The sequence below is a fragment of the Engystomops pustulosus genome, chromosome 2 (assembly GCF_040894005.1).
Source record: "Engystomops pustulosus chromosome 2, aEngPut4.maternal, whole genome shotgun sequence".
NCBI lineage: Eukaryota > Metazoa > Chordata > Amphibia > Anura > Leptodactylidae > Engystomops > Engystomops pustulosus.
Genome location: NC_092412.1, coordinates 66,952,996 through 67,018,736, shown reverse-complemented (window position 1 = coordinate 67,018,736; position 65,741 = coordinate 66,952,996). Strand labels below are relative to the sequence as shown.

Genomic DNA, 65,741 nt, shown 5'->3' with positions numbered 1-65,741 from the left:
CTGTGCAAATCTGCATGCAAAAAAAAGAGGTCATGACGTTACAGTTATACTCCATGCACATAATTTCTGCCGTTTTAGTGTCTGGTAGCGTTGTATAATACTGTTGTTTTTTATATATTGTTCAGTATCCTTGCCACATCTTTAAATGGATACTACATTAGAATAAGACCAATTTCACACAGAAGTGTTCTGTGAAGTATTTTGCATCAATTCTTATGCAAAAACCTGGCTCCTTCTTATACAGAAGATGTACAGATTTTTCGATTATACTTTTGTATTTAGTGTTGATACTGTCAGCAGCTGTCAGCCTACACAGAATGCATTGGCTGATTATGTAATATCCTGTAATACATTAGTATTGTAGTATATTACACTGAAAAAGTGATCAAATGATCACTTGTTCATGTCCCACCCTGAGACAAAATAAAAGAGTCAAAAAAGTGCAAATAAAAAAATTATTTAAAAAAAGAGTAAAAGTCCCCATCCGATATAAAAATCAAATACAACATTAAACAGTGAAAATCACCACAGATTGGTATCTGCCCATAACAACCCGTACAAAAAAAAGAAAATTGTCACTGAACCCATATGGTGAATGCCGTGAAAAAAAAAGTAAAAAATAAATTCACAAAAATTCACATTTGACCACATAAAACCTGGATAAAAAGTGATCAAAAAGTAACATTTACCCCGAAATGAAACCAACAAAAAGTACAGATTGTCCCACAAAAAACAAGCCCTAAAACTGCTCTGTAAACAAAAAAATAAAAATGTTATGCCAATTAATAAGCGGTGACACAAAAACAAGCGAGTTTCTCACAAAATGACTTCAATGGGTATCACTGTAATCATGGTGACCCATAGAATAAAAATAACTTATTATTTTTATGATATAGTGAACGGCCAGAAAAAAAAGGTAAAACCCTAAACCAGAATGAATGTTTTTTTTTAACCACCAAGAAAGAGTTAATAAAATGTTATCAATTAGCAAGTGAATTCTCCTTAATAATGTACCTGAAAAGTGGATCTCAAACCGCAAAAAGAAATATCCAAATTACAAAAAAATAATCATTTTGACTAGAAAATGTGACAATGCAAATCTGCTCTGGATGGCGCCTCCTTCCGTTCTATCCCCAGCCGTGTGCCCATACAGCGGTTTACCAACACATATGGGGCATTGAGAAATTGGGTATCAAACTTTCTGGAGCTTTTCGGCATTTAATACATTGTGACTCCATTCTCTATTCATCACAGATAGGGCTAGTTTAAAATTAACAATTGTTAATTGTTAAGCATTGTTTTTCATTTTTCGTTTTATTTGGGGTTAATGAGTTGAAGTTGTTCATTGTTTCCATTTTGGGGTCTGTATGACCTTTCAATCACTTTCACCATTTTGCAAAAAATTTTAATAATAAAGTGGTAATGTGGATGCCACTTACCGTTTTTTATATTTTGATTGGGCATTTTAGGGTTCACTGATACCTATCAAGTTTATTGTTTACTTTATTTACTTTTATATCACTTCTAGCCAACAGGTTAAACAAAGCTCTGACAGACCTACAAGCGGGACACCGGGGGCTCTGAAGAAGTTGAGTAAAGGTTTATTTTTTTTAAAAAGCAGTTTGCACAGAAAAGAACATGCAGAGTCAGACAGAAAACTGGTGCAAGCTCCTTAGTAAATGTGCCCCATTGTGTACAGGATAAGAGAAGAGCCATAGTATGAAGGAGTAAAGGAGTTATGAAGTATACGGGCATGGGTACTTCTTTAGAAGTAAGGGTTGTCATAATGTATAGGAGCAGGAGCATTTAGTATTGCAAGAGTTTTCTACATGATCATAACTGATTAATAAGGGACAGTTTTATATCTAATCTCCTTTTGTTAATACTGTCCGAATATTATTTTAATTAAATTATTACAATTGTTGAGTATAAACAGGGACTTAATGGCAGAAGGAGCTGTAAATATGGCCCTGGGGGGAGGGGGGTTCTTAGCTATAAGAAGAGGGCACAATGCCAAGTGTAGGCTGTAGCAGAGGCATAAAGCTCAACACTACCCGCCTCTTTATGATGTTTCACCAGTGATAGATAAAGTTAAGTTTGCTGGGTGCCCAGAGAACACTACCTACAGGAATACATGGTGCCTATACAGGCAGTCCCCGGGTTATGTACAAGATAGGCTCTTTAGGTTTGTTCTTAAGTCGAATTTGTATGCAAGTCGGAACTGTATATTTTATAATTGTAGCCCAAGCCGAATTATTTGGGGTCTTTGTGACAATTGGATTTTAAAAATGTTGGGTTGACATAAGAACCAGGATTAACAATAAAGCTTCATTACAGACAGCTGTGATGTAACTGTTAGGGCTAAAGCACAATAAATTACCAATATCCAGTGGTTCGTTTGTAACTAGGGGTCATCTGTAAGTCAGGTGTTCTTAAGTAGGGGACCGCCTGGAATAAGATGTGATTCCAGAGACCTGCAAGAGCAAGTTCTTGTGCCACCTACCTGTAGGGTCACTGGTAAACAAGGATCCTACATGGAGCTATGAAGCACCATAGGGAGGACAATAACGTGTCACTGTTACTAGTTTCTTCTTTCGTGTATTATTGGTTCAGTTAACAAAGATGTAGTCTATATATGATTGTCTGAATATCACTATGTCCGTGATGGTCCTGGGTACGCATTTACAAACATGGTAGAAAGTTCCGTCTGTTTTCATTCTTCCTTCTGGTCACCTCCTATGTTTAGAGAAGGGCAAGTGTAGGGCTGCTATTTCCTCACATATAACTTAGCTTCCTGCTTTTCATGATTACAGCGAGGCATGCTTGGGTGTAAGGAGATTTTATTACTTTTAGTGAGGTGGGATGGGGCTGCCACAGTGAATGAATGAAGGATAAAATCCCAACTATTTTTAACTCCTTTCTAGTTGCTTATCTATGGTCACAATGCACGCTGCATGGCCAAGAATTGGATTAAAATTTGCAACTCTTTACTGAAGGAGACGATTCTTGTATGTACTTGTATCTCCTGCATGTTCATCCTAACAGGTGTAATTTATGGACATGTGAGCTAAAGTTTGACATACAGTACGCTGATAAATGAAAATGATTGTGCTTCTCTTATTTAAGTCGCCAATCATAAGAATACCGTGTATTTTGCACTGAAAATATGTATTAGTTAAGGTTAACATAGCGAAAAGCAGATTGTAGACCCACTGTGCTATCCAAATGGTGTGGCTTGGGCCAAACACTAAGGGAATTATCCTTGGACCTCTCCGGTTTTTAGCCTTTCACCCCCTACACGGGTATTAGGACTTCACTGCAGAGAGATCACGAGGCTGCTTCTTCTGATGGTCCTGATATGGGTAGCAGTTGGTTCAGTAGCCAAAGAGACACCACTGTTCAAGGCAGGCAGCAAAGTAGGAGAATGTAGTAAGAGGCAGAGGGTCGAGGCATGCAGCACAGATTCAGTAACTATCTGAGATCATGGTCAGAGAGGAGAGGAGACCTCATGTCAAAGCACACCTTCACTAGGAACTCACATGAACGTTGATGTTGAGGCACCTTTTATTATCAGAGCTGTCCATCAGAGGGGCATATTGGAAGAAGATACCCTGACCCTATAATTCTAGGAGTGGCACAGAACAGGTGGCGTGGCTGTGGTCACAAGCCGTCGCTGCTACAATGAGTCTAATGTGGTTTCTTATAGAGAAATGCATCTGCTAAACTTTACATTTTGAATGAAATGGCATTCTAACAAATTTAAAAATCCCCAAAACAGCCATTCTTGCCTGCATCATATAGAAAACTGTACATTTAAGTTTCAGAATTTATCATTTATGGGAACTGAGACACAGTTCGTGACTCTGGAACACATCTAGGATGCCCGATTTCCCTTTTGGCCAGTAAGTGGATATATACTCTTAGCAATGCTAATATATATACAAAAATGTGTTATGGAAAAGGGGCAATTAAAAAGGAGCAAGACTCCACACAATAATATAAAACGTGTAGTTTGTAACCATAGAAACACATAGATTTTGTACAGCAAGTTTTTTTATTTTTATCTATATATTTTTTAATTAAACCACACATTAATTGACTTGACAGAATTAAACCTCAATTATATACAATAAATGACTTTTATGATGTTAGAAGTGATAACTTAGTTATCATAATACAGGTGATCCCCTACTTAAGAACACCCAACTTACAGACGACCCCTAATTACAAACGAACCTCTGGATGTTGGTAATTTACTGCACTTTAGCTATACGCTATAATAATCAGCTGTAGGAGTTATAAGAGGTGTCTGCAATGAAGCTTTTTTGTTAATTCTGATTGTAATGACAACCCAACATTTTTAAAATCCAATTGTCACAGAGACCAAAAAAATTCTGTCTGGGGTTGCAATTATAAAGTATACGGTTCCGACTTGCATACAAGTTCAACTTAAGAACAAACCTTCAGAACCTACCTTGTACGTAACCCGGGGACTGCCTGTAATATAATAAATTACTTACCGTATGTATATATTTTAATTGCGGCATCATATTCTGTAGCACTTTACAGATGATGGGGTACAAATACAAAACAGTGACATATAATAGGAATGAGGGCCCTGCATGCAAGAGCTTACAATCTATGCGGAGGAAGGTGGGACTCAGAGTACATGTAGCATCTTCAGGCTGATTGTATGAGTGGCAGTCAGATGCTAGAGAACAGCTGCAGAGGTGTAACACAGCTTTCAGGGTTTCCTGACTCGTGCCAGTGGCTGCCAGGCGGACGGACAAAGCTGTCAGTGCTGCACACCGCACCCTCCCTAGACAATGTAATCAGTGGCAGGAAATACATGAGTACCCCCCATCACAGAGACCGTGTGACATGAAGGACAAGGAAATAATTACTTATGGATTTCCACTTCAGAGTAAAAAGACACATATACAAATGCAAAACTTAAAATAAGACCAATAATAACTTCAGGGTTTTTTTTTGAGTAGAAGATGACCACAAGATCAAATCTCTTCCCGCAGGGCCTCACCCTCAGTATTCTCACAATAATACTTGGAGAGTTACTATGTGACTCTGGGGCACAAGGAGAATAGAAAATGACAGTTACATAAAGTACATTATAGGCCTATGACAAGTCACCTCATTCACACAGACGCGTGCCCTGCGCATCCACATAAAACGTGAGCGTCTTTTTCAAATCCTCAAAAATTGATGGATTTCTAATCTACTTTCTGCCCTGTCCAGTTGGTTGTCTAGTAACATTTGAGAACAACGGACCAAATACAGATGTTATTTGTGTGCCACCAGTTTTTTTTTACAGATCCATGGTCTTCCATGGAGGTACTTGGTTTGCATGTGAGAAAAAAAAAAAAAAAAGTGCATGCTGCAATTTTTTTTTCACTGTCTGCACATCCGTGAAAAAAAGGATGTGTGAACAGAACCATAGGAATACCATCGGCAAATACAACGGATAGCATACCTACCTCACGCCTGTCTGAATGAGCCTAAAGCCGGTTTTCCTAGCAGCATAAGGCCCCTTTCACACTTGCGTTTTTCACGCGCGTTTTCTGCGCGTGCTTTTGACGCGCAGAACTTGCATTGCACTCTGACCCATTGTAGCCAATGGGTCTTTTCAGACTTGCAATTTTTTTCATGCACACACGCGCGTTTTTTTAACGCGCGTTTAAATCTCGGCATGCTCTACTTTTGCAAGTCACGCGCGTGAAAAACGCACCATACAAGTCTATGGAGATGCATCAAAAACGCATTGCACTCTGAGACACACATACAAGTCCAATGCGAGTCCAATGCGTTTTTCACGCAGCAATTGCCATAGAAAAGATAGAGCTCAGTCCTGAGTCCTTTCACTGAGACACTGAACAAACTCTGACTGAAAACTGATTGAACTGATTGATGCAAAATGTGCGTTTTTCACTGACCAAACCCTGATCGCACCCTGATCAGACTCTGACGCGATCTGCAACGCAAGTGTGAAAGGGGCCTTACAAGCTGAAACCATGTCAGCCATTGAATTAGAGCATGCAGGCAGTGAGACCCCCCATTTTGGGCTCGTATTACACGTATTGTAAATCCTAATAAGCTTTTCTTTAGGATTGTTTGATTTGTTGTTGGATCTTGTAGCTGATATTTCATGTACTTTGTTGGGAATCACAGTATTCCTCTTGGAAAACCCATGTGTGATAGCATAATTGAGAAAATAAGTGTATAGGTCAACTGCATGACTCTACAGCCTTTGCCCATGAAATGAACAGGCGAATAGCCATTGCTTTCTACTCTATGTTTACATGTGGACCATCGCATGATATGTTCCACTAAATTTAAAGATGTGATAAAAAAATAATGGATATGTTTCATCATTTTAGGTGCTTATAGGCTTCCTGACTAGACCACATAACTCGTCCTACTATATGCACTTTAGGAAGACAACTTCTTCATCTAAGGTAGGAAGGAAAGGGTTACACTTTTAACTACACTTTTGGTAAGTTGTTATCTTAACCTAGATCTAGGAAACAATTACAAGTTTATCATCACCATTGGCCAAAGTCCTTCTAGATAAGTGTTGTCCTGACCTTAAAAAAAAAAATTTACGTAAAATAAGCCGCCAGGTGGGTGAGTAAGGGGGAACATAGCATATTACATGCGGATTTGACAAGCAAAGTTTTTGTACAGTAAATCCACAGCATGATATAGTAGCAGTGTAGTTATGTGATTTGTAAAAAAATAAAATTAATCCACAGGGGGAACCTCTGATTTGAGAAAATCACAGCATAAAACGCAACATAAACCACATTATTTATGCACACAAAATGGCTGTGCAATTACCACTGTGGTAAATACTGCAGATACTGGGGCTCAATTAATAAGGGTCGCGACGCTCTTTTTCTTCGGACTGTGCGCCTTTTTCAGGGATTACACACCTTGCACAGGTATTTAACTAGTGTAAGTAAATGTGCCCCATTATGCTACATGTTCACATAACTCTACATAAGCTCACAATGGAACTATACATAAGGACTACAGATAAGCGGACCCATTCGAGTTCAGGTGCACCCTGCAAGATTTCAAACATGAATTGAGATGCAGTATACCACATTCAGAGGTATTAAAAATGTGTGTGCTTCATTATGGATAGGTGATTCCACATATAAAATCACAGTCGCTGTCACAACAAGGTATATCACAGGATACAAGAGTTCGCCCACTCCGGCCAAAGCGTTTCTAGTGTCGTCCGACGCTCTTAGTCATGGCTGTTGGTGTGAACACATGCAATGAATACCAGAACTCACGTTAGTTCCGCGAGTGAAAACAGAAAGTATGGCATGGATTTACAAAGCGTTCTACCAAATGGAGAAACGCAACAAAATGTTCATACATTAGGATAAACCGGTAAGCAAATAAAAATGTAGCAATACATAAGGCATAATAAATATATATTACTGATAAAAATCCAATGTAAATACCCTGTCATTCATTGTGAACGGTATAACATTGTACATGCATTATATACCTGATGTAATTGTACATTGAAATCAAAACAAAAACAGAAAAAAGCACGGCTATTTTCTAGAAAAGATACCGAGTAACAGCATTGGTTTTACATACATTTACGGTGTTTTTTTCTGAATGTATCACAATATGCGTGTCACCTAATGAATAAATGTGTGAGTACGGTGCCTTATACAAAAGCACTGCAAGTCATGCTAATTTTTATTATACCTCTGTAATGGAACATTAATTCATTCCTATAATTGAGACCTTAGAGAAATCTAGTTTGTAGGTAAAAAATCCAATAAGCCTCTCTGTCAAAGAGGAGTTTTTGGATGTCACCAGCTCTTTTATTAAATTGTATTTTTTCTATGGAACGAGCTCTGAGAGACTCTGTTTAACCCCCATGAATCTCATTGAAATGTTTAGATGCCCTTACATTGTCCTTTTTGATTCCGGGAGTCCTACCGTTTTTTTTTTAACTTTGTCCCCCAAGTTTTCCAGGAATCTGATCTTAAACTTTCTCTTAAACGCCTGTGATTTTAAACGTGGGATTACGTTTCCATAATAAAGCACAAGAATTTTTAATACCTCTGGATGTGACCCGCTGGATCTCATCTTGGGTTTAAAATTTGTTCCTACACATTTGGCCCGTGCGGAGTCCGTGACGTGCACCACCGGTACATAAATCAAGTGAGCTACAGATATATTTTTTTTCCTTTCTATTGCACCCTGTAAGACCCTGACAGATTGCTGGATTGGCTGTCCATCAGCCAATTCGGAATATTAATTCTCTGTTCCCTTGGCCAATCACAGCCATGGCTAGTTTTTAGGGGCATTCATTTGCCGGATTGGCTGTTCAGCCACCAAGCTGGCAATATATACGGGTCGCACCCCGAACGGGAAGTTCAGGTCCTCTCATCTTTAGTAAAGATGCCATATCTTTATTTACACTGTCAATAGAAAATGGAACCTTGCACAGCAGAATACTGCACCAAGTAGAGGTAATAGTCGACACACTCAAAACGAGCAAATCAAGAATCAGAGGAAAAAGTAGTGTGTCACTGACATGATTTGATTCAAAAAACATAACAAATTTTATTAATATTCAACACTGAACACAAACATGCATATAAAACCAATTAAAACTGTACCAAAGTACATACAATTGTCTACCATGTAATGCACTATGGTCGGTGCAAAAACAAGACACCTCCTGAATGGGTGGTATCCACCCAAAACCACCCCTAAACAATGAAAAGACACATATAAAGTGCAAGTGCATCTGTCAAGCTGCCATGGAAGTAAGGGTTAAGTGAATTAATGCCCACAATGTAAACATGGTAAAAAGTCGATAAAGGTAATGGAGGCAAACCCTAGTACATATGACAAGTGACCTGGCAAACAAACCAGAGAAATAGCAGCATGCAGGCGGGGTGGTGGAATGATCAGGAGGTGGAGGGCTCCCCTCACGTTACATCTCCAACTGGAGACTTCCTCAGGGGTATTTACACTACCATTGATTGTTTTATGCAAACGTAAAGACCATAAACTACAGTTAAACATAACACTTTACAAAATGTTGAAGAGACAAAACCATACAGATTACTCCCAGTGTTTGCTCAGTGGAGCTGGCTCTATCGCTGCCGCCTAAATTTATCCATCTAGGATCTCGGTTACAGGAAAAGTGAACAAACGCTGGTGCCAGTCAGTGAGGGGGATGCGGCTGGCATTTACAATTATTACGGCTGGTGAACAAATGAGTAGACCCTGCCAGGAGATTTCCAGCAGAGGGAGGAATAAGATGTAAGGTCTGAGAGCGAGGAAAGACATTTTTCCCATTACATATAGTACGTGCAGTCAGGAAAGGGTGTAAGGGATGGAGAGTACAATACAGTATCACCAGCGGGTAACCGGATTAATAACATTCTTTTGTCCTAACAAGCTTTTCATATCAACTCATATAAAGAGACTCCTCCCACCAAAATGTTTTTCCTCAAGCCCAGTTAGTAAAGGATATGATGTAACCAGTACTATATTTTAGGTTTTTATCGCTCCTTCATTCCCAAGATATAATATGGTGTAACGTTGGCCCACCTGACTGAAGTTATGGCATTACAATCTATCCAAAATGTGTAAGGGCATATGGATATGGTAATCTCCTGCTCCAGACCATTGTCATTATATATTCTAAGAGAATATGTACATGATAGAGAGAAATCCATAGATGCAACATCCACCTGTGAAAATGACTAGTGCCCATCCAAAAAAGAAAAAAGCTGCAGTAGGCGATGCAGGGAAACTAAAGAAAAATTTCCCTCTGCTATCAACATTCCTCCAGTTGTTTGGGGAAATCGGTCAGATCAAACACAATACCTCCTGGTGAGAAGAAAAGAGAAGTAGGGATCCATGATCTTCACTTCTCAGGAATGGAGATCCTCAGAGGTAAAAGATTGTGGATCCCTACTCAGCGTCTTCTCACCGAGAGGTATTGTGTTTGATCTGACCGATTTTCCCAAACAACTGTGGAGAAACTTTGGTATCAGAGGGAAATTTGTCTTTGGTGACACTTATGTACAGGACTGACATAATTTCTTCCCATCTAGCTCCGTTCCTTTTTAGTTCCAATTGTGTGTTGGCTTTTATATGTGCATTGTTAAGATCTAAGTGCGATAATTATTTGTAGATGCAGGGAAGCTACTCAATTGTCCACTTTCCTCTGCAAATCAGCTATTTGTCGGGGTGGTCAGGAGGGGCCAACAGAGAAAGGACTGTTATTAATAAAGTTTCATTAGAAGTGAAGGGTTAATGTAGGGATTTCACTATTGTTCTGTGCATTGTTCCCCATGTTCTTGCTGTGCAAGGTGATGCAGTTTCCTTAAAGCATCTGTACAATTGAAACTATGCCAAATGTATCTTAATAATTTAGTACTTATGCTTAATAAAAAGCAAATTTCATTAAATCTGGTTGAACTTAGGAGATTTGATTTCTTAATTTCTCTATTCAAGCAACCATCCAAAACGTGCTGCTACCATGTTTCTACTATATAGTCTGTAATTCCTTCACATGGCTGCCTGTACTGTACATGAGCTATGCTTAGTGTACAAGCCGGAAAGTTCCTGAAATATACATTGAGCATACCCATTGACATATACTGTTGGATGGAGGCATAGTTTTGCCTTAATCTACACAGTATACATTGTAAGCTGCGCCGTTCATTGCAATGTGTACACTCAGTGAGGTCACGGTCCATAGGGGAAACACCCTGAAAATACTCACTCTTCCTCATACTTTCAGGGAAAGGAAAGGATCAGAACAAGCTATTTCACTGTGTACAGCAGGATATGTTTGATCCATCCATTGTAATGGTACGTTGGGAATCCTCACAATCTACCCTGTGGTGCAATATAAATGGTCCCTGTGTAGCATAGTCACTCTTCTCCCTCTACCCAGTATTAAAGATAGCAACACAGAGGAATAGGGTGTAAATACACGGCAGAGTTTGGAGAGCGTGAAAATCTACATCTGCAGAGGAGATCATGCTCCCCTATTTCCAAGGTACATCGAAAAAGCAGCAGCCTGGAGCACATTATATAGCAAGATTACCTACTGTAGACAGGATACCAGCACTAATGATGATAGAAGCAGCAGCACCGGTCTTAGTTTTGTTGCCCCCATGATCCTGAAGACAAATTTCACTACTAAAATGAGGGGGAATGATCAGTGCATGTGGCAGGAGAAGAATCTGTTGAGGCAGCATCTGACTTAATAAAAGAAAAACACGTTTCTGTACAAAACAGGAGGAGATTTAATAATTTTTTTGAAAATATTGTTTTATGCTTTAAACAAAACAAAAATATACATCAATAATACACACCCAAACTATTGCATCTTCCTTATGCATTTCCTGTGCAGAATGTCCAGTTCTTGAGGACTACAAATCCCAGCATGCCCTTCATACCATATGGTTGTACATCAATTCTACAGGGGTTACATGCTTTCACAGTTTATGTATATTCATTTAAATTATTGCATCTTAAAAGGTAATCCACAGTATCTCCGATCTGGGCCATGCACTTACTGTATACATTGGGTGTCTTATGCCCCCATCTCCATTATGGTATGGATTTTGACAAATCCTAGGAAGCCCCAATTGTATAGTGTAGGTGCAAGGGCAATATAATCCTCTTCTGACGGCTTTGGGCTCATCCAGATTACATTCCTTATAAAATTCAATTCATCTGAATCTGGAAAGTTAAATCTGGCTGTTCCCAATATCACCAGAGGAGTCACTTATTATACAACCAAATATATTCTTTACTTTTCTGTACAAAACAAGAGATATCAGGAACATTTCAATGTATAGAAATCCACATTCATCACTACCTTACAGACGTCTATCATGCTCAACATTGAACGGAAGAGCTAATTGGTAACACTGATTCGCTTTCTCCTTCCTGATATAGTTACTTTCTAGTCAAAAAAATACAATTATCTACAAACCAAAGATTAAAAAATAAGATATAATAAAAAAAAAAGCAAATAAAACCACAGATTTGTCAAACAATCATGTATCCAGTCAAACACAGAAACACACAGCACAGCAGCTAAGGTCAGAAAGAAGAAGAGGGGCTCACACAGCACAGTGACACTGAAATACTGCATGGACAGAACAAATTACCATTCATCATTAAGGATCAAACTACTAGGACCACCACTGACCATGACAATGGTGGTCCCATATCCCTAGTATGAATATGATTCTCAATGGCGGGTCTCTACAGTCAGGTGCTGCTGATCAAACATTAAAGAAAATCTACCACCAGGATAAAGGACTGTAAACCAAGCACACCGGCCCCCTCTGACAGGACCTGCTCTTCTTTTAGCTTCTTATGTCCTAGTTCTTAAAAAAAAAAACTAATTTGCATAATTTATTAAGCCTTTTTTTTCTTAAAACAAGTGCATAAGAAGCTTAAAGAACGCCAGATCCGGCCAAAGGGGGCACACACCGGTATGTCAGTGTGCCTGGTTTACAATCCTTCATCCTCGTGGTAGATGTTCTTTAAAAGGAAATCTACCATCAAAATCCATCATGATAAACCTGGGCACTTACTCATACATCCAGGCACTATAACTGTGATAATCTTCTTATATTTGTTATCAACGGCCTCCTTCTAAAATCAAATTCATGAGCTAATGACCCTGGAAGGCATTACCAGAGCCCCTCCCTGATGTAGCTTCACAGACCGTGCAGGTACTTCCAAACCCTACAAACTCAGGCCGAGAGACAGTGGAAGTAGCCCTGCAGAGTGTAACAGCCTGCAAAGCTACAGCATGGAGGGGTTCTGGTAATGCCCTTCAGCCTCACAAGCTCTTATAGCTGATTTTAGAAGGAGGCCATGAATAAGAAATATAAGAAGATTACCACTGTCACAGTACCTGGATCTATGAGCAAGTTTTCTGGTTTATCATGCTGGATTTTGATGGTAGATTTCCTTTAATCCTATGTATAGGAGATAAAATTGTAAACTTGTTACAACCTTAAGCTTGCAGGGAAGGGAATATTACATACAATTTGTAGTAGAACTCAGTAACACTGAATGTACATAGAACACTATAGAGTCCTGGCAGTTGGTTAGTATTCACCAAAACATGAGCATACAAGGGATACATTTATAACAGGGAAGCATTTAGTACTCAGCCACTAATACCTCAGGAGGATCTGTCATTTATTGCATTATATCAGAATGTATCAGCAGTGACAGCTCTGGTCTGTGGGTAGATTATTCTGATTGTAGTGAACTAAATCCTCCACATTCTAAAGCTCATTGCCACAAACAATATATTGTATGTATAAGATTCCTGAACAAGACATTTAAAAAAATTGTGTGAGTGGATGCGAGTACATGGATTTTGGTAGCTTTCATTCATACAAACTAAAGACAAATCTGATGTGACTATAAACCGTCTACATGTACCACACTTCTTTACATGGCATCTCTATAAAAAAAACAGATAAAACAACACTCAATTTCTAAAACACACAGTTAAAATTTGGTCCCCAAGTTCAGGACTTTTGGAATCAAAGCCGAAGGGAAAGAGGGAGGGATATTATTTTATGTGTAAGGGGACCAAGTTTTAACATGTTTTTACCAAACTTTCCCCATCTATAGGCAAAACTACAGTTTATTAAAAGAATATTTAAGAACCTAGTTAAGTCCCGTTCACACCTGCACTGGACAGGAGTTGTAGTGTGGAAAGCATCAAAAATCCATGGAAATTAGATTCGTAAGACTTCTGTTTTTACTGCTTCGGTTAAGGTCTGAATGCAGGTGTAAAACAGGGCTTAAGCTGAATTACAGAGGTTAAAAGTAAAAAAATCATCATAATAAGAAAAATATTTGGTTACCAACAAAATAAGATGCATCGAACCCCTCAGTTATTCTGCCACCTAGTGGAGGCTTTTGAAATGGACTGATTACTGTACAGGGCAATTTTCCAGCTTACAGTTTTTTTTCACTCAAAACGTGTTAAAAAAAATCTAAAACCATACATTGCGCATTCTAAAAGAGGAATACAAGATACTACATTGCCTAGTAACATTCTCAATTCTACATACAAGTCTTTAAGAGGTAATGCAGTCTTTTTCATTTGATTATCCTCAATGTATGAGGTCTGACACCCTGCACCCTCCACACTTGCCAGTCGGCCGTAATTATGTAAGCTCTGCTTTGACAGGCAGTGACGTCACATTTGTCATAAAGCGGATGTCCCCTCCCCCAGTCCCAATTAAATAAATTGGGCTGAAGCGTAACATCAAGCATAGCTTCTGTTTAATGTGTGGAGGTGTGCTGGTACGAAGTGCAGAGACCACAGTATGTGTCCTTCACTGGCAAGATCCTAGGCAAACCCCTTAACATACAATGACCCTATAACTTGTATCTCAATTTTCCTAACACATTTTATCCATAAGGCAACTTTTATTGAAGCTTTATTGTTATTCAGTAAACAATCAAACATTGTAAACTAAGACATCTGACCTGAAAAGGCAGATTCAGCTATTGTAAGAAAATAACAATGGCTGGTTTACTACAAGCCATAAAGCAATGTGTATAGATGTAGTTTGGTTTCCCCCTGCTAACAGATCATGGGAAGACTCCACTCTCATATATGTGAAAAGTGATTGGTGTATACGGCACAAGGTGAACTATGTGCACCTCCAGAATGTGAACCTCTAGTGACCTACATCTCTATGACCCACACAAAGGGTGAAAATTAGCTAAATGGTGTTAAAGATGGGGGTGACAGTGAGTATAGATAGGTCACTGTACATAAAGTTTTTACTAAATTCCTCCTTGACAAACATGGAACAAAGATACAAAATACTGCAAGTCTACAACGTCTTCAGAAAGGAATTGCAAGACTAATAAATAAAGATACAGCAAGTGAGATATTCACAGATCCAGACTAATGTCACAAGAGACAAGTTCTCAGCCATATTACACACACTCAGGACCAGACAAGACCCAGGCACAAAACACAGAAAATCTCAATGAAAGGAGTAGAAAAGACGTAGAACACAGAAGGGAGTCGGTCCCACACAAGGGACAGAAGAGTCTCTTTGTAATGAGCTGGTGAATCCTTATCCTGATGAGATGATGGTGACAAGGTGCCCCATGGGCTGGAGTGGAGTTCATGTAAACAAGCACAAGTAGAGTGAAGGAGAGTCTACCTGCAGTCACAGGTTATTGGATCATCCATCTGGCAGGATATACCTTCACAGTCTCTTGCAGGTCCATGCAGTAACGCTGGGGCTTTGTGTATCCCATCAATGCACAAACCCTTAATAAAAAAATGAGTTATTTAATAAAAATAAAGGAAAACCAACACAAGTTTGTCTACTCCCTTCCTACTCTTTAGCAGCGGAAATCATATTCAAGCAATGTACAGGGGGAGATTTCACCCCTGCATGAACTGGCTCAGATTATTTTGGAACATCAGATCTTCATCCCGACCAAGTGCTAGCAAGAAAATGCTAACTGTTCCATCCCGTCTCAAAGTTCATACACAAGACATCTTCACTCAGGAACCAGCATCTGAGCAGTTTGTCAGACCAGCCACGGACTCCACAACCTGGATACCAGGTGTTCATCCTACTGAAAGACAACTCCTTCACAATTTAAGGCTTTCCTTGACTACGAATTCTGTTCACAGGTAAAGATAACCTGTCCAGCCCTAAAAGAGAAGAAGAAAACGTCCATCAGACGAGAGCTCTCACATCACAGGACTATTTTCCTTATTCACAGACCACCAATGGCTTTATTGCCCAAGTATTTGTATATATTAGTACATGTCCAGCCACATATAGAAAGAAAAATCTATTCTAATTATTCATAATCTGTCCACACAACACAATATAAATATACTGTGAAGATGTAGGCATATAATCAATGGGTTACTTGGATAATCCCCAGAGGTAAAAGACCCGCAGAAGAATCCATAGTTGCCAAAACCGATATTGGCCAGGAGACATCACTGAAGCCGTTGATTGGCAAAATAGGTACCCTGACACCCAGCACTAGCCGACAGGTGCCAGTCCACTAAGATGTTGGAACAGAGATCAGGGCAAGCACATTATTATTATTTTGTTTACATCTGCCACCCCCAGGGGGATTCCTTGAAAAAACCCTTTGACCCTGCAAACCTCTACACCTGAGGCATGTAGCAGAAATACTGTACAGTGGGAATATAATGGGTGCCATTCAGTTACCATGGTATTGTTGGGATCCGTAGAAGAGATAATGGAGGAAATTTAATAAGACTGGCATATTGAGCCCAAGTCTTAATCCCCACCACCCATAGATTTACTAAGAGAAAAAAGGTGTGCTCCGCAGATACTATAGTGAATACAGCCACCCCCTAGCACTGCCCACTTTTGGAAATGGTGGCGTTTGGGTCAGAAAACTGACATGTTTAGACCACCAGAAAAATGGTCGACAAGTCATAATACATGTCCCTCCATTAATCAGTCTGACCAAACAGAGAAAGCCAAAAAAACAAAACCTGCAAGAAAAAGACTATACATTTTATTTGTCCTTAAATTTTACCACATTTGGCCTTTTTTTTTTACAGCTTCCCAGTTTACTGCATGGAACACTAAATAACTCATAGGAAGTACAAAGTCCTAATACAGCTCTGTAAATGGGAGGGAAAAAATATGGCTTTAGAAGCTTAGGAATAAAAAAAAAAACAAACAAACAAAATAGGCCTGGACCTAAAGGGGTTAAGCAACTACAGTTATTAGGCAGGACCATTCACCAAATTTTAACTTCAAAGGGTTAAAAGAATATTTAATCTCTCACATCCCCCCTAAAGATACTGTATTACATGTCACACAAGGTATAGAGCAGGTATAGGGACAATTGCACTTCTACCCAAAACATATTTCTTGAGTTTTCCAGTAAACTTCAAAAACAAAACAAAACAAAAATGCACAGACATATATGCTCAATTTATAAAAAAAAAAAAATAATAATTATTATATATATATATATATATATATATATATATATATATATATATATATATATATATATATATATATATATATATATATATATATATCTCTCTCTACAAAAAAAATTTAATATATATATATATATATATATCTCTCTACATCATCTTACCAAATGCCCGGATGAGCTCAGCTTGCATGGCCCAGGTAAACTTCTTCACGAGGCAAAGTGTGGTGAGACCGGCAAACAAGATGTTGTACAGGAAGATTAGGTAGAAATTCCCCAGCCAGTTAAAACGTCCAAAGTCACCCAGAAGGTCAAACCTAGTGATACCTAAAAGGCCATCGTATAGAGAAAGAGTCATGTCAATATCAGCTATTACTTATACTATTGTGGACCCAATCTAGAATGTGCCCTACATAAGACTTACCCAATGTTCTGGAGAAAACCGGGAGAGCAGAGCTAAGGACGAGCAAGGACACGCAGTTTCCAATGATCTATAAGAGGAAGCAGAGGTTACTGCGAAACCAGTTTCAACTTCTATACAATTTTCACAAACTATACAATGGCGATAACGGATGAATGAAGAATTACATTGTTCCCAAATAAATTAAAAGCATGCCAATAAAAGATCCTACTGAGGGCCCAAGACTAACCTAGACAAGTAAAAAAAAAAACCCTTACACCTTTGTGCGGTCCTGATGCTCCAGTCTTCTCCCTGCTGTAACAGCCGGCAGAGATGTCACCACAGATGACGTCATAGTGTGTGACGGCCGGAAGAGCACATGGCCGCGCCTCTGCCGGCTGATGCAGCAAAAAGAAGACAGAAGAGGAGCCGTGGGGACCGGAGTATCATGGAGCTGCGCCGAGCATGGGACCGCCCAAAGGGGAGTATGCAAGTTTACTTTTTTATGTGCTGGGCAAACAGGGTGCTGGTCGGCTATATACTACAGGGGGCTGGCCGGCTATATACTACAGGGGGCTGGCCGTGTGTTAAAATAGGTTCGATGAATCCGGTGCCAGGATCAGCGCTTAGTGTTGCAGTTTGCCACCACAGAAACAAACATTTTATGCCATCTAGAATAAATCTCCACAAATACAAAAGTAAACAAAGTCTTACTTTGGTCATGGTTGTGTTCTGTTTCTGGGGCAGGAGTCGTGTAAAGAAGGGAGAGCTGTAAAACCCAACGACGGATGCTGCCATCAAGTAGCTGAAGTGTGGTTAAGGATTCACACAGATTCAGAAGTGGAGAATATGGATATATAGTTTTAAATATATGTACACATCTTCACACATTTTTTTTTTTTAAAGCAAAGGATACAATATGAGGATGACTTGCACAGCTGCTCCAAAAGGCCCAAAGACAGAGAAAGATACTTTTCCAAGCCGTGAATCCTGTGGAAGACAAATATCCATTAGTTCAGGTAATAAGAATCTGGATAATAAAAAAATTCCCATAACTGTGTAATATTAGTACCTGCATCCCTTTTGGCATGGCTGCATCATCGATCAGAAGTTCCAAGACATGGAAGCAGACGATCAGCACAGAGATGCCCTTGAGGAAAGTGAATAGAAAACATTAACCTTAATATACAAGCGATGCTCATGTGACATATATGGTAAGCAATCTGCAGGTAGTCTAGTCAAGGTCAATTCTGTGTCCTGCTATAAACTCACAAAAGTACAATGAAGTATTAAAAAGCACTATATTTAAGATGATAGATATGGGTTCTAATGCTTTTTAAAGGAAGTATAACATAATAGGCTGCATTAAAGCCAGACCTGCCTTGGCTTTATTCCTATTACATTGTGCAGAAGCATGGACTAATAGGTTGCCTGTATATAATGACTGCAATGCATTGGCATGGTGGGTATATCCTAGCATATTAGTGGATCAGAAAACCACATTGTGAAAGTCCAAAATATTTTTCAATGGTTTACTACAACAAAACAATGGTTTCATGAAGCTGGTTTCATCTTGCAATATGTTAAAAAAAAACACACACACAAACAATAACTTTGCAGTACTGGTAACAAATATTAGCTTATCAGGACATAATTGTAACGCTTTACTGTAAGTAACCTACCGTGAGAGCGAGGAGCAGTAACATGGCTAAGGGATAGACCAAATTACGCTGCCATGGAGAGGCTTTCCTTCTCATTTCTAAAATAAATGCCAACACAATTTCACATTAATAAAGTCATTTTAGTTTATGAAATAAGATGACCACATCATTTCCACATATAATCATTGCTCCCCATGGATGTTTTCCATTCAGCCACTAGATGGCAGCGTGTCACCGGACCACATGTAGTATGTAAGGTTCTACAACAGCCGTTCATGCTTTTTAAATACTATAAATTTACAAAGTCTAGTGACATGTAAAATACCATTCAGGAAAATATGAATAGATGGAGCACAAGTTTGTTTAGACTAAATAGTAGCATTTCATGTGTACATCTCTATATGTTTTTTTTGAGATATATACTAATGTTCAAAGCTCAAATGTACTTATACCGTCTCACCTAATGTAATTCTGTGACTCTTTATAGCCAATAGCCTTTTTTGCAGGGCCTCCATGTTTAGGTTCAGCCAGCAAGATGCCTTGGCTGCAAAATAAAAAGCATTTTAGTGAAGGGAGAGGAAATCCAAGCAGATGTCAACCAGTAATCACATTTCCACAGATCGGGTACTTACTCGAGATCTTACGGGATATGGCCGCTTCTTCAAATGCTGTGCAGCTCAGATGTTCCTCTAAGTTCTCCAACAGCTAGAAAGGTAAAGGGCTAGTGTGTAATAGCAGCAGGGGGCTAGATGATGTCCACCACTTGTCTCTCCCCAATTTATTGTGTCATTTCATAACAGGTAATTGCAAGAATAAAATATTGTGATGAAGATTAGGTATAGACTTACCCGAGGTTTGACAAGCAGCTTCCCAGTAACTGAGAACATCCGGGACAGCCCCAATGGAGTACAAACTGCAAGAAGAAAAAGGGAAGGATCAGCAAACACAGTCACACCATTCAATTTCTGGGAGGAAGTCCATGAATACAGAAAGATATGCCATCCTCATGTGACACTAATTTACTGACATTATATTAGCTACCATGCAAATGTAATAAAGGAGCCTTTGTGCAAAGAGATCTTACAGCCACAAAGGGACAAGCGAAATTGTCAATGGTGCCTTGTGCCATACAAGTATTTACTCCTTTCCCTAGCAAAAAGATGTACATTCACATTATACTTACATAATAGAAGCAGTACACCAAAAAGGGAGATGCCGGAGTACAGGTACGGGAGGTAGTATTCCCAGAGATCTGAAAGAAAAGACGAAAAGCCATCTCTATAGCTGACAACTTGGAGATTTCCAGCAAAAATAGAATTTCAATTTCCATTAGTCCACCATTACAGCCATCTAATATTGAGGTGGGGCAGTCCTGGGGGACAGGATGTGACGTGATGCTCATATAGCAGTAAACCAATTTCGGCAGGTTCTCTTTTTTGCCGCAGAGGTCTTTATTGACAAATATCATGGCAAGTGTGACGGCCCATTAGTGAATTGTTCTATTAGCATGTTTATACAATGACAAATTCACCATCAGGTTCTGACAAGCTTAGTCACAAGTGACAACTTATACGACTGCCACCCTGTCATTACAACAAAAGGAAACGTGGCAATCGAGTCAGTGAAAAAGGCCAAGCATATCCGGCTGTTTACTAATATCAAGCCTTTATAATGGAGGCCACATCTAGTTACAGTAATTATATCAGGAGACCTCTACATATGTTGAGTATGGCTGTGCACCATTGGGTGAGTATACAGTACAGTGGATGTTTGGCAAGATACTGGTGCTCATGTATAAGAGGAGGAAGAGAACATGTAACATTGCTACCAGACTTGATTCATGGAAACAGTGACAAATTAATAAGTTAACTAAAAGACGTACCATAAAGGGATTCCCTTCCAGCTGCATCATCGTCTACAATTGCAGAAGCCACCCATAGGATGCCGAAGACCAGGAGGGTGAGAAGCAGAAGAACTACTGAGGTCTCATATACTCTGGACATGACCCCCTGGAAGAGGAAAAATATATTGTTTAGAGGTGAAGATGCACATTACATTACTACTAGGAAGGAACTACAACTATAGAAGGAAACCAATGCCATCACATTCACTGTGAAGCCATACACTTATGAGAGACGAGAAACACATTTACCTTCTTTGATCCTGAAAATCCTTCTGCCTCGGTGAAGAAATATGCAAACGGCATCAGAAATACTAATGACAGATTTGAGAAGAGAAACACCAGGTTCCACAGACCTAGAACAGGAAAAGGAAGGGTTAGCTGGGGACGGACAGAACGTTACATGCTTAATGGATGAGATGATGAGCTTTTTAGGCCAACTAATCGTTTTGGGATTTGCTCTACATTTTTCTAAGTCTTTGCTGAGCAAATTTTACGGTCAAAGTATTTAACCCATTATTACATTTACATCTGTAACGAGGGCCAGAACTTTCCTTGAAGGTGGTGTAAGGTTTCCACATTCTAGGACAGGAGATGCAATGTGATTTGCTCAATTTAGGCCAAGTGCACACGTGGAGGATATTTTCTGCTGATGAATTGTACTGTTTGCATAAAAAAGATCAAGTCTGCAGTAAAATAGAAGATGGTGATCATAAAATACCCCCTGTGTGTCTAGAAATCTGTAAAACTACTCAACACATACAGCCCTTAGTGCCATTTTATTAGCGAGGAGAGACTTCAGTACATGTTATTGATGAGGAGGGGAAGCTGCTGGACATTTTAAGAAGTTTTCAGAAAATGACACTTTATATGGGTTGGGGTAGGATATGGGGCATTTGTGGGGGACACAGTGACCATGGTAAGGGTGTTACCTGACCCGAAAACAACACATTTTTGGCACAATAAAAAAAAAGGTCTGCTCTAGACCCTTGGGGCTTCTGTACTGCTGAATACTGCATTCAGTTCCTCAAAGTACAGCATTTAAATTATTTATGGTATGCAAATGGTGACGTAGATTGCAGGATACTCATCAACCTCTCCCCTCTATATGTATGCATTATTTACATTCCTCTGCCTTTCTTAAGAAGAGACAGTGGGTAGATTTATTTTTTATATTTTCTTCAAATAAAAGTTCCCAAGCCTTTTTGCCTGTACTCACCATGGATGAGGGATCCATTGAGCCACTGGATGTAGTAGTTGTGTGGCATAGAGAGTAGCACCTCATTACTGATGATGGAGAAGGGCAGCAGGAGCACGGCCCCCACGGACACAGCGAGGGTAAACGTGCACATCCAGAGCCTGTACAGAAACATGTAATGGGACCCATTACTGATGAGCTCAGGGAGAGGAGTAAACAAACATATATTATCATGTATAACAAAATCTATGCCACAGTGGTGTCCTCAGAGGAAGCAAAACCCAGTGGGATCCCATTATCTGCTTTTTGGTCCTGTGACTCTGTGTAGTGATAGCAACAACAATAACATAGTATTAACAACATGTGTTCAGATACATTATGGTGCGCACATGTTGTGATTTACATTCTGATTCCTGTATGAACTGCGGACATATGACGCTATTCATCGGCTGCAGAATTCAACCCTTTCAATTTGAAGAATGAGCTTTGACCCCCTGATGTGTCAAAAAAAACCCAAAAAACCAAAAAAAAAAACACATTAGAGAAACGCTACTGGTAATCTGAATTCTTACATTGTTTGATGGGAGGGAAGTGGCAATAGTATGAGCAGGTACACCCGGCAGTATCCTATACTGCTGAGCTGTATATGTGGAAGGATCGTGTATTAGAGAGGCATAAGGCTTCCTTACCTCACCACGTACAGGGAGCTTGAGCTCATTCTTTACCAGGAAGAACGTGAAATAGGATTGACATTGTGTGACTCATCTCTAATCCCTGCAGCACCCTGAATTACGGGTGCAGTAATGTAGCTCTCCCCGGTTATTTAGTGCAATTACTCTAAGAGCCTTGACACTATTATACAGAGAGATTCATTAGAAATGCAGGATAAAGAACCAAAGGGCGTCTTTCCTTCTCGCACACCTGTAGTTTGTACGGAATTTATTCCGTCATATTATTGTGTCAATCTACTGAATATAATACAATGAAAAAACACCACCTATTGTCTACCATTACAATCCTTTAAGCAGAGCTGGTAGCCTATGAAGTCAGAACGGATAAATACACCCAAGACACACCTAAATAAACTACAAAGCAAAAAATACATCTATTCTTAGGTTGTCAAAACGAAATTTTTTTTGTATTTGATAATAAAATATTTTTAATCTGAATCAGTATATATACAAGTTTTTGCTAAAAATCCTATTAAGGTGTCAGCCATCAGGCTCACATTGTCACACACAGTGTGTGGATGAGATTTGTCAGCGTAATTGATAAGACGCTACAGGATAGTTATTCCTTAATGTACAGGTTACACATTTCCCCAGCCTCGTGGCCAGTCCATAGGCAATGCTGCCAATATATATTGTATGGGAAGAGAATGCTAAATATTGCTGACAGCGCTATATGTTATGTAGAAGACGGCACGTGTGACCGCTATGGAGAGTGATGACTATTATGTACGCTCACCGAGCCATAGAAATGACAGGAAATGGAGCCAGATAGAACAGTCATATACTGGGTGTCATCTCCCTGGCCCCAGGGCACCTGGGATGAGGCTATTTTCGGTGTTACATCAGCAATGCATTGTAGTAGTTCAAGTCCAGCCAGTCTAAGCAGTTTTATGTAAATATGAGCTTGAGTGATGACCCAAACTGGATATCGATAAAGAAGTTGTTACCACATTTCTGGCAAATTAGAGGAAAGTTTAGTCATGACTATTGCTGCTGAATGCAATTACAGATGGGGCTAAAGGTTAACTACAGGCGGTCCCCTACTTAAGAACACTCGACTTACATACGACCCCTAGTTACAAACGGACCTCTGGATATTGGTAATTTACTGTACTTTAGTCCTAGGCTACAATGATCAGCTATAACAGTTATAACAAATGTGTCTGTAATGAAGCTTTAGTGTTAATCCTGATTCTTATGACAACCCAACATTTTTAAAATCCAATTGTCACAGAGACCAAAAAAGTTCTGGCTGGGATTACAATGATAAAACATACAGTTCCGACTTACATACAAATTCAACTTAAGAACAAACCTACAGACCCTATCTTGTATGTAAACCGGGGACTGCCTGTATTCTTCAATGGGATTAACAGGAATAAGAGAAAAAAAAAATATATAGATAGATCTATAGCTTGCTACCATGTCACTCTCCAGTTTTGAGCCCCATGGCCAACAATAAGTTTTGGGTCACCGAATGAATGGTCTCCTAGGACTCCACTTCCTGTCTTGTCCCCTATCGCTTATGTGTGACCTGAGTGTACCATCTTCCCCCACCCTGATGGTAAACGTACGTCTTCAGCATCATGATCCTTTGTTTTGGAAGGAAGATTAGCTGATACCATAGGAAAGTCTCTCTATTCAGAAAACATGCATGCTCGGTCATGTCTACCAGTGCATGGCGGCCTTGAGTCTGAAGAATATGAGCATCTTAAAAGATCCAAATGCACAGCACGACATGGATAGGACTAATCGTCTGCCTGGCCTTTTATTATCTGTACATGAGCCATAAGGGCGATTGTGTGCTTTTGAAGACATTTGCTGACGAAAGGAAGAAATCCTCAGCATTCATTCTCCTTCTTAGGCTACTTTTCAGGAGAAGGTTATGAAAGTGTAAGATATCTGCTTCATGTTAATAGAGACTTCAATGAAAGAATTCATGTCTGGACTTTGAGGCCAAGTGTAAAAATGTAAAAAAGTAAACATTGCAAACTAAACCTCCTATATGTGCTGGCAAATTACTTGTGTATGGGGAATTACATTCAGCATCTGTGTCATGGTTGTAGGGTTACAAAGTATAGACTTGTTAAAGTGTCTCCTCAAAGTTGGTTTTCAGTGTTAATGGAAATTATTGTAGACAAACTCTTACTACTATCACTACAGGTGGTGATTAATCATAATAATTTAGGCAGTACTGACTTGAGTAGGTGGTTTGAGTCATCAAATAAGCAAATGCAGCCAATGTGACAGATGGGTGTCTATAGGCCCACATGCCAACAGCTGACATAATGGCGTCACATAAGGATTGACTGTTATTCAGTAACATTCAGATACAACCTGCACACAGCCATAGCTATTATAGTGAAGTGGTGAGGGGGTAGCACCTCATTTCCATCTAGAGATCATAGAAAATGTTCTCTTGTGTAACTGCACTGAAATCAGTCTAAAAATAATATTTCAATATAACAGGCAGTCCTCTGGGGAAGCTCTCTGGATGCAATGATCAGCTTGTAAGGGGACTGTAAGGAAGTTTTGTTGATAATCCTTGTTCCCATGACAGCACAAAATTTTGTGAATCCAAATTGTCATCAGGACAAAAAAAAAAAAAAGTTTTCTAGCATTACAATGATAAAATACACTTGTTCCGACTTGCATACAAATTCAACCCAAGTACAAACCTAAATAATCTATATTGTACATAACCTGGACACTGTCTGTACTTTATAACAACCCCAACTCCCATAATACCCCTGTTCCTAAGGATTATGTGAACTAACCCCTTCAGTGACGTCACGCAAGACTGTTTTTAAAGCAAAATAATGGCAGTATTACATGTGTGTATAACATGTGGGTTTGTCATCTGCAAGACATAACTATAGACCAGAGCATCAAAACCAAACTCATTTTTTCCATTACTGCTCTCCAGCATTTGGTTCCCTGCAGCATAAAGATTGGGAGACAGAGGAAGAGATCAGGTTTCAAAGACATCTTAAAGAGCCAAGAGCTATGAAGTGCAGAGAAATGGAGAATCCAGACAAAGAGTCATGGATCAGGAAGAAAGAGGAGACACAAAGAAGTCCTGCGATTTACTAACAAATCCAGAAATAGCCACAAAGTGTGATGCTGTGTCAGTGATGGAAATGACTAAAGTACGGTAGACCCTAAATGTCAGAAAAAGCTACAGGGCTCTTCCAACTTCTTTCTACTTAGTCTCCATCTATGCAATTAGCATAGCGGACATACCTACACTGATCTGCATCAGCTACATGTTCTGGAACTAGAAAGTTAGTGCCAATGTTGCTATATAGAGCGTTCAGTAAGAACATACAGGGTTAATGCAGCTGGATCAGCTGGATAAGGCGTCTTAGAGAGGCCAACAACAGCACAGCAGCGAGATGAAAGTCTAAAGCCAGATGACTGGGCTCAGGTCCTCGGCCAGCGTGGCAGAGCAAAGGCCACAGGCACATAGAGAACAACAACTATGACAAGACAGCAGTGATCACATCTATGTCCTAGCAGGACCGTGCACACACAGGAATAAGCACAGTACAACCCCCTCACACGTATCCTTACAGATACAGGGAGCCCCCGACAACATGGGTAAAGGTGCAAATCAGGAATATTGATCCCTAGATCTTAACACTTCTGCCAGTCAGCAGACTCCGCATCACTTTATAGAAGATCAATACCCTGAAGCTTTCATGTCATAAAATGTCAGAGATTTACTAGGAAACTACATGATCTTCTTATCTGCTGTTATAAGCTTCTGGTTCACATCAAGACAATTTTTACGGGGTTATTAAAGTTTTAGTTACACGCTGTTCTGCAGCAGCCTGACCCCACAGACTAACTGTGAGATAAAAATAATATTTTAATCATTTGTATAACCTATTCAATTTAAAAGTTATGATAAAATGTGGCTTTGTCTTTGGCCAACAAGGAAGCCACCCCGGGCAGTCCGTGAAAAACGGACCGCGTGGCAGAAATTCACGGAGCAACCGCAGAGGGGGGACTCTGAGCATCGTAGTGATGCAAGCGCCACACTGCTGGGAAGTGAAGATGCCGTATATATCACTATAATGCATCCTCTTTAGGGTGCCTGAAAAATCGGACTGCGCTAGATGCATTTCATGGACTGACCACAGTCATGTCGCTGTCAGCCTTATAGTCCAGATGTCATTCCTAGGTAAAGCCAGGAATCCCAGCTGTATAGCATGAAAACACACAAGACACTAATCTGCATCAGCTCTCTCTTTCCTCTCATCATCCTCGCACATACAGCATTTAGAAATCACAATAGAAGCCAGAAAACAAGGGGTCTTTTTGCATATGCAGACACCACTTCTTGTGAAACCCAGTAAGCTGTACAGTAGGCAATAAAAGTCAATGGAAAGTTGGACAGCGGCTTCTATCCATGTTGTGTGTTACATGTATCCAAGCAGATCAGAGCCCTCTATCTATTGCGACACAGAGGATCAGCCGGGGGGAACTGAGGAGGGCAGAGTTTTGGCAGCACACTAGTCCTGGCCTCGATTTGGTTTATGCTCAGTAATTGCCCTCCAGCACCATCTATTTACTCCTCTCATGCACCAACAAGAACCCCTCCAACACGTGCTGCTCATAGGACGTGCCATTACTAGTGCAAATACATAGGTTACTAAATATTTACCCATCAGCTAAGGTGAGGCTTAGAGTCTGAGAAGCACAGTATATCCTAAACACACATAATAACTGTGTTATGCGCTATGGAGAGTTGTGCCAAAACACACAGAAGTGACACAGACACTGCAGCAGAAAGGGCAGACATTCATTAAACCACAGGTTGGTAAATATTCGAGTGGACAGCGCCTAGTAACCATTACAGGACATGTACTTTATTAGCTATAGAGAAGGATAGAGAACACTTACGCAATTCTGTTAACGGCAGCATCTTCGACGTCCACTGTAAGAGAGCAGATAGCATTGATTATCCGTAATGAAGCGCAGGCCGACATAGACGCAGCACAATTCTACTTTCTAGAAGGTCAGCGACCTCCATCTACACAATGAACTGATCGAGCAAAAACTAGACTTGATGTAAAATGACTCTCTGAACTAGATGAACCTGACATTTTAATTCACCGAGTGATCCGAACCCTTTGGAGGGAAAAGGTTTCCCAACTGGTATCCAGACATCTCTGAATAAAGTAGATGTTTTGTATATGATCATGCCGACATGTTGTTGTGCAATGTAATAGAAGTGACGCACCCGCAGTAGTTATGTGACACTCACAAGTTGTCTGATGGACCTGAAGCACTGTGGATCTATTATAAGAAGTGCTGAGCAAATAAGTAGACTGATCCAAGTAGAGCTCAGGACTACAGCAAACGGGAGAAAGGAGAACCTGGACTCTGAGGCAATAACATGACTGACTCATGGGCAGAGATTATTGTACATTCAGCAAGACTTATTTTAACCTCAAAGTCTATAATGCTTTACACTGCTCTCAATTCTGGCAGGGAACAGTCTCACGTGCCTTCAATTACTTCATTACTGAGATAGTTCACCCAACATTCCCCTTAGTCAAGTATATATTATAAGGCACGGTATAACAAGTAGGGGGAGAGTTGATACACACTCATGCATACATATGGAAATCCTTCTAATTTATGTACGGACATGGGTAACACTACGGATACAGAACACATATGCAATCGGACAAGCCCCTCCCTGTGGCGCTTAAATTACAATTATAAATGCAACTGAAATGCCATGTGTTGCAGCCCTAGAATGATGTCCTTCTACATTGAAAGAGTCAGCATTACACAGAAATAGATCTTTAAACGCTATATACAAGTGACCTGTAAGGAGTCATGGGGACGGAGGAGAGGCAGACAAGGATGTCCCCTGCTCCCTTAGTCGAGGTCCTATAGTCCAGGTACAGCACCACACGTCTGAATGACAGGTGCTTTAGGAAGCTTATGATAATGTACTAGTCTTCTAGGGAGGGGAGGGGGGGGGGGGGAGACTATATATTTCTCTAGAATGTAGAACATCATTGTGATCCTGTCATGGACAATGGGATGGTGACAGCTTGTGTGCCTAAATCCTTATGACAGGTTCCCCTTAAAGAAAATCATCACATGGATTTATTGTTTTTGACCCAAGGATACCTGGGCATGTGCCATTTAGCCTTTAGTGGCTTATTTTTTCGTGAAAATTGACTTTTAATATGCAAATGAGCCTCAGGTGCTCCAGTGTACATTACAGAAGCTACTTCTGGCTGCGCTGTCTGGCACCGGCTCTCTGGCAGGGGAAGGGAGGAGGTGGGAATAAGCACAGAAGGCAGGTATGAATAATAAGTGCCCGATGGAGCCAGGAGGGGCTTCTGGGATGTACACCAAAGCCCCTGAGGTGCATTTGCATATTTTAAAAAATAATTTGAGGGAAAAAAAGGCAAATAATAGCTAATTTAAGAACATATCTTGTTACAGGGGGCACACGACAACACGCGTGAGGTTGTTCTGTATCAAAATGCCCAAACGCTCTATATTATTGGATTATACTCCAATTGGAAACTAGCATACAGATGTTGGATTTGTTCACAAAGGACAATCATAACGGTAAACGGTAAAACCTCAAGGACCTCCTTACAGACACACAAGGAAAAATCTATTGCAATGATGCACAAATCATTTACATTGGGGAAAGTTTGGAATCCTGAATATTTATTAACAATGCTTTAACTTTTACATTTCTGGGAGAAAAAAAAAAGTATTTAACTGAATTGACACGACACCGTTACACTGTGGACTGTGACTCACCAGTGGTGAAATCAGCATGTTTCTTGAACTTGGTGATGACCATGTACGAGAGGAGGTAGAGCGAGGAGAAGAGCAGGCTGCAGATCTGCCAAGAGAACAGGAAAAGACTATTACACGATTTTCCTATTACAGAGGGTGTAAAATACTGTGCAAAACAGGATGTATAAGAACACACAGAAGTAAGCTAAACATAACTAATCAGGAAGATGGTTTCCTTCTATTTTTTGCTTTTATAGTAAAGTGAAGAAATCTATCCACCAAGAAAACAAACAGTAACATAATATCACAGAATGCTGTGCACAGGAACTAGGACATAAATATAACCAGCACAGCCATGCATTGCACACATACATAAGCAGCAGTGCTGTGTATTAAAGAAGGTGACAGTCTAGGGCTATTTTTAGGATGCAGTACAGAAAAGACAGAATCATATGTTCTCAGAGCCGTGTGGGGAATGATAAGCAATGCCAAGTGCACCCAAGCTTCAGCTCTTTCTCATCACACTACATATTCTCCTCTGCACGTCTTTGCTCTATTCAATTTCTATGAGTCATGAAGTGGTTTCTCTTCTATGTACATTTTACTGTTCCTTCAACACAAACGACAAGAGTAAAGGTATGCTTAGCTTACGTTCACTGCTGCGTCAGAGGCGTTGGGAGGCTTTGTTGCAGATTCCAATACAAAAATATGTTAGGAACTCAGACGTATATAGCCCTTTGTAATGTTCATGTCAGTTATGATGTTCGCATGCTCTTTTTTTAAAAAAAAAAATGTGCAAAAACAGGCTAAATTAAAAAAATTAAAAATCATGGACAGAACAGCACTGTGGTTGTAGCTTCCATAGAGCCCAAGGTAGTGGCATCTAAACAGACAATCCTCTCGCAGCCTCTCACCCTGACTCATCTCGGGCTAGAAGCGGTTCTCCAGCGCTCATTTGCATATGACTTTGGATGTGTATTTTTCATATGTAAATGGAAGAATTTACATAAAAGAGGTAGTGCTAAAAAAAAAAAAAAAATGTCATACCCTACCATAGTGGCATAAAAGCTAGTGATAGTGTCCCCTTGCATTTTCTAATCCTAATAGTAAAAATCACTTTCTATTAGGATGCAAATAAGGACACTAGTGCACCCTCTCCTATCCAAGTCTTGCCCTGAGCATTTATCATTCCATTATCATGCCAGCCATTTATGATCCCTAAGAATTCAAGGATTCACGATAATCCTGAAAATGAAGTGGGTGGCAATGCAGATCAAGATGGCTACCAGGTTTTATTATTTAGAATGCAGAAAATGAAGTTCAAAATATGTCTTATTGCTAGATTTTACTAAACACTCTCTCCTGGTGAGCAGGTCTTGTGGTACCCAGGAAACATGGTCTATGTATCAGCCACTTATCTCCAATCTGACCACAGCTCAGCAGGGCTGGATGTGTTGCATCTCATTGACGTACCTTGCGAGTTCCAGCGCAATCTTAGCTCCACAGTCCTGTACTATCAGAGTCATTTCAATGATTCTTACCATATCTGGAAGAATAACAATCTCCTCTTATCATAACATCCCATAGATTTTATGATGAGACACAACGTGATATATGAATTTCCCTTTGTACTGAACAGTGTGTGTAGATTACAGTATTATACAATAGTGAGGGTGTGTACATCTGATTGATTGGAAACCTTCCAAAAGGCACTTCCCTTTTCCTGATACAGCTGTAAAAACATGTTTCCCTAGGAAAAACCTGGAACAATATACATATATTTTATTACAAAGCCATTCTATAAATGCTTGCTTTGTCAGGAAAGACAACTTTAGTTCAGGGGTTTTACTTCATTTCTGCAATAATAAAACCACTTTACTTTTAATATACTCATTTTATTGTGTTTGTGATTGCAGGTCTTCTCTGTAACATTCTAACCATTTGTATTTGTAGTCATTTGTATTTCTATTTGGGTAACACCTACATCATTGCCTCAAACCTGTGGCTACTTCGCTACAGAAGAGCCTCATTGGAAAGACATAAAAGTTTCTTTTCTTAAATCTATTTTTTACATTATTAAACAAAGAAGCAAATCCCTGAAGGAGTACGCAAACGTTGCCCAATCTGATAACTTGGAATTCTTGTCATTGCATTCCTATGCCAGGATTAGGATACAGGGAGAAATACATCCGTCAGCTTATCCCGTATAGACCATGGAAACAAATGTTAACCAGACAGGATGGTATAATAATCACTACGTGCCTATATTAATATTCCTCTCTAGTAAGAAGGTTTTGTACAATCTATTCTCACAGATAAATTCTGTACATTCTGTATAAAACATTGGTTACATTTTGCCAGATTGTACAGAGGTCTCGTATCAGCCGACACATCTCAGGCTGCAGCGCAGCGACTTCTAATATATAATCCACAGCTCAGACAGAGACGACTAGGTGAAACATTCATTGACATTCAAGCCCATCACAGGCTGTCTCGGGGCCTGAACACATCAGAGGATTATAGCCAAGGCAGAAAAGTAGCAGGGATGCGATGACCTCCAGCTGTCTGATAACAGGACACAGCAATGCAGCAAGACATAGATCAATGGGAAAATGCACAGCATCGTGACTGTGCCTGGTGTAGACTCCTCTCCCTTCTCTTCCCCTTCTGCCTACACATTATTCAGAGGGGCTAATAGCACCAGGGTCTTCTCCATGTTATTAAAAAAACAAACATTGAACAGATGATATTTGTGTCCAATGAATTTTAACAGATGACAAAAAGTGCACTCTAATGTCAATGTAACAAAATCATCACTGAGCCTTCCTGTTATTGGAAGGCGAGTATTGAATAAAGAAACCCTTCCTGTTTGGTAGAAGTTTCTATTGACTTCCACACGCAAAAGGCTCAATCACTGGCCATAGCCTAACAAAATCTCTGTCTATGAGAGAAGTATGATTGGTGGAAAATGTGTGCGCGTAAACCAAGCTACACGATTAGAAGAGATCAGAAATATAAAAGTGGAATACCAATATTCACCATCCGCACCAAAAAAAGTGGTGCACAGCTGCCTCTGATACACATGAAAGAGATGGAGGTGACAGCTCTGTATACAGAGGATGGAGCCATCTGCTTCCGGTTTCCTTTTCTGAACCAAACAGCTGATGGTGAGAAAGCCACTGCTGGACCCCCACAATTTGATATTGTTTACATATTCTAAGGACAGGTCCTACATATCGTTAATCTTGAGAAATACTTTAAGAAGTATCCAGGGTTCAGATGTTTAGACCGCACATCTGATAAATCCAGAGGCAGAGAGAAAGCAGAGCGAGTCATGCACAAAGTATTCAGAGAATGTGACTACTCAGCATGCATTATCCCACCAGTAATAAGATCTTCATGTCTGAACCTCTGCCCAATCATTCACCACTAGAAAAACAACCTAAATGGTATGAGCAACAAGAAAGGGACCAAAGGTAGAAAGTAGCAGGGGTCCACAGAAGTACAGTACATGAAATATAACTACCCGTATATACTTGAGTATAAGCCGACCCAAGTGTAAGACGAGGCCCCTAATTATTGACTTGCGTATAAGCCGAGGGTGGGAAAAGCATTGGTCACGGCCTCCGTAGTATATAGCCTGCTGGACCTTGCTATAAATAATTAATAAATAAATATGTTTCTTTATGTCCATAGAATGAGAAGTACAACAAGGTATAGGTGGTCGGGGTTTTCCTTATTTTTAACACTGATCTCTAATACATCAGCTTTAGAACAGGGAGTCTTATACTTAAAACTGCAGAAATAAAGTGACAAGAATCCAGTATGAGCCTCGCAGGAGGAGACTACACATGATAAATGCTGTACAGTGTCTTGTAAACAGCACTCAGGACATTGGCAGAGGAGGGGAAATGGGGTCATCTGTGCACAACAGCCAGAGTCTGTATGAGGTCAAATAAAGTACGCGGTTTTATCTCTCGACACCAGCGTATAAAGCCAAAATATTATACAAGGTCCTGACAATCACACAAACTTTATTAGAAGTAGACTATTCAGAACAGGAAGAAAATGACACAGTAAGACACCTCCCCGAGAACTAAAGCAATGGGCATCAAAATTCAACATCCACAATAATTCTCTCCATCATCGGAAGTCTTTAAACTTAGCATCCACTGTGACTACTAAAAAAACAATCTTTTACAAGGCACAAAAGCCAATGTGCATCACAAAAGTTATCTAAATGCTACCCTGAGCAGTACAACACACCATGGCGCACATTTTATACGGGGTTTCAAGAATAATGTCTAGAGATGTCATTCCAGAATGCAAGAAGAGACAGAACAGAAGAATCTCAACATCAATGAAAAGTCAACAAGTCTTAAGAAAGGACATGATACCATTATGTCAATATGGACTATCTTTATAAAATCCAGTCTTCAGCTGAATATATGCCATCTAGAGGGACAACATTTTTGCATCATATGGGTTTGACTATCACAGCACATCTCAAAGGTTACGAGGACTGAGCACCATGACCAGCGAGTAGGACTTCTTGGAAAATCATTAGACACCACTTGCCAAGAGATTACAATGAGCTGATCTTAGTGGGTAAAAGTTCAATACTGCATCTAGCAAGGTATAAAGGGCAATGTGCAGAGCACTAAGGATACATAGTCAACTTATGCAACACTTCCTACATCTATATATAGAACATGCAAATATTGACAACCAAAATAATTGACAGCTTTAAGCTAAGCATGGAATAACAGATAATTAGTAACAGCTTACCATATATACTCGAGTATAAGCCGACCCGAGTATAAGCTGAGACCCCTAATTTTACCACCAAAAAGTGGGAAAACCTATTGACTCGAGTATAAGCCGAGGGTGGGAAATGCATTGGTCACAGTTTCCCAGTATACAGCCAGCCCCGCACATAAAAAAAACCAAACTTACATACTCACCTTCTGGCGCCCCGATGCTCGTCGCGGCTCCTCTTCGGTCTTTTCTCTGCTCTATTAGCCGGCAAAGACGCTTCCTTGCGATCTGCCGGACGGGTGCATGACGTCATCAGCAGGGAGGCATCTCTGCCAGCTAATAGAGCAGACCAAAGAGGAGCCGCGACGAGCATCGGGGCGCCGGAGGGCGAATATGTAATTTTTCTGTTTATTGACTCGTATATAGGCCAAAGTAAGGTTTTTCAGCATATTTTTTGTGCTGAAAAACTTGGTTTATACACGAGTATATACAGTTTATCAAAAAGAAGAATGAGCTTACAAAAAAAAAAAAAAAAAAACTCATATAATATAGTAAAATCTGACTATAACGAGGGAGACTTTCCATATAGGGAGTCAACTACTGCTTGGTATCTTGTAGCAAAAATTGTGAAGGCCTGGAAGGGGGCGGGGGTTGGTTATCTGGATAAATGTTTGTTACCCCTCACCACTTATTTGACTTTTTAGTCAGCAGTGCATTCTCTGCTCACAGATTCCATACACTCATAGTTCTGGTCATGCACACAACCATTTCCTTTTACAGTGTGCTAAAAGAAAAATCTACAAAACTGAGAGCAGGTCTTATTTCTCCCCGAGTTTGTGAGCCCGTTACTTGCGGCCAGAGAACACCGAGTAGTTGTGGGCATGCCTTCTCAAAATGATAAAGAGCTGTAAGCCATTATACTATGCATGGGTGTCGATAAGGACCTGTTTTGAAGGATCTGTCCCCAACTGGACTTCATGCATCCCAAGGAAGACAGAATCTTACAAGTTAAGAACCTGCCACTACATGTATGTATGCAACTATATTAGTAAATCTTGAAATTTGAGGTTTCTGATTGTCCCCCTGGTAGCATCTCGTCCAAAGTTTTTGCCAATAAGTCGCCTTCACTTGCTGCTTTTAATTTTAATCTGTAAACTGGAGATTGAACCCCCCCCCCCCCCACCCTGAACCTAAACCAGCAGAGAACTAGGAATCCCAGAATGATCTAAAATGCACAGATTATATTCCTGTGAATGAACAGTCAGTAAACATCAGGAGTCTGGCTCACATTGGCCTACTTCTCTGTGTTAACTTACAGCTTCAATATATATATTTGCATTTGCAAATAATTTCTACTACTATGTTCTGCTCTAGATCATTTCATCACTGCTATAAAAAAAAGAAACTTGATTCCCGTTTGACATACAGAGACCAAGACAATAAGGTGCAGACTAGACGCTGCAGACGGATAACTGAGGTCAGTAGATATGAGGCCGAGTGACGTCTATGGAACATTCCCAGCTGCCCCGCGCTCTGTGACACCTTGTGGGTTCAGTAAGAGCAGAAAGCTGTAGCCTGCATGGAGCCCTCATACATACTGGAGGATAATGTAAGGTGCCTTCAAAAGAACATACATCTATTCATCTGCATCTCAAAACACTCCTTGTCGTCTCCAACATCAGATTACAGTTGTCTGACAAGAACGGATTTGTTTCCATGTTGATTTGTCTTATAAAGAAATATTGAGCACATTTTCATGGATAGTTGAATCCTAGAAGATTGGACCTGTATCAGATGGCTGGTCATACGTAAAGCTTTATCTTTGTACCGGTACACTCGCCACTCACCTCTCTGATGTCAGGAGATTGGATCATTTCTTATAAATGGGTTGTTGAATTTCAGCAAATAATTGTTATTGTTTGTATAATGAAGAAGTTGTACAAGTTTCCAATATACTTTCTGTATCAATTCCTCATGGTTCTCTACATCTCTGCTTGCTGTTTCTATAGGAAACGTCATTATTTACGTCCTGGGGACAGAATTCTGTCCATGACCAAGTGATGTACATACAACTACACAACCCTTAGAAGGAGACCGTTCTACTAAAAAGGAGGGGGGGGGGGGAGGGGACCTGTGTGCCAAATGTTCTAAAAGTGTCACAGGCTAGTTTTCAATTTTGAAGTAAAAGGGATACGTCTGCAATTAAAAAGTCTAGAGATCCATTACAGAGTATATCTTTACAGTATACAACCATGTTTTGGGGGTTTTCAAAGAATATGTCATCTGTATGTAGAATGAACACAGATTTACCACTTACAGAGGCTCATAGGGCATGCTAGGGATCTAGTCCTTCTAAGCCAAACATTTCGTGCCCATCAGATCAGCATAAGGCTCCACATGTGGCGGCTTTCCTGGGACAATGGGAACGGTTATTTTGTGTGACCGTTGTTCCCATTGCATCAAAGTCTTTCTACTTATAAGCCCACAAATAATCCTACAATGCAGCTTCTGCACACAATAAGAAGTTTCCTTGTATATGCTCTCAGTGCGGCCCAGCAGCGCCGGAGATGTTTGCCCAAGTGTGATTACGTACATAGGAGGACCAGGCTGTCACTGTCACACGTAATACCCGGCTCTGCAGCAGCGTGGCACAACACGGAGGCTGCAACAAGTGCAAGTACATACAAGACATCAGAGAGCGTGGTCATCATATGAGCACAAGTCACATTAATGACTGGCTGGAGGGTCAATCATAAGAAGCCAATTTCCAGATAGAGTAACAGGGTGAAATAGGACTACACATAGGCTTATGATCTGGTGAGCTCTGTACAGCGCTGCATAATCTGGGTGCTACATAAAGGAATTATTATTTATTATTATTGTTCACCTATGGAAAAGTAACAGATTTTTACAGTCACTTCTATGCGTATTACACACTAAGTTATTAATGATCCAAAGATCTGGTATACAAAAGATAGAAAAGCTGCAGCCTCTACATTATACACTAGTGTGAACACAGCCATAAAGAAACAGGATCACCCCCCCCCCCCCCATCCCTCACTACAAATTCAGCAGATAATCGATCCCACAGACCCCAGTAGACAATGGTGACAATACAAAACATCCAGGAAGGGGGATACAGTGAAGAACTACAAGTTCCAGCATAGACTGCCATTGATCTGCTGCTGCTCCAGTATAGCCACAGGTTGTTGCCCCTCTATGGGGGGGGGAGAGCCCCTCACACTTGTCGAAGCCTCACACAAGCACTGAATGGGTTAACAGTGACCCCTCCCTGCCCAGTTTAACCAGTTGAAGCCCGCACTCACGATGCATTCTCGGACCCATTCGTGGAAAAGCTGCTCTCTAAGCGACACATCTTGATCAGCTTCCATCCTCCGGCAGCATGGCGCCCCCCAAGATGGTTCCACACCTACAGAGAAGGACTAGAGGGAATCCGCTGCTCCCCGACCGCAGCCCGCACTGTGCCTCAACGTCTCCGCCGGACTGAGCCCGCACCTCAGGGCCAGTATCTGCTTACAGCGGATCTCCTCCAGGCTTCACACGCCCCGCCCCCTTCTCCACCTATGGTATAGCCCGGAGACTGGGAACTGCAGTGTGATTGGTGGAGAGGAGCAGTGACGCAGTTGGTAACGGCCGGGCAGTGCGTGCGGCTGGGGGCAAGAGTCCGGGCGTCCTGTGGTAACCTGACAGGAGCGGTCAGCGGTGTGTGCGGGGGCCGGAGCACCGGAGCTGTACACGGCTCCTGACACGTGTCCTCCAAGGGCATTCCCGGGTAACACGGGGATTCCTCCTCCACCAAAACATGGAGCCGGGTGTACAGGGTACAGGGTGTACAGAAAGTCATAGGGTTTTACCTCACATTTCCTTCAGTGCAGTGTAATTACAGTGTGAAGTCTCCATCAAAATCCTCCCCATTCAGGATGCTTTTTGTTTTGCTGCAGAAACCTGTAGAGTGTTAGTTATACGCAATTGTCTGCTGAAATTGAAGGTTTGGTGACATTAAAGGGAACCTGTCACCAGGAATGTCATTTTCAGCTGGTGACAGGTTCCCATAGCCTGTGCTATGCTAATTATGAATGTGCCTTTGTCAGCATGCTCAATCATTTCAGTGCTTTATAATAGAGTATTTCACATTACCTGGTTCCCTGCCAGCAGCTTGTGGTGAGTCCTTGGAGGAAGGAGGGAAAGCTGCAGCCTGTGTCTCATTCTCTGCTCCTCACCCCTCCCATCTTCCTGTCATGTTCATTAAACAGGAAGGAATGGTGTGAAGGAGAGGAAGAATGCCTGAGGAGACACAGGCTGCACCATATGCTGCTGGCAGGGAGCCAGGTAATGTGAAATAAAGTTTTATGAAATGCTGATGATTCAGACTGCCTACAAAGGCATTTTTACAATCAGTATAGCATTGGTGGCACACCTATGACACAGGTGCCTGAGGTGGCTTTCAGAACCCTCTCTGTGGGCACCCATGCCATCACAAGAAATGATTCAAATTATGTTTCTGCAGACCCACACAGCCCGGGACGTGCCTTTTAAAGCTATAGTGCTGCCTGGGTCCTCAGGAGGAGTGGGAAAGTGTAGACAGATCTGGATTATTCTAGCTCCTGCTCCGGCCCTGACAATTCTTCCTGTTCAGGAGACCCTGGAGGGAAGGTACAATGATCATCCAAATTTTTTACTGCATTGGTGTCCCCAGGATGCTGATACAATTGAAAGCTATGACAGAGCAGGGATCAATAAGTTTATACTTAAAGAGAACCCGTCATGCAAAATAACCCCCTAAACTAAATATATTTTCATAAACTGCCATTAGAGAGCATTGCCTCTATCCCTTCATTGTTCCTCTACATGCCTGTAAACCTAAGCAATGAGGTCCTAAAGCTGTATGCAAATGACCTGTGAAATGAAGCATTAGCATATTCAAGCTGTCCACTCTATTCATGAGTGGGAGGTACAGCCACACCCCCAGTGCATGACTGACAGCCTGTATAATGATGTGAGGCTGTATAGTGATGTGCTTCCTGCTGCTGGTGGCCACGCCCCCTGCAGCCTGTGTGTGCATGTGTGTGTGTGTATAGGAGAGATGCAGCAGCTCCAGGCAGCCATGTTACAGCAGAACATGTCAGATTCATGTGTAGCTGATGTCTGTGTCTCTCACCTGTATATTAGGAGGATGCAGCATGTCAGCAGGTACAGCACTCACACTAGCCATGCTTTACTATACATTACACACAGACATGAGCAGGGGGAGGAGAGGGGAGGGGTAACAGGGGTGACATCACTGCCTCTGACCATGCGACCAGCCTCATTTACATGATAAAAAATAGATGATTTTACAATGATTAATGTATGAAATAACTAGATAATGGCTGTGATCTGCTCCAACAGGTAGTGGTGACAGGACTAGTGACACAGACCTGATGACAGGTGTCCTTTAAGATCTATATCCAGTGGAGGGGGAGGGAGGCAGAGCAGACAATTTGTTATGGCTGAGAGTGTCATTGTGTGTAATATGCATCTCGTGGATCTCTGATCAGTCTCATCTCTCTTTCTATGTGGCAGATACTAGTGAATGTTCAGGAGCAGAATAAAAGTGTAATTGCATGGCTCCGATAGGTATTTAACAGTTGTGCTGGGATTGTTTAGCACGTGATAGATTTCTGGTGCAGCCGCACTGGCTTCCATGTGACACAAATTGGGGGCTGTGCCGTCGAACGTTCTGACTGATTCGGACTGAGCGCAGGATTTTCAAATTTTGTCGCAAGACAATGCTCTTACATGCACCATGGAAAAAAGGTGAACTCCATCTGACCTTAGCGGGGAAGCGACACATGTAGGATCTTAGTGAATGTAAATGTGCCCCAATGTGTCTGCTTAGAGCAGTGGTTCTCAACCTTTCTAATGCTGTGACCCCGCAATACAGTTCCTCATGCTGTGGTGACCCCAAACCATGCAACTCGCAGTAAAAACACAGTAAAATTGCATCTCCGATGGCTTTAGGCGACCCCCGGTTTTGGTCGTTCGACCCCCACTGGGGTCCCGACCCACAGGTTGAGAACCACTGGCTTAGAGAGTCCCCTTCCACACTAACCAAAATGATAAAGTAAAGGGTTAAAAATGATCTTTATTGTGAAAACATCACTAGGGGATGATCTCACATTGAAATTTGAGAATTGTCTTTAACGGGCAATCCCCTTTCATGTACCGCCTGAATCGCTGCATAAAGATGGAAATGAGGCCAATACTTTTTCACACCACTGTAAGCTTTTTCATCTAATAATTTAAATCATAATGAAAACATACTGGTCGTGGATTATTAGATCAATTTCCAGAAAATTCTGCAATCTGTAGTCAGTGTGTACAGGAGGAGTAAACACTGTTTCTGGGCAATATATGATTTTCAATCCTCAGTTAATATAAGCTCCCATCTTAGCAGTTCTGTGTCGGTAGATGGATATTTTACTAATGTGAATCACATTAGTAATCCATAGAGCTTCTGTGTGATGTGACAGGTTCGTTAGTTCCTCTCAATTTTCCTTGCAAGAACAAATATAGCAGACATTTCATAGTAGGAGAGTAGATGAGAGCTAAATAAGTGGACAGGGAAGCTTTTTACTCTGATATATTTGTAGTATCTTGCCTTCACTTATAGTATTGATTTATCCGAAGGTTGCTAAAAAGTCACTGACTTCTTCAAGTCTTCTTGAATGGAGCAGTGGATGGACTGACCACACACTCTCCATTCAAGTCAATGGAAGCACTGAATATAGCCAAGCATGTAGCCCTGCTCCCACCGTTCCCTGTAGGGTATTTATGGCATATCCTTAAACTGTAACAATCAGTGAAAACATAGTTTTACCTCCTCACAAATCAGACAACACATGGCATATCACCAGTCTTAAACCTTTCCTCTGGGGAGATAGGTGCCAGAATTATTAAGAGACTCCCATTCTGCTTTCTATTTGGAGAATCCAGCTTCGCTGAACTGTGATTTTACTAAGTGTTATACTTATTACTTAAAGGTACATCTTGTTTTGAGGTCCCTTACAGGAATCTTCCAATATAGTTATTTTCCAATGTATTAACTTTATCATTTCTAGCATGTAACAGGTATGATAGCTTCCAATTTATGTTGTTGATATAAGGGAAAAGAATTGATGTCAGCACAAAGGGGGATTGCGCAATAGCTTTTTTGGGTGACTTTTTGGATGACAGCTGTGCAATGGTTGACTGTGAGTAGATTTGCCGTGTTTAGTGGTCCACCTATTGCTGCACCTTTTCTTAGTGGTCAACCAACAATTTGCCCAAAGCATGGGCTAGAATAGGACCAACCTTCTCTATAATGTGAGGCTCAAGCAGTTGTTGACACGTAGCCATGGCCATGGAAACCACATGAGCCCTTGGAAGAAAATCACTTTCACATTTTGCCAAATGTATATACAGTATCATCTGCTTTTATAGGGTATGACTTTCAGACTTTAGGTCTTTTTCTTCAGTCCTGGGTGGCAACATTTCAAAATGTAAATGCCTCTTCTAGCTGGGCTGCTTATATCTGTGAATCTGTAGAGTGTTTACACAAGAAACTGGATGGATTCTAACTGCTGGAAGGAAGGGACTGCTACTCCCTACTCACCCTGGAAGGAGGGGGAGGTCATATGATGCTCTCTTTGTGTAGCTAGCAGCAGAGCCTTGTGTTTGCTGTTTTGTCAATACAGAAGTCTCCTGCAAAGAGTAGTGAGTGAATAGGGCTCATCTGTTCCCTGCCAGTCCCTCCACCCCAGTCTTTGATTACACGAAACTTTCTCAGTTTCTCAAGGTTTATCATAGACTTCTCTACTCCTCCCCTAAGCCCCTGTTCTCCTAACACTATCTACACAGCAGGGAAGCTGTTAGCTCATAGTGCTCACACAGACTACACACTTCATAACATAACTATTTCACTGCTGGTTTCTGCTATGTATTACATGCTCCATCATGTGATGAAAGCTGCCATGCTAGTCTGAGTATAAATCCTGTATGTGCACTCTAAGCAGTGCTCAGTGGATTTACTTGTAGGAATCTCATTGGATTTGATTAATTACCTCACTTATTTCTCAGTTACTTCTTTCTGGAATTACTTCATGCGAGAACACAAGGTTTTATGGGATATAAAGGCAGCTTATAATTGACTTGGATTTAGGAGAAACACAGGAAGAGTTTAGTCTCTGGCCATTGCACTGCTGCAGAGGAATATTTCTGACAAGGTGCTTCAGAACACAAAAATCCATAAGTCTGGAAAGAAAAGGGCGTGTAACACAATATGGGCATTGTTCTGTTTGTTTTGATAGGGGCAATGACATATGTGACAATTTAGTTCAAATCATTGTAATGCGTTACACTTTAGTAATTTGCACCAGATTGTAGAGCCATTTAGAGCATCTCCTCTTGCTTATACAGAATTAGAAAGGTATATAGCTGTTATGACTGACAAATATTGCATTATACATATGAAGGGATTATTACCTTGGAATTTTAGAATTATCCTGCAGATCAGAGTGACATTCAGATTTACTCTACATGCTTGCAGTAGTGGATCAGCTTCATTGGCATTCTGTTGAGGCAAATCCACTGTGCCTTAAATGCGGTTTTAGCTCCAATATATTGATGGGATATACAAAGAATAGGTTATTAATTTGAGACATTTGGCACTTGACAACAGAAAATCTTTCTGCAGTGATCCTCTTGAAAAGCATGGTCACAGATCCTGGTACATTAGTGTGCACATTTGCATATCTCCAATAAGACCCTAATGAGGGTCCCCTAAAGTGCCCCCAAACTGTATAGTGGCTTTCATGGTATTAAGCCTCCTTGTGGCACCCAATTTTAATTCCTTGCCTTTAGGGGCACCTCACTGTCCAATACCAACTCCTGTGGCCCAGACATTAAAATAAAAGATGCAAGATTACTACATAGATACAGGGCCAGAAACAAGCATCATTAGACAGACCGCCTTATACTGCACCGGATTTATGACAGTGTCTGATGTAGTAACAGTGTCCACTTATTGTAGCCAATATAGAAACAGTGGTCCAGTCCTCTGCTCTCTTTTCAATCTTTCCTCAGCTTCCAGCTATTTTACTATATCTATGTTAGGAAGATGGTCATATGGAAGAGATGAAGATTGCAGGATAAAACACTGGATATGTTTATCTGTAACCATATAGATACATAGGTAAACAAAAAATGGTACGAAATAGTTTAAAAAAAGACATCTAAACTGTACACAGCCATTCCTATGTATACATGTGTATCCTTTCAATGCATGTTACATAAACAGACCCTTTCTAAAAGCATCAATATACATTAAGAAAAATACATTTCCTAGAATAATTGTAGTCATTCCATATCTTACTACAGCTGCCATCTCTGTGATGAACCATTTTGGGCAGCTTATACTGACATCTAGTGGTCACATAACATTTATACACAAAAGTTAGCCAGGTACGTAGTTAGCATTTATTTCTGCAGAAGTTATTGAATGTTTATGTCTAAAAATTAATTATTTTTACAGAAAAATCCTTAAAAGGGTTTTACACTTTCAACAAATAATTGATATGGTTTTTGTATAAGGAAAAGTTATACAATTTTCCAATATACTTTCTGTATAAATTCCTCACCATTTTCAAGCTCTCTGCTTGCTGACCTTCTATAGAAAGCTTCTATGTTTACCTCCAGTGAGCAGAAATCTGACCATGGTCATGTTATGGACACACAGGTGCATTATTATCACAGGGAGTAATTAGAGCCGTGTGATATTAACGGCTCGTGTCCATCATGTGACCATGGACAGATTTCTATCTAGTGGAAATCTGTGCCTTCAACCACTAAGAAATGCTGAGACTGTTCAATGATAAGAGGGCATTACTTTTATTGTACAACACTAAAAAGAAATATTCCTTAATCCATGCAGCAAACACCAAGCAATTTCTTTACTTGCTTCAGACACATATACATTCTACAGCACAGTACTGATGAGTGGTGTAGCAACAGTGGCACAGGGGCCCGGGATGGACAGGGGAGGCAAAATTTTAATTTACAGCAGCCGCCTGGCCTGCCCATCTTAACCTGCCAGCTGGGCCCATCTGTTCCATCCACGGCAGCCCAGTCCATCTGTTATATCCGTGCCTGGCCTGGCTGCTCCATTCGCCATTCTCCTTTCATGGCCGCTGACCGTCCTTGCTCTGTCTCCAACCGCCCAGCCCACCTGTTATATCCGCCCCCGGCCCACCTGTAATATCCGCCCCCGGCCCACCTGTTATATCCGCTCCCGGCCCACCTGTTATATCCGCTCCCAGCCCACCTGTTATATCCGCTCCCGGCCCACCTGTTATATGCGCTCCCGGCCCACCTGTTATATCCGCTCCCGGCCCACCTGTTACATCCGCTCCCAGCCCACCTGTTACATCCGCTCCCGGCCCACCTGCTATATCCGCTCCCGGCCCACCTGTTATATCCGCTCCCGGCCCACCTGTTATATCCGCGCCCGGCCCACCTGTTATATCCGCGCCCGGCCCACCTGTTATATCCGCGCCCGGCCCACCTGTGTATCCGCTCCCGGCCCACCTGTTATATCCGCTCCCGGCCCACCTGTTATATCCGCTCCCGGCCCACCTGTTATATCCGCTCCCGGTCCACCTGTTATATCCGCGCCCGGCCCACCTGTGTATCCGCTCCCGGCCCACCTGTTATATCCGCTCCCGGCCCACCTGTTATATCCGCGCCCGGCCCACCTGTTATATCCGCGCCCGGCCCACCTGTTATATCCGCGCCCGGCCCACCTGTTATATCCGCGCCCGGCCCACCTGTTATATCCGCGCCCGGCCCACCTGTTATATCCGCGCCCGGCCCACCTGTTATATCCGCGCCCGGCCCACCTGTTATATCCGCGCCCGGCCCACCTGTTATATCCGCGCCCGGCCCACCTGTTATATCCGCGCCCGGCCCACCTGCTATATCCGTGCACGGCCCACCTGTTATATGCGCTCTCGGCCCACCTGCTATATCCGCTCCCGGCCCACCTGCTATATCCGCTCCCGACCCACCTGTTATATCCGCACCCGCTGCTACGTCCATGGCCACCGTTCTCCTTTCATGGCCGCTGACCGGCCTGCTCTGTCTCCGACTGCCCGGCCCACCTGTTATATCCGCCCCTGCCTTGCCTGCTCCATCTACAGCTGCTGTTCTCCTTCCGTGGCCACCTGTCTCTCCACCGTGGCCTCCCAGTCAATCTCATCCACTCATCAATCTTATCGCCCATCTTAGCACGGCTGATAATGTAAGTAACTATTTAACCCTTCCCGCCGCAGCCCTTTTTCGTTTTTGTGTTTTCAGTTTTCACCCCCCACCTTCAAAAGTCTAAACTTTATTAATTTTCCATGTACAGAGCTGTGTGAGGGCTTATTTTCTGCGTAACAAATTACAGTTCAAAATGGTGGTATTTAATTTCCATGTGGTGTATTGGGAAGCAGGAAAAAAATTCCAAATGCAGTGAAATTGGTAAAAAAATGCATTTGTGCCGTATTCTTGTGGGCTTGGATTTACGGATTTCACTGTATGCCCCAAATAACATGTCTACTTTATTCTTTGGGTCGGTACGATTACGGGGCAACCAAATTTGTATAGGTTTTATAATGTTTTCATACATTTCTGGCGCTAGTAACTTTTTTATACTTTGGGAGGTGTTGTTTTTTGCGGCTTTTGAGGACATTTACAATGTTATAATTTTTAGGACTGCACGACCTTATGATTACTTTTTATAAAAAGAGCGTGAAGGGGTTAATACCCCCTTATAGTAGCTTCTATAGAAGGACAGCAAGCAGAGATCTAGATAATGGTGGGGAATTGATACAGAGTATATTTGTATAATTGAAAATTGTATAACTTTTCCTTAGGCCTCATGACACGACTGTATGTTTTTCCTGTTCTGTATACAGAGCTGTATTTTGGCCATAAAGATGGGACGTTTTGCACCCGTTTGAGCACGTATGGCACTGTATCCATACAGTATCTATATACTGAGCTGGCAGATGATGCATGAGTATTGGTTGGCTGACAGAATGCACCTCCCCCTGGTTCTGGTCTCCCTGGATACTGCACGTATATAAGGCAGCATATACGGTGCACAACCATATGCAACCTGTATTTTATACATTCCCATAGACTTCTATGGGGCATACGGAACGGAAAAATGGACATGCTCTATATTTTTTTTACGTCTTGCTCTATATATGGTTTGGTTACCAATACAGCAATTAAAATGGATGGCAATATTGCTCATTGTAATGAATGGGGTTGTAATGAATATTCTACACATATATACGGCCATTTTCACACGTTCGTATGCATGAGGCCTTACACAAACCATACTGTGGTCTAAGTACCCTTCCTATAAAATGTTATATATCATGTGAAAAATTACCAATGACAAACTATGGGTCTGCAATTTTATTAAATTAATGTCGCTGAAAAGATAGATGATGCGGCTATTAAAAATTCACATTTGCTAATTTTCCTACAGTAATACCGTAAATTAATTTTGTGTAAACAATTTCCAGAAAGAAATCAGAGCAAGGCTGCCACCACATGGCCGTAATAAGTATTGGAGTAACATTAATACCACATTATCAAGAAAGAAAGTATAAGGAAAACATATTTAAATCAGAAGGACTAATGGGGCCAATCTAATGAGTGCAGATGAAATCCAAAAGAAATCATTAGTGAAGATGATATATACAACTGCTTTTTAAAGGGGTATTCCAATCTTAGAATCTATGTATATATAAATATAATAATTCATCAATTCCAATATGGATGTAGCCATGTATGCAGAGATGGGGATTCTCTTATATAAAGTGTTATGTCAGACCTGATAATATAGCAGTAATCCATATTACCTGCATATTCAATGACAGTTTACATTGCACGTCCAAACAAAACCAGAGATTACAGGATAAGCTAAACAATCCAAACAGTAGAAGTAAGGGCTCTGGTTGAAATAGTTTATGGTGGTTAATGGCTAGTTTTCAGGGAATCTCATTAACTTATACCAAACTCATCTATAGCTATAAATCTAATCCATAACCATTGTGGCCTAAAACCAGAACATTCTATTTCCAGTCACTAGAGACTTATCATAAGGTCCCCTAAAGCTGGAGGAGTAGTGGCCCAAATTGAAGGTGAGAAACTCCTAATGGAGTTTCTTCCCAATTTAATTCATGTACTATAAATAATACAATAATATTGCATTGGGTCCAGCAGCTTTATGTGTGAGCTGTTACAAGGTGCTTTATCTGTAAATAACTGAAGTGAAAAACACATTGCACAAGTGTTGGGTCTTCCCACCCTTTCAAATAAAAAATTCTGGGTTTTGGTTTGGGGGCATTGCATTTTCATGACAGTCTAGACCAGTGATGCCAAACCTTTTAGAGACCGAGTGCCCAAACTACAACCAAAATCCACTCATTTATCACAAAGCAATAATTTATTTGTTGAACTGTTCCCACACAACTTTCAATGATACCTGCAATTGAAAGCAGAAGAGCAATTCCGGACTATCACTGTAGCTTCTCTCCAGGGCGTCGCTGTACAGGAAGAGTTGTGGGGTCAGCATGAGGACCTCCAAAGATAATCCGGTCCTCTCCACACTTTCTCCCTCTTCCTTCAGTTCCAAGCTGCCAAGATTCTAGGTACCAGGGATTCAAAATTATAGCTCTTATAATCCAGGACATGCGACACATAAGAGGTCGTTCAAGTGCTCAGTCGGACCATGCGCCAGATTTACCATGCAAGTCCAAAAGAAATGTGTTGCACGTCCCATTTAAAAGATAGACCAGGAAAAAAAAAGTGGTGCACGCTGTTGGGCCAGTTCAGGGAGCGGTTTTAACCATTCTTAGTAAATGCACTACATTGTGTGGCTACATTTAATTACTATGTGAATGACATCTTCAAGGTATTAACTTAACTAGTTATTTTACAGACCACTGTGATACATGGTTATTATTCATATGTTGACCTTAGTGTATGTCTTCAGTCCTGTGTGTATGTTCTTCTGATTTTACGGTTAATTATACTTGATTCAATATTTATCTTTCAGATCCATTTTTTGCAAATAATCACATGTGGCTGAAATACTGCATAGAATTTTACACTTTTGTCCAATAATACAAAAAAAGGTCTACTTGAAAATTGCTCCTTGGTGCAGATTTTTAGTGGCAGCATGTCAATAATATAGCATGCAAGGGTTGCCATAATTTGATGCTTTGCAAGTCATCATATAAATTACATCACAGTATTAAGAAAGGCTGGAAACTAATCCCAGTACAAAATTATTCCTTTTAAATAATTGCGAAGTAAAAAAAATCAGAACACACAAGTTTTGTTTTTTTTTTGGATTTTACTCAGATCTCATACGTTTACAATGATGGTACAATGACATGATTGCAAATTGTATCAATAACTCAAAAACAGATTGTCAGATCGTCATCTGTCAAACCATTAAAAAGGCTGAGCAATACAGTTTAAAAAGCTTCGGTGTTAAGCTGCATTCTGATGGGTAAAACACATGCCTGTAAAGTAGCAAGATCTGGTTTAATACTCTTCACCTTCCTCCTCACCTTCTCCCTCAATGGAGTCTACACCAACTTCTTCATAATCTTTCTCTAGAGCAGCCATGTCCTCACGGGCCTCAGAGAACTCTCCCTCCTCCATACCCTCACCTACATACCAGTGCACAAAGGCACGCTTGGCATACATAAGATCAAACTTATGGTCCAGTCTAGCCCAGGCCTCTGCGATGGCAGTGGTGTTGCTCAGCATACACACAGCACGCTGGACCTTGGCCAGATCCCCACCTGGAACCACAGTTGGTGGCTGATAGTTAATACCAACCTTAAAACCAGTTGGGCACCAGTCCACAAACTGGATGCTTCGTTTGGTCTTGATGGTGGCAATAGCTGCATTTACATCTTTGGGCACCACATCACCACGGTACAACAGGCAGCAAGCCATGTATTTACCATGGCGTGGGTCACATTTCACCATCTGGTTGGCTGGCTCAAAGCAAGCGTTAGTAATCTCAGCCACAGAAAGCTGCTCATGGTAAGCCTTCTCTGCTGAGATAACTGGGGCATAGGTGGCAAGAGGGAAGTGGATACGGGGATAGGGCACCAAGTTGGTCTGGAACTCTGTCAGATCTACATTCAGGGCTCCATCAAATCTTAGAGAAGCTGTAATAGAGGACACAATCTGACTAATAAGGCGGTTCAGGTTGGTGTAGGTGGGGCGCTCAATATCTAGATTTCTACGGCAGATGTCATAGATGGCTTCATTGTCTACCATGAAAGCACAGTCAGAGTGCTCAAGGGTGGTGTGAGTGGTGAGGATGGAGTTGTAGGGCTCAACAACAGCAGTGGACACTTGGGGTGCTGGATAGATGGAGAACTCCAGCTTGGACTTCTTTCCATAATCTACAGAGAGACGTTCCATCAGCAGAGAGGTGAAACCAGAACCAGTACCACCACCGAAGCTGTGGAAGACCAGGAAACCTTGAAGACCTGTGCATTGGTCAGCCTGAAAAGGAAACAAAAATACTGAAGTGAGCAAAAAAATTGTAATAGTCTATTAATAAATAGTTTGCAAGGCTAAGCCGCCCTTCCCTTGTAATTGTACTAGTTAGTTGACCCATCCTGACTGGTACAGATATCACAAAATACACAATCATTTGTGTACCTGAGGAAAAAAAAAAATACCTGGGCTTGGTTCCTCTATGAAACTGAAATATTGCACCGATAAGAGCCATTAAACCTTCACTTGATTTGCATCTGATTTTTACTTCAATGCTGCAATTTTATTGATTTGAAAAATCTACAACCTAGAGTTAGGCTGCAGTTGCCGACACCCACCACACATCTTTATAGAAAGCATTTTTATCCCCATTTTTTTGTGCAGACAGGAAATGTCAAGTACACAAAGTATCTCAAAACAATTTGTATCTGCAAACAGAGCCACTGCCCAAAACATTTTCCTGCATTCCAGTTTAAGTAAATAGACATGTCCAAGCCCTTGGTGAAGTCCGGAGAGACAACTGCTTCCTTGTATCTAATGGGCATGGCGGACATGCAGTAATAAGCGGAGACAGCTGCCATCTAGTAAAAAATGAGGCTGTCCGATCAAGAAATACTGTACAACATAAGCGGCATTGTAGCTAATACTTTCTCATCATTCATATCATAACCTCTAGCGCCATATACATATATACACTTCATAGGATAGATCCATCCTATCTGTAAGCAGATCACTGAACAGGCACTTTAGTGAGATTACAGGATAGCATGGTTTATAGGGACACTTTTCTCTAGTCTCCATAAGCCTCTAAGATTTGATTCAAGGCAATTAATGGTTCCAGTTCCTGAACAATTCACAATGACTGGTCATACAAATGTACTCACCAGCTTACGAATTCTGTCTAGCACCAAGTCAATAATCTCCTTTCCAATAGTGTAGTGCCCACGGGCATAGTTATTGGCAGCATCTTCCTTTCCTGTAATTAGCTGTTCGGGATGGAATAATTGACGGTATGTTCCAGTGCGTACTTCATCTGTAATAACAAACATATATACAGATATGGGTCAATAAGCGAAAAACCAATAACCATTGTAACTGATGAAGCTAAATCACAATGACATATCCTCACCGATGACTGTAGGTTCCAGGTCCACAAACACCGCTCTGGGGACATGTTTTCCAGCTCCGGTCTCACTGAAGAAAGTGTTGAAGGAATCGTCTCCTCCACCGATGGTCTTGTCGCTGGGCATCTGCCCATCAGGCTGGATGCCATGTTCCAGGCAGTACAGCTCCCAGCAGGCGTTACCGATCTGCACACCAGCCTGACCAACGTGGATAGAGATGCACTCACGCTGCAGAGAGAAGGATCATATGTAAGTATCAAGGATATTATATACAGACAAGACAATCCTCAGAGATTAGTGGAAATGTCCGTCATAAGCCTCACATGGGGTGGAGGCGATGTCCCCCTGTGGTGCCCTGCTACAAAGGGTTAAGGACAGTAAACTTCCTCCTGAAAGTGATTGTGTCCAGGGTCCCCCCTCCTCCTCCTGAAGTCAGATGACTACTTCCACGTTGGAAGAGAGAAGACTACAGCGCTCACCACCCCCACATCATAAGCTTTCCAGTGAATCAGGATAATCCAGAGCTTTCTTTAGAAGTAGACAGTAAGCGATGGCGGCTTACTCCTCACAGCTGCTGGGGGTCACACATCACACTACATACAGCCTAATACTCAGCTACTGCTCCCTGTTATCAGCCATTGTACTCAGCATAGTATTCTATTCTCCATGGGATTACTAGGAGGAAGCTCAGTCCTCCCAGGACTATTTTATGTCATGTTTATAGCTGTCCATAGGGCGGGGGTCTCCTCATTGTGAGGGGCAGAGCTGCTCCGGAAGCTGCGCCCCCCCATCTGCCCCTCAGGCGCGGGAAGGTCCGTTGATGAGGGCAGCGCCTATAAATCTGATCAGTCACTAATCACACTCAGACCCATACACACACGCGATTTCTGGCCCGAATATGCGTTAAACCTCTCCCCGGCATCTGCACCCAGCATCTAATGATACCCAACTACAGCTAAAGACCATGCAATGAGACAACGAGCGAGAGGTAGGTCTGCCACTTACCATGTTGAGAGATGAGGAGTCAGCGAAGAGTAAGAATAAAAAAAAATAAAATAAACGTTACTTTATCCAACAGCTACGAGCGGATGTAAGTAACAGAATGGAGGATGCTGGCCGAGCCCCCCGCTTTTATATCTCACTGTATGTGACGTCATGCATCGTTATGCTAATGAGATGCTGCGATCCTCTCATTGGCTGAGGCGCTGCAGTGAGATGTACGAATCTGGGAGGCGGGAGCTGATGCTGCTCTACCATCTAGCCGCAGCCTCATGGACCCAAGATGGCGGCGCTGCGCTCGTCCTCCTCACCCGGGGGTAGTCATGGCGGCTTGTGGTGGACCCCCAGGACTCCCTCATGTAGTCCCTGTACATTACAGCGCGGTGATAATGAGGGGTGACTCTCCCCACAGGAGGGTCACTGGTGTCACATCCCGGGATGCTCTGAGGAGCAGCTGCAATGCAGAGGGATGATGGCTGATCTCCTCCGCAGTGTGACCTCATGACTGACGAGAAATCACAGCTGAGGACGTGACTCAGCCCCCGGCCTTGTACCACAGGGCTGTGGCCGCCATAGTCAGGGTGAGCACTGCGGCATCCATCCGCCTGGCCCCGGGCCAGTAATTCCAACCCGGGAACATGGCTGCCGGGAGATGCTGCAGTGTCCTCCATCGCTCATAACACTAACATTACTCTAGGGCTCAGGTCACACTCTGCCTTCTGATAATAATAAACCTGCACAGAAGTGTGCCTAAAACTTATCCACAAGGGCTGTGGAGGCAGTGAACTCCAAAATGGTCACAGTCCAAAATGGTTTCCTGGTTGCCTTCGCAGTGCTACAAATGCTGCCATTCCTTCTCAGTGCCTTATTCATCTGAGCTTCACTCCTGAGCATGTACATAAAGTGCAGCCACAATCATCTCAACTAAAGGGGGAACAGGGGTGCTGTTGTATCAGGTTAAAGGGGGCGTGGTGAGCCAGTTAGGGGCAGGGTTAAGTGAGCTGTCGGCTCACTAAGGGGAGCCGGCTCTTGTTTGTGAAAGACGGTAGTCCTACGATTTAATTAACCCTGCCCCTAACTGGCTCGCCACGCCCCCTTTAACCTGATACAATAGTGTTAAAAGTGGCAATACAATCATGTTAAAAGTGGTGTGATGACTGGCCTGCGGGTTCCTACTATACATTTAATAAGGGAGCCAGAAGAGCCGGCTCCTAATGAGCCAGCTCAATATGAAGAGTCGTAATTCCCATCACTATTCACAACCCATGCGGACGGGCCACATACACCCAGCAAAGCCATGAGTTGTGGTCCGCACACTGCTGACAGTCAGAGTGTAATGAGGACTTTCATAACTGACGGCAGTGTAGAGCAGAGCACCCTGAGGAGCAGGAGAGGACCCAGGAGTGGTAAATACTTGTCAGCTGTACTATACTGCTCCTGGGACCTCTACCTTTCCTGGTGCAGTTCTGTTCTGGGTCCTGATGCCGCCACATAAAACCAGTATGAGACTCCAAGCAGAGCGCCTCATGGAGGAGAAAAAATGCTGCAGTGCAGGGTGGAGAAGAAGAGCCAGGAAATGAGAAAATGTATTTTTTTCTTAGCTCTGGGGATCTCCAATATTATTTGTTTTATGCTTTGGGTGACTCCAGTATTTTTGTCTTCTCTCGGGGTCCTCAATTATCCCTATTTGTCTGCTCTGCTGGTCTCCAGTATTATTATCTGTTGTGGGTGCTCCAGTTTTGTTATGTGATAGGGGGTCTCCAATATTTGTCTGCGCTGGGGGTCTCCAGTATTAAGAGTTTTATGCCCTGGGGGTCCAGTACTATTATTATCTGCTGTGAATGCAGTATTTGGGGTGGTATTTATTGCTGTAATGTGGTATTGATTATTTCTGGGTTTTCATTTTGTGCTGTACTGTGGCATTTACAATGTACGGGGTGGCATTTACTGTGGTTGTTGGTGCATCTAGGGTACTGGTTACTTAATGTTGAGCAGTATGGCCTTGGACCAATACATGTTGCTAAATCCTGGCTTAAATCCTTGGATCGGGAATAGAATAGGTATTTAAAGGAAATTCAAAAAATGTAAATATTTTAAATGTTTTTATGTTTGTGGAGTTGGCACATTTTATTATGACTTCAACTCCATCAAAATTGTAACCTACTCCACAGCCCTGCTTATCCAGTGCATGGAAGAGGCCACAGAGGTACCTACATTCATACTAATGGTAATCATGGATGAGCCTGGCTACTCATATCTACAGACCAGGCCTTGAGGGGGCCATACACTTGCTTATAATTAGACTATACAGGTCCAGTAGGTGGCCATACACATGCCTGAATTTTGGGCAAACTGACCCATAGTAGTGCTTACATTTTGACTAGGTCCATAGGTGGCCATATACTTGCTGATGATGATATTGATAAAGATCACACTAAAAAAGGGTCTGTTTGGGGCTTATAACATAATAAAACAGTAGTTTGTGATACACTCAGCAATGCATGTCCTGTTTGTCCCTCGATTTATATCTGGATTCGCTCAGACATAAATGACCACTGAGCTTAGAGTGTCACAGAACGTCATCAGCAGGTCGCAACAGAGAGACTGGAAAGGGATAGAAGTGGAAGTCATTTGGCTACATCCCACACTGACTCATTGAGAACAATGCTCTGAAGAACTGGATGATGAATGCCACACAACTTCAGGCATATTTAAGGTGGGTGAGGGTCACATCAGACCATCCATAACCGTTCACATCAGCGCAATCTCCTAGATGACTTGCAAGGGTAGTGAGCATCTATGCTGGATAGGGGACCAGTGGGCCTGTTTACTGATGGAAGTCAATTCACGCTCAGCAGAACTGATGTCAAAGATTTTGGAGATTTCAGTGATAGTAGAGAAGGAACAGCAGAACCTTGCTGAGAAAGATGTAGAAGCAGTAACAGATCTCTGTCATATGCATGTAAGCCATATGTGAAGAATCCAAGGAAGCAGCACTCCAGTAAAATGTAATAGGTTTATTCATTAACAATGATAAAGATACAACGTTCCAGCCCCACAAGGAGCCATTTGCAAGTGGTGGTGGTAAAGTATGGCCAGGTGAGTCTAGTCAATAAAGATCTGCCCAGCACTTTGTGAATGTCGCAGTGACAAGCCTAAACATCATAAATCCACTCGTTATGCCTATTTTCCTCTTCATGGATGACAATACACCAGCTCATCAAGGTCTCATCAGTAAGGAATGGCTACTAGAAACTGGGGTACCTCAAATGGAGTTGTCTACACTTTCTACAGACCTAAATCACAGTGAAAGACTATTAGGTGAGGGTCTCCAAACCCCTCTGCAAGAGTTGTAGAATGAATTCCAAATTGGTGATCGATCAGTTAATCCAGTACTGGGGTGGGAGCTGTATCACAAGACACAGACTCCAGTATCTTGTAAAAACAACTCATAATAAATTAATCATGTCACTTTCTGTAATACGTGGTCCAGCGTTGGCATCTGTGTATACGGGGGCTACACATTCTTATCTCCGTAGTATGGAGCGGATGTTCTTGCTCATACATAATCATGGACCTTGTAGTGCTCATCTTGTGCTGACTTTCAAGGAACAGCTACTTCTGGATAAACTGCAGAAGATACTTAAAATGGCTTACGGGGGACAAGAGGGATGCCGAGCACTAGCTCATCTCTCACAGTCTTGTAACTGCACCCCAAAATCTCTCTTCAAGAAGAATGGGATACAAGGCCTCCGAAGGCAACTAGTCATCTTGAGAACTGCATGAGAAATCATTGTCAAGCTGTAACTGATGCTCGAGGCCACATAGCAGGTGACATTTTTGTGGGGGTATGCCCAACACTGTTAGCATTTGTTTCAAAAAAATTGTAGGTGATTAGGAAACCAACATTGCAATTTCTCATTAAACGCCCTACTTTTATGATATAATATCACTGCCAGGTGAAAAGAAAATGTGCCAGGATTCCGTTGTCATATGTGCCAAATAACTGTCTTACATGTGCCAGACTAAATGTATGAGGAAACTAGTACAACTAGTTTAAAAGAGGTGGCTGTACCAGGGTGCAGCATAGTACTATACAAGGCGCATTATGTACCAGGAAAGCTGTGCGACTTCATCAAAAGTGGGCGTGGTCTGATGCGACACAAAATGCACCAAATGCTCACACATAAGTTAGCCAATCTAAAAACTATCAACTACAGACATGAATACCTCATGTGCCACAGTTATCAAGCTGTCTAAGCCACTATGATAAATCTACTGTGCAAAAGAGGTCCTAAGACATACAGTACCTGGAGTACAATCCTGCCTAATGATAAGTCTACTCTTAGTTTATCTCGCCTATAATATGTTTAACCAAGTAAAATTACCTTAACTTGTTCTGAGGACTATACCCTCTACACAGGTTACTGTGATCTGTTTATTATGTATATTTAGTTAGACTTTTTCTGTGTATGTATGAATACAGTGTTATTTTTGCTCTCTAAATTTTGGTTTTTGTTTCCTTTTCTTTGTGGTATCAAATAGATCCTACAAGAAGGATTCATGTGACGAAGGTGCAATTACCCTCCTCCCTGTGGAGGTACCTTGGTCCTGAACCATAGAACTTACAGGGGGGCACAGCTATATGGCACTGCCAAGTGGTTAGTGCGTGATCCCACCGTGTGTCCTGAGTCTCTAGAATAATGGCATACTGGAGTCCCAGCTAAAGCAATCCATTGACTGAGCGCTGGTAGTAGTGCACCACAAAATGACTAGAGTCCCCAGAATAGGTGCCACCAGAATAGCTAGGGTCCATGGATAGGTGGCCAGCCGAAGGGCCTCGATCTTGCGATAGTCCCTGTCACACCCAATCAAGGTGCATCCACCAGCCCAGGAAGCAGAAGGTGGTAGAGGTACAACAAAGCCAGCATCATAACCCTTAGCACAGTACTTGTGGTCATCCATTGTATGTGTCATCTCAAAGGGGTCATAGTTTTAATTGTATACACTCATGACCCCCATGTTCTTGCACATACATTGGTTGCGTATTGGCTCGGGTATATCATACACCAGTCTGTGACAGAAGGCCTTCACAGTACCCTCTTAACGGCGCTCCCACATCTCTGCCTCCGCTCCAACCCTTGCACTCGGCTCCTTCACTCCCTACCACCAGTGTCATCGATTGGCTGCTCCTGGCTGCTGTGGGAGTGCTTTTGATAGATCCCCTTACTCGGGGTCCTATGAATTCACAGGTGCAACTCTCTGCTGCTGCTATTAGAGCAAATGGCTTGTGCCACTAGATCTAGTGGTTTGTGGTGAAGAAGTGGACACAGAGAGTGACATTATAAATAAGGAATAACAACTATTTAAATAGGACAACATTAAAAAAAAGCTTACTCGCTCACATCCATGATGTCTTTCAAAACATCAGCCGTCTTGTGTACATAGAGGGACATTTTTTCAACTGCCCATTGCCTCTTTGTTCTCAAAAAGCTCTGGCCAGAACTGGTCCCGCCAGGATTGTTACTGAGAAAACGTGAAAAATAAATAAAAAAGACATTAATACGCCTATCACAATCCCAAAGCAGCAGACAAGATCATTAAAAAAAACTAAACTTAAAGTGTCTGTACCCCAAACAGTGATAAGAAATAGCACAAACCAACCACAACTCAGCACAAATACACACAGCAATATCATCAAAGAACAACAAGAAAATAAAAGCTTAAGAAACTTACACAGATTAGCCGACTGCCTACAGCTTGTCATATGGTTCAAATATTCCGGCCTCCACTTATCCCATATTATGGAACAGTCTTTGATCAGGACTCTCCAAAGAGAGCTGGGACATGGATGTTCTGAAAATTTGGTCATGAGCTGTAACCTACCCTATCGTAACTACGAAACGCACATGGTGGCAATACGTTTGGCAAATGAGTACCCATAGACTTCAATGGAAGTTATCGAGACACAAATTAGGGCAGGAATTGAACCTGCATCAAAATTTGTGTCTTGGGGCAACTGCTCAGGTACAGGCCTGAGGAAGAACATGAATGAGTATTACTCAATAGGGAGACATAAAGGCATGTGATTTTTTTTTTTTAAGCGTTGTGTGCTCGAGGACTTAGACAGGAGGGTTCTGCAGTTAGGAGTCGTCGAGAGTAGTGATTAAGTAAATGATATGCACAGCTAACAGTCCAGCCAGACCACTAATAAACACGATTGTTTGGTCCATTCAGCAGCTCACACAGTTTCATGCCTACCATCCAGACACTTTCATTACACACCTCTTTGCCCACACCATTAGAAGGAAAGTTGATGCCATGACCATTGATGGCCAGCCATCGTTACCTTTGCTTGCAGTGGTGTTATGAACATGAAACCGGGACTTCTATAGGCTGTGACCATATAGAGGTCTTGTGGTGAACCTGTCCAATCTGCTAGTGTGAGGATCTAGAAAGTCGTCACATATGACAGTCAGCCACCCTAGTGATACAAGGGACACAAATGGCTCTGCAAGGATTTTCAAGAAATGTATCCACTAGATTCCTTCTTGCCTGATGAAAACCTTTATCCCCAATCAAGAATTGACAAAAAAGTGTGCAGGACAAAGCTACAAATGTGCTGCAGAATTTAGAACCTGTATGCATTCATGCCCAGTCATACCCATTACAGGCTTACTGATTGCAGTTTATAATTTTTCTCCAATATTGTAATCATTTACATATATCATCATTACTTTTACACGTATACAAATGGGGAGCACGGTGGCTTAGTGGTGAGCATTATAGCCTTGCAGTGCTGGGGACCTGGGTTCAAGCCCCAGGGTGAACATCTACAAAGAGTTTGTATATTCTCTCCGTGTTTGTGTGGGTTTCCTCTCACACTCCAAAACATACTGGTAGGTTGATTAGATTGTGAGCCCCGTTGGGGACAGGGACTGATTTGGCAAGCTCTTTGCAGCACTGTGTAATCTGTGTGCGCTAAAGGACTTATTATTATATTATCATGATTCCATTTCAACAACTCCTTCTTGGTGCATAGCAGGTTACAGGTGCTTGTGACCTATCTTACAGAACATGATAAGCCTATGTATCAGTAAGCTGGTAATGATTGTTCACAATATGGGACACAGATAGTCAGCACTGCATGGAAATCTGGGTCATTCTGGCTGGAATCCTCAGTAAACAAGTGCATTGGACTGTGACCGCCTTCTTTCACATACTAGATTTCAATGTAGTTGACTTGTTCCTTTGTGTTGGCCATTTCTAGTGTTACAGTGCTCATCTGATTCGCTTGCACTTCACCTAAGAGAGAAATTAAGCTGGAAACAATCTCATCAAGGTAATTGAGAAAATAGGTCCCTGGGCAAAATAGAAACATAAGCCCCTTACCCTCTACATGTGTGTATCCTGCCAGAAAACTTATATCAGATTGGCCACTAATAAGAAATGTTATTAGGGTAAGTACAGTACTCTTATAGGGTCACCCATATTATACTTATCCTGGTAAACTTTCATTTTAGTCCATGTGACTCACTGGTAGAAGGCCTTGGAACTTCCTGTGACGTCCCGTGTCCTGCAGACTTCCGGTGGATAAAGGGGACATGCACTCGTTACAGTAGGGGACCCCTCTGTGAACACCAGTCCCATGTCATTGGTTGGAAATGCATGCGGATGTCCTTGGCACATCCCTCCTAAGTACAATGTGAGCCCATTAGGCTATTATACGTACCCAGGTAAAATTTCTTATAAGAGGCCAACCCCTTTAATCTCTCCCACTCACGTCTCCAAGACTTCTACAGATTTTTACTATTTCTGTGCAATGCAGAATACATCAGACTAGCAAACAAGTTTTGAACGCGCCATTCTGGCAGTTCTATAATGATCCCTAACTGCAGGTAACTTTCACTCTCTTTTCACTAACCACCACTGTCTATTCTGCCGCTCTTGCTATAGGTTACTATGGGTTATTTCCCTCTAAATGCTTATACTGTTTCTATATGTGCAAAATAGGCAACTTTCTGTTACGGGGGTTAAATACTGGGAATAACCATATTTCATATATTGGACATTTTGGGACGCGGCAATAGCTAACATGTTTATAATTTTTACTGTTTATTTATATCAGTTCTAGGGAAAGGGGGGTGATTTGAATTTCTAGGTTTTTTTAATGTAATTTTTTTTTATCTTTTAAAAAAATATTTTACTATTTTTCAGACCTCCTCAACACTCGGTTGTCTGATTGCTTCTACCATAAACTGCCATACTACAGTATTTCATTATTTTAATTTACCACATAATTTATTACAATGTGTAAATCGCAAATGCCTTTGGCATTTTAAAAATCAACTTTGAAGTGAGATGTAAATTGATTGTATAAAGTCATGGAGGCGGAGAGTTTAATATTTGAGTCAAGGTGAGGAGCTCTGTACGCCTCCTCCTCTGTGATTGACATCATGCATCAGACTTCAGGAGATCTGGTTAGTGATGTCTCTGGATGCAGGACCATCAATTACAGTGAAGGAGGCTTTCTGTGGCGGGGGAGCTTCATTTCAGCGTTAAAATCTCCATCCCTTGACTTTATACAACCTATTTACATTTCACGTTAAAGTTGACTTTCCGAATGAGATGACCACACTGGGTCATGAAAGAAACATGATATACCGTATATTCCGGCGTATAAGACGACCTGGTGTATAAGACGACCCCCCTACTTTCCTGTTTAAAATATAGAGTTTAAGATATATTCGCCATATAAGACTACCCCTTTTCCAACGCATACAAAACACCGGTAAAAATTAAAAAAAAAAACAGATTTGAATTTAACATGATCCTTTTTTTAATTTAAAATCTTATGACATGCAGGTATATAGCAGGAAAACTGTCGCTCATAAACATAAGGCATACAACAACAACATTACCATTACAGCACAGCCCCCAGTAGTATACAGCACTGCCCCCAGTAGTATACAGCACAGCCCCCAGTAGTATACAGCACAGCCCCCAGTAGTATACAGCACTGCCCCCAGTAGTATACAGCACAGCCCCCAGTAGTATACAGCACTGCCCCCAGTAGTATACAGCCCAGCCCAGCATTAAAAAAAAAATAAACTTATATACTCACCCTCCGGTGGCCCCGATGTGCTGCGCTGCTCCCCCGATGTCCGCGCGGCTCGTCTTCAGTGTTCCACGCCGTCTTCTTTCTTCTGCTGGGCGCCGCCATTGATCTTCCCCGGCAGGCGCCTAGTATGACGCGCCGCTGCTGACGTCATACTAGGCGCTGCCCCGGGGAAAAACATGGCGGCACCCAGCAGAAGAAAGAAGACGGCGCGGAAGACTGAAGACGAGCCGCACAGACATCGGGGCCACCAGAGGGTGAGTATGCGCCCATGCGCCGCTATCTTTTTGAGGCTGCCGGCAGCTTTTCCTGGCAGCCATCGCTGTGAAAACACCTGCGATCGGTGCTAGCACCGATCGCGGGTGTTACCGGTAAGCCTTTGCTGCAATATGCAGCAAAGACTTACCGGCTATGGAGAGGGCTCAGCCCGTGAGCCCTCTCCATGCACCGGGACCCGACCGCCGCCGTGAATACACGGCGGGCGGTCGGGATTACCGGCGTACAAGACGACCCCAGAGAAGACAGAAGATTTTTCTGTCTTCAAAAGTCGTCTTATACGCCGGAATATACGGTAGAAGGTGTGCAGCTGCTTGGCAACATTCTGCTAGTGATTTATTAGGTCCATTTCTGATGACAGCTTCCCTTAATGTCTGTGTTGTAGTGTGGGTAATGTCCATGTGTTCTACGATCATCAAGGGGTATGATAATCTAAAAGGGAGGGTTAGAAGAATAACTAAAATAAATAATTAAAACCTATTTGCTGCATAATAAACACTTGGGGGACATTTAACCCTTCATCTAGCTCAGTGATGGCGAACCTTTTAGAGGCCGAGTGCCCAAAATGCAACCCAAACCCTTCTGACTTGAAGCGAAGTGCCACCACAAAAATGTAACTAGAATAACAAGGTTTTAATTAAGAAAACATAGCTCAAACGTTACAATCTTTTGTATTACAATAAAAACACTATCAACAGCGTACCGCTTTGTAGTATAAAATGCATACAACTTGTCGCCATGTAGTATAAAATGCATACAGCTTGTCGCCATGTGGTATAAAATGCATACAGCGTGTCGCCATGTAGTATAAAATGCATACAGCATATCGCCATGTAGTATAAAATGCATACAGCGTGTCGCCATGTAGTATAAAATGCATACAGCGTACAGCCATGTAGTATAAAATGCATACAGCGTACAGCCATGTAGTATAAAATGCATATAGCTTATCACCATGTAGTATAAAATACATACAGAATATATATGTGTATATGTGTATGTGTGTGTATATATGTATATATATACACATATAAACACCTACATATACACATCACATACATATACACATCACATACATATACACATCACATACATACATATACACCCACATATGCACATCACATACATATACACACACATATGCACATTACATACACACATTACATACATATACACATTACATACATATACACATTACATACATATACACAGATAAACTTACTTTATTTTCTTTTATTCTACAGGAAGGTTCTTCAGGAATGCATGCAGGTTACGCTGCATTACGCACTCCCACCTGGAGCGGAGGTTGGGGAGCTGAGCGGAGGAGAGGGGGGCTACGGAGCGGAGGAGAGGGGGGCTACGGAGCGGAGGAGAGGGGGGCTACGGAGCGGAGGAGAGGGGGGAGCGGAACGGGACAGAGTAAGCAGAGCAGTGCGGAGCGGACCAGGACAGAGAAGAGCGGACAGGGAGGGAGCAGAGCAGTGCGAAGTAGACCGGGAGGGAGCAGAGCAGTGCGAAGTAGACCGGGAGGGAGCAGAGCAGAGCGGGAAAGAGGATTTGCCAGCCGGCATGCATGGGGTGTCAGCCATGGTGGCGGCACAGGCTGGCCGGCAGGCGGGCGCACGTAGTACGGACGGGGATTTCCGGCGCAGCATAGGCAGACTGGCGGGAGGCAGCATGGACATCGGGCGCAGGTGCGCCCCTGGTTCTAAGGGAGCGGAAATTCAGTCAGCGCTCCCTGTCAGTCAGCAATAAATACTGCGCATGCGCGAAAACTCTGCAGTTCTGTCTATGGAGCGGCGCGTAGTTCCGCCGCTCACATAGACAAACTTTTACGGGCAGCGGGCAGACGCTTACCGGCGATGGTACGCGTGCCAACAGAAACGGCTTCGCGTGCCGTCTGTGGCACGCGTGCCATAGGTTGCCATCGCTGATCTAGCTTCAAAAAACAGAAAATAAAGGCATTTACAATATTTTCTGCTCCCTTGCACAAAAACTTTGCATACTTGTCTACACTCCAGGTTGGGATTTGTTAGCCACAGATTTATCACCTGAGACATTTCTTTTAGAATAAATGACCTTAAAGGGGTTGTCCACTTTCAGTAAAAAAATTATATGGTTTGTGTAAGGTTATACAATTTTCCAATATACTTTCTGTATCAAGTCCTCACGGTATCCTAGATCTCTGCTTGCTGTCCTTCTATAGAAAGCGTCTATGTTTACTTCTAGGGGATAGGGTTCTGTGCATAGTTGTGTGATGGACATACTGGTGCAGAAGCTGTTGGTATCACACGGCTCTGGGATAATAACGGCTCGTGCACCTGTGTGACATCACATGACCAGGGACCGGTTTCTATCCACTGGAAGTAAACCTTGAAGCTTCTATAGAGGGACAGCAAGCAGAGATCTAAAAAACCATGAGGAATTAATGCTAAAAATATATTGGAAAATTGTATAACATTTCCTTACACAAACCATATCAATTATTTGCTGAAAGTGAACAACCCCTTTAAGTCACAAAAATATCACAAAAGGGGTTAGAAAGCAGAGTAACATCAGACAGTATTGTCGTTTTCAGATTGGAAAAAAATGCATGCGTTTTTGACCAGTTTGAATCAAGATACTTGGTCAAACCTGTTTTTGTTTTGCGTTTTTTTCCGATCAGAAAACCCTCTACTTAAAACGGCCCAAAAACGGCGTAAAAACGCCACGTGTGTCTTCACCCTTAAAGGATTCTCTAGTCTGTTCTGTTCTCAGATACTCTAATGCACCTGAGGGCTACTTAAGGTGCCTTCCCCTTACTAAAAGATGCCTAAGCAACCAGCTAATGTGTTGGTGTGTGTTTACTATGGTGTGTTCTGACTTGAAAATGTTGTGGGCCCCCACAGATAATCCATTACTGTGTGCACAGTGAGTTCCCTGCACCTGGGAAGAGAGAAGGGTTTTCTGTGACTTGGGGGCCCCCTGAACACAGTCACACTAAACCGCCCCTGATGGCGGCCCTGGCTGTGTACTGGACAGAATGACCTTTTGCTTGTTATGACCGGCTATAGTATATTACGCAAACCTTTCACTTTAATGCTGTATGTCATGTTGGTGACCTCCAGGTCAGGGGTTCAATTTTGAAGACCAAGGAACCACTTGTGGTGGGAGAGTTATAATGACTTAATGCAGCTGACAGCAGAGTGGCCGGTGCACTCACTTTAGCCTGTGAACATTCAGGGCGCGTTCACACGTTGCGTTTTGGTCGCATTTTCATTGCGTTTGAAACGCATATACAACAGCTGATGTGAGGTAATTTGCCTAATTACATTACCGTTTACGTTTGTAAACGCAATGTTAACGCATGTGTTAACAAAAAGCATGTGTTAACACTTTGTTAACGCATGTGTTAACATCGCGTTTACGATGCGTTTTGTAAACGGAAATGTTAGCAGCGATGTAATTAGGCAAATCACCTCTCCTCAGCTGTTGTGTATGCGTTTCAAACGCAATGAAAACGCGACCAAAACGCAACGTGTGAACGCGCCCTCAGGCTTCAGGCTTGAAAGTTTGCAGGCTGCAGCGCAATTCTACGTCAGGCAGGATGTAGCATAGTACTGTGCAGCCAACTACCAGATACATCAGGAATCCAGAACTTCTGATGTATCTGCTATGGTAGGGCCAACCTGTCAGCGCTCCATTCATATAATAAATGACCCCCAATGTCTTTAGGAATAGTCTCAAGTCACATGTTTTTAGTGACACAGTGGTTCCATCCCCGTTGCATTACTAGTTAACATTGCACATATAAATTTTATAACTGTATTAGGCTACATTCACACTGCCGTATGGGGGGCGTATATACGGCCGATATACATCCCCCATAGACGACAATGAGCGCCCGGCGCCCTACGGGAGTGATACGGTGCAGCACACGCGCGGCACTGTACGGCTCCGTACCCCGTAGAAAGATAGGACATGTGCTGTGCCCCATATATATCTATGGAATAGGGCAGGGGTGAGCGGAGCTCTCCCGCATCACTGCCGTGTGCCGCCGTGCTACGGTATGGCGGGCAACGGCAGTGTGAATGTAGCCTAAGCCTTTGTGAGATGATGTGTAGATTAGTGTTGCTATGTGAACACAAATGGAAGC

The 65,741-nt window shown here is 41.9% G+C and overlaps 2 protein-coding genes across 3 annotated transcripts in view; both read right to left on the bottom strand.

The window, feature by feature from the left end:
* Window positions 1–15,409: 15,409 nt before the first annotated feature.
* On the bottom strand, window positions 15,410–38,148 carry LMBR1L (limb development membrane protein 1 like). The gene is made up of 17 exons (XM_072135126.1): window positions 37,795–38,148; window positions 29,732–29,816; window positions 27,836–27,869; window positions 22,218–22,357; window positions 21,251–21,354; window positions 20,981–21,107; window positions 20,282–20,350; window positions 19,947–20,011; window positions 19,731–19,803; window positions 19,559–19,642; window positions 19,120–19,196; window positions 18,510–18,587; window positions 18,354–18,427; window positions 18,152–18,242; window positions 17,462–17,528; window positions 17,203–17,364; window positions 15,410–15,751 (listed from the first exon to the last, which is right to left on the bottom strand). Exons 1-17 carry the CDS (start codon window positions 37,858–37,860, stop codon window positions 15,696–15,698), a joined length of 1,452 nt encoding a protein of 483 aa, XP_071991227.1. The 5' UTR covers window positions 37,861–38,148; the 3' UTR covers window positions 15,410–15,695.
* Window positions 38,149–48,900: 10,752 nt separating this feature from the next.
* Window positions 48,901–65,741, bottom strand: part of LOC140117915 (tubulin alpha-1B chain) — a 21,382-nt gene continuing 4,541 nt past the window's right edge. Inside the window, exons 1-4 of one of the 2 annotated variants that reach the window (XM_072135125.1) lie at window positions 52,219–52,367; window positions 51,219–51,441; window positions 50,974–51,122; window positions 48,901–50,095 (exon numbers count right to left, since the gene is read on the bottom strand). In XM_072135125.1, coding sequence (XP_071991226.1) covers window positions 49,115–50,095; window positions 50,974–51,122; window positions 51,219–51,441; window positions 52,219–52,221 — 1,356 coding nt within the window. In that variant the 5' untranslated portion in view covers window positions 52,222–52,367 and the 3' untranslated portion in view covers window positions 48,901–49,114. Of the gene's footprint in view, window positions 50,096–50,973; window positions 51,123–51,218; window positions 51,442–52,218; window positions 52,368–65,741 lie in introns of those variants that run through there. The other variant, XM_072135124.1, reaches the window with a different exon arrangement.

Excerpts from the sequence above, each read along its gene's own strand:
- LMBR1L (XM_072135126.1), bottom strand. The coding sequence starts at position 37,860 with ATGGAAGCTGATCAAGATGTGTCGCTTAGAGAGCAGCTTTTCCACGAA. Across the intron at positions 20,012-20,281 it reads TGGTGTACTGCTTCTATTAT|TTTGTACTCCATTGGGGCTG; the intron begins GTAAGTATAATG and ends TTCTTCTTGCAG. Across the intron at positions 19,197-19,558 it reads GAGTCACAGAATTACATTAG|AAATGAGAAGGAAAGCCTCT; the intron begins GTGAGACGGTAT and ends CATTTATTTTAG.